General features: G+C 30.3%; 8 protein-coding genes across 13 annotated transcripts; 5 read left to right on the top strand and 3 right to left on the bottom strand.

The window, feature by feature from the left end:
• Nucleotides 1-4,825: 4,825 nt before the first annotated feature.
• Nucleotides 4,826-8,060, bottom strand: LOC107926568 (glyceraldehyde-3-phosphate dehydrogenase 2, cytosolic). Its single transcript, XM_016857454.2, has 11 exons — nt 7,746-8,060; nt 7,557-7,657; nt 7,030-7,145; nt 6,838-6,937; nt 6,401-6,547; nt 6,252-6,312; nt 6,078-6,175; nt 5,544-5,686; nt 5,381-5,464; nt 5,209-5,298; nt 4,826-5,101 (listed from the first exon to the last, which is right to left on the bottom strand). Exons 1-11 carry the CDS (start codon nt 7,771-7,773, stop codon nt 5,059-5,061), a joined length of 1,011 nt encoding a protein of 336 aa, XP_016712943.2. The 5' UTR covers nt 7,774-8,060; the 3' UTR covers nt 4,826-5,058.
• An 8,512-nt stretch (nt 8,061-16,572) lies between these two features.
• Nucleotides 16,573-19,251, bottom strand: LOC107926558 (F-box protein SKIP14). 2 transcript variants are annotated; one of them, XM_016857441.2, is made up of 3 exons: nt 18,809-19,251; nt 17,780-18,714; nt 16,573-17,666 (listed from the first exon to the last, which is right to left on the bottom strand). In XM_016857441.2, exons 2-3 carry the CDS (start codon nt 18,608-18,610, stop codon nt 17,142-17,144), a joined length of 1,356 nt encoding a protein of 451 aa, XP_016712930.1. In that variant the 5' UTR covers nt 18,611-18,714; nt 18,809-19,251; the 3' UTR covers nt 16,573-17,141. The 2 variants fall into 2 exon arrangements, with proteins under 2 accessions (XP_016712930.1, XP_016712931.1); XM_016857442.2 differs by having other exon boundaries at nt 17,780-19,199.
• A 526-nt stretch (nt 19,252-19,777) lies between these two features.
• On the bottom strand, nt 19,778-24,680 carry LOC107926487 (glucose-6-phosphate 1-dehydrogenase, cytoplasmic isoform). Of its 2 annotated transcripts, none has more exons than XM_016857345.2 (16): nt 24,524-24,680; nt 23,875-24,070; nt 23,698-23,783; nt 23,557-23,617; nt 23,281-23,467; nt 22,995-23,152; nt 22,843-22,911; nt 22,603-22,661; nt 22,423-22,459; nt 21,632-21,703; nt 21,411-21,558; nt 21,142-21,237; nt 20,922-20,992; nt 20,397-20,512; nt 20,257-20,302; nt 19,778-20,174 (listed from the first exon to the last, which is right to left on the bottom strand). In XM_016857345.2, the coding sequence occupies exons 2-16, from the start codon at nt 24,043-24,045 to the stop codon at nt 20,007-20,009; spliced, it is 1,545 nt and encodes a 514-aa protein (XP_016712834.2). In that variant the 5' UTR covers nt 24,046-24,070; nt 24,524-24,680; the 3' UTR covers nt 19,778-20,006. The 2 variants fall into 2 exon arrangements, with proteins under 2 accessions (XP_016712834.2, XP_016712835.2); XM_016857346.2 differs by lacking the exon at nt 24,524-24,680 and adding an exon at nt 24,270-24,298.
• Nucleotides 24,681-30,116: 5,436 nt separating this feature from the next.
• Nucleotides 30,117-34,084, top strand: LOC107926486 (serine/threonine protein phosphatase 2A 59 kDa regulatory subunit B' eta isoform). Of its 4 annotated transcripts, none has more exons than XM_016857342.2 (4): nt 30,117-30,470; nt 30,546-30,694; nt 31,642-33,089; nt 33,413-34,084. In XM_016857342.2, the coding sequence occupies exons 3-4, from the start codon at nt 31,890-31,892 to the stop codon at nt 33,761-33,763; spliced, it is 1,551 nt and encodes a 516-aa protein (XP_016712831.1). In that variant the 5' UTR covers nt 30,117-30,470; nt 30,546-30,694; nt 31,642-31,889; the 3' UTR covers nt 33,764-34,084. The 4 variants fall into 4 exon arrangements, with proteins under 4 accessions (XP_016712831.1, XP_016712830.1, XP_016712833.1 ...); XM_016857341.2 differs by having other exon boundaries at nt 30,156-30,470; nt 30,599-30,694; XM_016857344.2 differs by having other exon boundaries at nt 30,209-30,378; nt 30,599-30,694.
• Nucleotides 34,085-36,998: 2,914 nt separating this feature from the next.
• LOC107926524 (probable carboxylesterase 11) lies at nt 36,999-40,853 on the top strand. Its single transcript, XM_016857402.2, has 2 exons — nt 36,999-38,181; nt 39,912-40,853. The coding sequence occupies exons 1-2, from the start codon at nt 37,373-37,375 to the stop codon at nt 40,447-40,449; spliced, it is 1,347 nt and encodes a 448-aa protein (XP_016712891.1). The 5' UTR covers nt 36,999-37,372; the 3' UTR covers nt 40,450-40,853.
• Nucleotides 40,854-48,979: 8,126 nt separating this feature from the next.
• LOC107926455 (myb-related protein 315) lies at nt 48,980-50,481 on the top strand. The gene is made up of 3 exons (XM_016857304.2): nt 48,980-49,261; nt 49,701-49,830; nt 49,906-50,481. Exons 1-3 carry the CDS (start codon nt 49,129-49,131, stop codon nt 50,318-50,320), a joined length of 678 nt encoding a protein of 225 aa, XP_016712793.1. The 5' UTR covers nt 48,980-49,128; the 3' UTR covers nt 50,321-50,481.
• Nucleotides 50,482-57,060: 6,579 nt separating this feature from the next.
• On the top strand, nt 57,061-58,621 carry LOC107926398 (uncharacterized). Its single transcript, XM_016857246.2, has 4 exons — nt 57,061-57,208; nt 57,693-57,800; nt 57,934-57,998; nt 58,121-58,621. Exons 1-4 carry the CDS (start codon nt 57,098-57,100, stop codon nt 58,281-58,283), a joined length of 447 nt encoding a protein of 148 aa, XP_016712735.1. The 5' UTR covers nt 57,061-57,097; the 3' UTR covers nt 58,284-58,621.
• A 2,493-nt stretch (nt 58,622-61,114) lies between these two features.
• LOC107926565 (alpha-soluble NSF attachment protein 2) lies at nt 61,115-64,335 on the top strand. The gene is made up of 9 exons (XM_016857447.2): nt 61,115-61,331; nt 61,603-61,652; nt 61,739-61,811; nt 61,910-61,989; nt 62,668-62,819; nt 62,973-63,132; nt 63,236-63,283; nt 63,912-63,992; nt 64,077-64,335. Exons 1-9 carry the CDS (start codon nt 61,187-61,189, stop codon nt 64,155-64,157), a joined length of 870 nt encoding a protein of 289 aa, XP_016712936.1. The 5' UTR covers nt 61,115-61,186; the 3' UTR covers nt 64,158-64,335.
• Nucleotides 64,336-70,614: the final 6,279 nt, after the last annotated feature.

Raw genomic sequence — 70,614 nt, 5'->3', positions numbered from 1 at the left:
TTTAGATTACCAACTATGGAAAGTTACTTTTTGCATAAAAAAAACTCATTTGTTCTATCACTTTCTCATAGTTTAACATAGGTAACTAGTTAGCCATTCTTCTACCGTTCACTTTACATGTAAACTGTTAGTGGCAATCCACATAAAGATAATAAAATAGCACGTGCACATTTCCATAAATATTAAGTCCAAATATTCAAGTAATTTACATCAAATATGATTAAATTACATAATTAATGGCACAGTTGTGTAACAATCATCTCTATTGTCAAGATTTGTGTCCTTAGTAAAGTAATTTCATCTAGTAATTTTTCAAACTGGCTGAATAAATAATTGTGTTCATATGATTATTTAATATCCTTTGTATGTTTGTTCTCAATGGTATTTGCATGTAAATAAAAATATATAAGCAAATATTGAATCACTAATTACCTAAGATTTAATTAATATTAAGTTTAATTACATTGACAGTTTGTAATGCAAGAAGACAACTTATATTAGTAGGTAATTTAAATTGTACATAGTCCATGAAGTTAAATTGAGTAAATAACTCATGTTAGGACTATAATGTTGTTTATAAGTCTAATTGGAAAGATAATTTGTCTAGGCTATCGAAGCTAAATTGACTCTCATAAATAGAGACAAAGATGTAATTTTCTAAATTGACAATACATAAGAGATAATCCAAGTTGAATTTATTTTTGATCCATTCACGAATTAATTCACCTATGGCGTTCATAGTGTAACTTACCTTAATCTTCAGTAAGTGAATGAATATGTTTGTATGGCTCATGTACGATGATATATTGAAAACTTGTGCACTCAAAGTAGCAGCTCAAAAGTTGCTATGTTGGCTACATGACTTATGCATAACATTACTTCACTCAAAATAATGAAATCATAGATCAATAAAAAGAGTAAATAGTATATTCTCATTTACTTGTATGGGTTAATGAAAGTTAAACATGATAATGGGTCACCGGTCTTAGATGAATGATTTTATCATTACAAGTATAAGTAATGATCATTTTCATTGTGAAAAATACAATGGTGACTATAAGATAAAAAAAAGATCAAATGAAGTGAACGGATTTAGCCTAAAAGAATCATGGATGAGGGTGAGGAGCCAAGCCATCTAGCTTTGACAAAATTGTATTAAATGAAAAGTTGTTCCAAAGTTTTAGATCCATCTTGACACAGAGGGAACAAGCTATCGAAGAGAACATTTCTTTTTAAAAGGGGCTCCTTAATCGACAGATAATTGTTGTAGATTTTCCATTAAAAAATTAGCTTAAAAGGAAAACGAAGCTTCTAAAGGACTTTCCAAATTCTAAATTGTTCCCTTGAGCTAGACAATTATGATGACTAGATTTCCAAAAGGAATAGTAAACCCCTTTAACGGAGAAGTTCTCATTGGGATAATCTTTCTATACTAACCTATCCTTACCTCCTAAGATGGAGGAAGGCCTAGTTAAAAGGTCTTTAACTCTTTATTCACTAAGATTTTCACGCACTCTACAGACTTTCCAAGTTTCCCTATTAAAATCATAGTAAGATTGTGCTTAGAAAGAAGAACTGCGAGTTTGGACAATATCCAAACAAAGCCTATTAGGAATAGGGTTAATCCAACAATTATTCCCATTCCAAATCTAGACGTCCTTTGCAGGTAGAATACTTTTCCATATCTATAAGTCAAAAGGCTTGGCCGTAACAACTTCAAAAGCATTAAACTTACAGTACTTTGCTTTGAAGAAGTGAGCAACAAGAGGATTTGGCGAGTTCATGATTCTTCAGGCTTGCTTAGAGAGGAAGGTTTCATTCATCAATTTTGCTTACCTTAAGCGTAATCCTTCTTCTCAAGTAGAAGAATAAATCCTGACACAATTGTAGAGATGGATTTTACTTTGCCCCTCCTCGTGGCCCCACTAAAAGGATATGATGATTCTGTTAATTTTGTCATAAATGTATGTTAGAGCTTTGGATGTTAAAAAAAACAAACAAACATAGAGGAGCAAAACAAGGGTAAATAATAAAATCAAGACAAAAAAAATCATATTTATAATTGTTTATTTAATTATTATTCAATTGACGATCAAATCGATTACACCGAATATTATGATCAAAATTATTAAATCAAAAATTATGATTTAACCGATTTAACCACGAATCAAAAAGCCACTAAAAAAGGAAAAAGGCACTAAAAAGTCTTTATTGTCTTTTGGTTTCCTATGGACTTTCCCCATAGCTTGGAAAAAGAAACAATGAGACAAACTTAATGGACCCATCAATACCCAAAACAACAAAAAAAAAATGAGTAGCAAAGGTAGTCAATCTTTTAACACACACCTTTATTTCACTTCATTTCTTAATATTTTTCCAACTATGCTTTTGAATTTTCAAACCATCATGACGTAGACTTTGCCTCTTTTTTGAATTTTTGAAGTCTTCTCTTTGAGTTTTCTTTGTGAAAAAAGTAATATTTTTGGTAAAAATACTATAAAGATCCTTGTATTTTGTCACTTTTATTTAAAAAATGAGCAAAATAATCCTTATACATTAGATCAATGTACTATTAAAAGTGACTAAATAAGTAACCCTTAACATGTTATGTGTACATTATGTTGATATATAATGACCAATTTTTAACATTAGAAATGGATGAATTTTTTAACAGAAGGACCAACTTGATCTTTGATCTAACATACAATGACTAATTTGTCTATTTTTTTAGTAGAGAAAACAAAATATAATCTAAATCTTAATATAGAAATTTCTATGATACTTTTATCAAATAGTTACTTGTCGTTTACACTATCTTATTGAATATTTTGATTTAAGTTTTCCACGTGAGAAAATTTACCTGAATTTTTGTTTTTGTAATTTTAATATTTTCAAAAAAGTTGACGTGATAGTGTCTTCATAACTCCATGGTATCATAGAATTTTCAGAGAGGAAACTTTGGAATTTTGAAAAATTCTAACATTTTATAATGCATTCATTCGAACATAAACAGTTATTTCAGGAAAATAGATTAATGAAATTTCATGTATTCAAAATAAATCATTTATAAATATGCTATATGAATATCATTTGATATGTAAAATATTATAAATAATTTTAAAATATTTAGAATTAATAAACATTATAATTTGAAGTTTAAAAATTTTATTTTATAATGAAAACATAATATTAAATTAAATTAAATTATGATAAATTTAAAAAAAAATCACTTTTTTTGAGTTATTCAAACAAATAATTTTTTTTTTAAATTTAAAAACCTTAGTCGAAATAAACCTTTGGTTTTCAAAAAAAATATTTTTATTTTTTAAATTATGTTAGCTAAATAAAAATAAGATTTATTTTAATAAAAAATAGGAAAATAAATTTCCTAACTTTTTCCAATAAGAACTAAAAAAAATGCAATATCTGTATAGATTTGGATTTTATTTAAAAACTATTGAAAGAAAATGGACACTTTTATAATATTAATTGGTCAACTTTTCTAATTTTGCAAAATAAATTTTATATATTTTTATTTTCCTTTTTTAAAATTTTCAAATAAACATAATTACTTTTAAAATCTCGATTTTCTAAAAATTGGAATAATAAATTCTATCTTTTATCAAAATTTATTTCAGATTTATTCTTTTTCATAAAGAGACACAATGTAAAATTTTCAGAATTTATGCTTATTTGGGGATTTTAATATGAAAATTAAAATTTATATGTTTATTTTAGATTTACTCATTATATATACTATCAAAATAAATTTATATGTATTTTAAAAATGACATAATGATAAATTTAGTATTTAATATTTACATCTTTTGTAAACTTGATTCATACTTTTTTTTAAATAAATTTAACCTTCAACATTTAAAAAATCCAATTTGATCATTATTATTATTTTTAAATCAAATTATTTTTTAACAAAAATACTGACTTTACTATAAATATTTTTATAATTTTTATTTTATTTATTGACATGACATAAAACAAATCGTGACACGTTGGCATAAAGTACTCGTAGACTATCACTCAAGTTACCACACAAATTTGTATTTTAAAAATGACATAATGATAAAAATTTAATTTTCTAATATTTACATCTTGTATATGACATAATGATAAAAATTTAGCTTTCTAATATTTACATCTTGTATCAATTTAACTCTTACTCTCTTTTTAGCTAAATCAATCCAATTTGATCATCACTTTTACATCAACTTTTAAAAAGAATCTAATTACTTTTTTAACAAAATTACTGAGATATTATCAAATTTTTTAATCTACATGTACTTAATACTAATTTTTAAAATATTTATGAATATTTATATTTTCTGATTTAGAATTTTTTAATTTTAAATATTTTTTTATAAATTTCGAATTATTTAACAAGACAAAACAAATTATGACACATCAACATAAAATTCTTGGAACTGTCACGTAATTTACCACACATGTTAAAAATTTAATATTTAAGTATACATTTTCTTGAAGAAGAGATGGTTTTGACTTTTTTAAATAGTTCATGATCAAAATGGTCAAAAAATGTTATCATTATACCTTTAAAAGATAACCGCATTCTTGATATTAAGTTAGTTTCAAATAAAAACACTATAATTTTCAATAATGTATTATTGGAACCATACGAGGGTTAGCTGAATTTAGAACAAACCTCAAAAGTCATAATACTTCTCTCTTAAAAAATCAGAGTTTTTTGTATTATTTATTATCATAATTTCATTTAAAATATTTTGTATTTTATAAGATCTTAAAAAAATACGTTTCCCTATCATATTTATATTAAGTTATGACTAACAAATTTATTTATTAATTTTTCAGTTGATCTTGCAATTATTATTGCCATAAAATGGATGAAGGGAGTCAAAATAGAAACCCTTCTAATCCACCCAAAAAAAGAGTGTTCACACGAAAAAAAAAATGTTGCATACAATTTCTATTATTCGCATGACCAACACCCAAAAGGCAGGCATATCTCTTCTAGTTCCTAAATTGCTTGCCAAAGCTGAAGTTAGAAGCTAAAACTTCACTCACTTAGCATGAAGCCATGTGTCGAACCAAGTCGATCACTCGAGAACTGCAGTGCCAACGAGAAACATACACGCGTTTCGTGTTTTGTTAGATTTAAGGAATTATATGGAGACATTATCAGATATGAATGAAGGAAATGTATGTATGATTTACCTGTAACCCCACTCATTATCATACCACGCAACAAGCTTAGTAAAGTTGTCATTCAATGCGATTCCGGCCTTAGCATCAAAAATGCTTGACCTGTCAAATCAAACACAACATTGCATCATAAAAGCTTCAATGACAGTAAAGAATATTGTATCGAACTATTAAAGCTTCGCACCTACTGTCTCCGACAAAGTCAGTTGAGACCAAATCTTCATCTACGTAACCAAGAATTCCCTTCATGGTGGTCTGAGAAGCCTCCCTACACAAAATTAAGTGCATTTAGCTAGATTAGGCATTCATCTTTGAATTAAAATATAGTGCAGTGATCTAATCCTTACTTGATAGCAGCCTTGATATCTTCGTAAGAAGCCTTCTTCTCAAGTCTCACAGTAAGGTCAACTACGGAGACATCAACGGTGGGAACACGGAAAGCCATTCCAGTCAGCTTACCATTCAATGCTGGCAAAACTTTGCCAACAGCCTATGTGATTACAAGATTAGCACCAGAATCAACTATCAAACTTCAATTTCAACAATTATCCAACGATTATATCTAGCAAGCTTTTAGTTCAAAGGCAAAATACAGGTCCTAACATCTAAAGCTAATGAGGTTGGATTTCTTTTTTTTTTTTTTGGGGGGGGGGAATATTTGAACTAAAAGGAAAAATACAGGGACCATAATCACATATTAGTAACAAGATACTATTATACTATTATATTTGAACTAAAATCCATATTTAGCAAAATCTTAACAAAAATATGTAGATTCTTATCACAACAAAATCAATATTGAATGAAAAACAATTATATCTTCATAATTCTGCAGCCTATGAATTTTTCCAGTTTAGGAGTGTCAGAAAACAGATACATACCTTGGCAGCTCCAGTGCTGCTGGGAATGATATTGAAGGAAGCAGCTCTACCACCTCTCCAGTCCTTCATTGATGGACCATCCACAGTCTTTTGGGTAGCTGAATCAAAAAACAAGTCAATCAACAATACACAACTTGTTGAAACGAGAAGCAACAAAACACGGTGAATACTTACCAGTAATTGAATGGACAGTGGTCATAAGACCCTCAACAATACCGAATTTGTCGTGGATGACCTGCAACCATTTTTTAAAGAAAAAAGTATTAACCAATGCATTAAAAAATAACAGAGGAATCACTATTTAACAGAGGAATCACTATTACCTTAGCCAACGGAGCAAGGCAGTTGGTTGTGCAGCTAGCATTGGAGACAATGTCAAGATCAGGCTTGTATTCCTTCTCATTTACACCAACAACAAACATGGGGGCGTCCTTACTGGGAGCAGAAATAATCACTTTCTTTGCACCACCCTATAAAAAACCAAAAGATGGGAAACAAAACATGAACATATGATACATTGAAAGGACTAAGAAGGGGATATCAGATACAGGCATGTGCTTGACATGGTATACTCAATTTTTCTAAAATTTTCCATAATTTGGAGGATCATACCCTATACACATGCTCGAATATGTATCAAACACGGATAAAATTTCAGGTTTTCCTCTTCAGTTTTGATAAACACACAAGGCATATTAATTCAAATGAAGTCTCTCAAACGACCATGAGATAAACATTGCTCAAAATTATTATCACATACCTTCAAGTGAGCAGCAGCTTTGTCCTTGTCAGTGAAGACACCGGTAGACTCAACAACATATTCAGCACCAGCCTCACCCCATGGAATTTCCTCAGGGTTTCTACATCAATCACATAAGGGCGTCAAGAAAATATTTCAACAACAGAAAACTCATCCTAAAATAATCTCGTTCGAAGGAAAAGAAAAACATACTTGATGCCAAAAACAGTGACAGGCTTTTCACCAAAGAGAAGAGTCTTTGAGTCCTTCACTTTAAGCTCGTGGTGCTTCCATTGACCGTGAACACTGTCGTACTTGAACATATAGGTCTATACAAGTAAAATTGTCAAAGCGCATCAGAAAACAATTTATAGAATAATTTAAAAATAAATAAACAACTATATTCTCTACTTTCAACTTAAACACAAGATTTACTCACTGAAATCCTAGCACAATCAGTCAATTTATCCTATAGATCAATCTTTCAATAATCAGTTGAAATTTTAAATTATGTATAAATCAAACATATAATCGCTCTGATAGGCAAGTGAGACAAAGTAAGAATCAGATCCGAAAAAATAAATTCAAATCATGACTCTTTTCAGATCTACTCTATTTCCACTAAAAAAATTCAAACACGTGACTTAATTCAACGAAACGCTCTAATAGAGCAAGAAAGGAAACAAATGCAAAAGAAAATACGAAAGAAAGAAAAAAAAGTTGGATTACGAGTTACGAACCATGTAATCAGTGGTGATGAAAGGATCATTAACAGCAACAAGCTCAACATCTTCGCTTTGGAGAGCAACTCTCGCAACCAAACGCCCGATCCTTCCAAATCCTTCACCAAACAAACACCAAAAAAAAATTCAGATCCATAATTTTTTTTTATAAAAAATCACAAGCAAAGATCAAAAATATATAATTACCGTTAATTCCGATCTTAATCTTCCCCATTACCGAAAAACAAAAGAAAACAAAATCTCAGGTGAAGTGAGTGAAGATACAGAGAGTGATGGGTTTAGGAGAGGAAATAACAGGGGAGAAAGGGAGGGTTTATATATGAGAGAAAGAGACAGAAATGGCGGAAAGCTCTGGGTGGAAGTGGGGACCACTAAACATGTGGTGGGAAAATCGAGGGGATGGTTGGTCACGCGATTAATGGGTTGTAGGTTTTTTTTCAACTAAATTGGGCCGATTTGTGGATAAGAAAATTTCGTTGGTTGGAAATTGAATTAGTTCATGGGTTTCATGAATTGTTTGCTAGCATTTTTTAAAATGGTATAATAATAAATTTAGTTTATATTTTTTTAATTTGATTTTTTTAATTAATTTTAATTATTAATTTTTTAATCGTTTTTTTAACGGAAATGATGATTAAAATTTTTATTTATAATGATGTTGGTATGATAATTCGTGTGGCAGTACACATGTATTTTTTCCTGACATGGTATTAATTGTCTTATATGTTACATCAATAAATAATTTAAAATTTATAATAAATATTAAAAATATTCAAATTAAAAAAAAGTATAAAATACATGTGGATTGTCATGATAATATGTTTAAAATTTTAACATTTTAATCAATATTTCTATTACAAAAATAGCAATTTGATTATTTTTAAAATTTTAATAATTAAATTCGACTTTTTTTAAAAGATTGTGGGCTAAATTAACAAAAGATATAAATGTTAAAGGCTAAATTTACCATTATACCTTTAAATTTTTGCCAACTCTTTTACTCAATTTCTATCGGAGTGGATTTCAAATAAGTTGAAACATTTTATTTTATTTTATAATAATTTAAAATTTTTTAAATTAAATTTTGGTTTATCAAATAAAGTCAATTCAAATTAAAATTTATCTTATCCAAACAAGGCGTATATAGTCAGAATTTTTTTTAGGGACGGTCAAAATTAAATTGTAATTTTTACAATAATAAAAATGTAATTTTTAAATGATTAAATCAAAATTTTATTATTTTTAGAGGACTAAAGTAAAATTTAACTTTACTAATTTAAAATTTGAGGGACAATCAACGATTGATTCACCTCTGCATACATAGACATTGTGGCCTTTCTCTCTTAAGACAATTTGTAGATAATATATAATTAATATAATTATAATATATTATATAAATGTTTTTTTTATAAAATTTTATATATCAAATATATAATTACTTATTATATATATAAATTATTATTTTTTCATTTTACCTTTTTAGTTAATGAAAAAAAAATTAAAAAAATGAAGTAATTTTTTATCTAATAAGCTCTTGGTTTCTAAAAAAAATTATTTTTTCTTTTTTTATTTTCAGAAAACAATTTTTATTTTTTAATGAAAAATGTGTTTGATAAATAGAAATAAAATTTTGTTTTCAATAATGAATACACGAAAACATATTTGAAAAATATTTTTCTATAATAAAAACATGAGAAATAAAATAAAAAAGTTTTACATTTATATGCATTTGTATCAAGGTACCAAATTTAATATTTGAAAAACTGTTGAAAAGAAAAAAATATTTTTGCGCTTATATGATTTTGAATAAGGTACCAAATTCGTTTAAAGTTAAAACTATGGTTTTCATCATTTCTATTTTTACAAAGTCTTTTTAGTGAATGTAATTTCTTATTATTTTTTAATTTTCACATATTTTCATTTTTATTTTTCAAAAATCATTTTAAAAATTTTCAACCTTCTTTCAATGTTTTCCATTTTCCATGAAAACGAAAATGAAAAATGCATATATTCCCTAAAACCAGGAGTCTAAATAATTTAATATAAAATTTAATTATTTATTATTATAAAAATTCATTTAATAAAAGTTTTTAATAAAATCATAATTAGTATGATAAATCTTATAAATAATAAAATATTTCAAATCATAAATTTAATAATATAATTAACAATAAATACTATAATGATTAATTTAAAAGTTTTTCCAAATTCATACTTTAATATATATTATAGATTATAGATTATAGATGAATATGTTGTAACATGATTTATTGACAATTCACTAGCAAAATACATATTGAAATATTATTCAATATTTTTTTAATCTTCAAATATTGTAGATTATGTGATGCACATCTAAACAATCTATAATTATAAAAGTTTTTAATATTTAATAAATAATAATATAATTAAAATATACATAAAATTATTTAATATTATTAAATAAAAACATAAGATTACTTACATTTAGAATAAATAAAGTATGTAGTATCTAATAAATATTATTATACATTTGTTTCAATATAAGCATATAATAGAAATTATTAATGTAATTGGATTTGGGTATAATTATTTATAATTATACAAGAATAGTATGTTTGGATAACCATTGTAATTGGTGGATCCTACTGAATTGATTGTAATTAGAGCATCCAATTATAGTTTTCAATTCTTAGCGGAGGGTGAGAATTAAGTAATGTTTGAAAAGTTACCTAGTAATTGGACTTGGGTATAATTACTTGTAATTAGACTAACGTGACATGTTTGGGTAACCATTATACTTGGTAGGTCCTATTGAATACACACTTTCCAATTCGAGAAGGGATTGGATGATGTGGAAAGGGATAGGGATGATGTGGAATTACAGTTTTATACAATCATTTCTCTTTCAATTCTTAAGGGAGGTGAAAATCAGAGTAATTCTGCAAGTAATTACTCCCCAATTAAATTTTTAAAAATTATTTTTTTGTACAAGTTTAAGTTATAAATTTTTATATTATAAACATAAGCACATATGAGTGTTTGGGATGGTTATGGTCAGAGATGGATACCTTTGGAATTTTTAGATTTTTGAATTTTATATATAAATTATCATGTATTTTAGATTTGGTGCCACATTGTATAACATTCACCCCATTGGCCAAATTGTATTTCATATAATTCACCCCGTTAAGCCATAAGGTTATACTTTATATTAACATAGTATTTTTTTTCAATTTTGAATTATATAACTTTAATAATAATAATAATAATCAAATATTAATATATGATGGGTCTTGGAAGACTAAACGTTTCTCCATAAATTCTGAAAACATGAGTAGGATCCTTTGTTTGAGAAACTGAAGTTATTTTGTAAAGATCATGAGATAGAAGTCCCCAATTTAACTGCTCCGTACAAAGTTGGTCAAAGTCAGTCTCGCATCCAGAGAAATAACCTCACAATTGAGCATCACTATCGGTTTGATATATTCATTGTCAATATTGATTCATTACTAATAAAAATGAATTCTCGCTTTAATGATGAGGTAGTGGAGTTATTCTTAGCTCCACTTTGGATCCACGCGATAATTACAAAGCTTTTCAGTGGAAGATATTTGCAAGCTTATGAATGATTTTTATTTGGGCGATTTTACGGAGCAAGAAAAGCTACACATGAAGATTCAATTGGAGCATTTTCAACTTGATGCTTGTCAAAGCACGAAGTTACAAAAATTTTCTACAGTTGCCGAGTTGTGTCAAGTGCTAGCTAAGACAAATAAGTCAAATATTTATCCTCTTCTTGATAAAATTATTCACCTTGTGCTAACTCTTCCAGTGTCTACTGCAATAACCGAACGAACATTTTTAGCCATGAAAATTGTGAAGACAAGACTTCGCAACAGAATGGAGAATGATTTTCTTTCAACTTACTTGGTGACATACATTGAAAAAAAGATAGCTCGAGAGTTTTCAACAGATTGTATCATTGATGAGCTCGATCTTATGAAAAAGCAGAGGGTGCAATTTAGGATACTTAGTATTGAGAAATAGGACTAAGGTTAAGTTTTTTTAATTTAATTTTTGAAATTATAGTAATATTCATGAAACTTTTAATATAGTATTAATTATTCTTTTTTTTTTTGCATATTGGAAAGAAATATTTAATTTTATATAGTGTGATTTTTTTCTTTTAATTTTTATAGTTAAATCATCCATGTTTTTTTTTAAAACATTAAGAAAAAAAACTAAGAAGAATTTGCACTTTTTTACATTAAAAAGATGTCGTTCAGATAGAAGTTTTGCCCCCTTGGAGTAAAATCCTAGATCCGCCATTGATTATGACCTAAGATTTATTATATTATAAATCTTAAAAATGATATCACAAAACTAATTTTTATATATTTTATAAATTTATAACAAAAAATATATCATTTAAATCTTAAACTTTATAAAGTTATGGCCAAAAAAGTTATTATAATTTTTTTTTCATGTCATAGAAATGTTATAATGTATTTATTTATAAAAATTTAATGGTTAAGGATCTAACGTATTTACGTGTCCATGCTATATATTATAAAAATAATATTTTTATTTGTAAAAAAAATGTTATAGTCTTTTATCATATCTTATTTGTAGAAAAAAAAACTTTATAAATTTATATCAAAAAAATACATATTATTCACAGAAGTGTTATGAAAGTTATTAGATACTTTAAAATTTTTATAAAGATTATATATTATAAATTTTATATTATTTTTGACTTAATTTTCATATTATAAAAAAGGTAGTAACCTAACATAATTCTTTCTCCAAATTAAGTTTGTATAGTTTTTTATGATTAAAGCTACAGTCTAATTGCACGTTGAACCCAAGTATTATATAGTATGATACAATTTGAGAAAACAAAGTTGGACACAAGCATCAAAGACGGCTCGTGAACTCTTTAATTTGAGACAATTAAGGCTTCGAAATATGGTTAGAGGACATTTGTTATTCTAAAAATATATTTTTCATATTAACATCACCTTAGTATAAAAAAAAAGAAGAGAGAGAGATAAGGTTGGATCGTACTAGTATATTGCATACTTCATAATTTCATTTATGGGTGGATTTGGAATGATTCATACTTCAAAAAGTACATGGAAGAGAGAGATCTTGATAATACTAATGATATAGATTCATATGATGATGATGATGATGAACTTGATCATTGACCAACATTTGATAATATTAAAGAGAGAATAAAACAACAAATATGCACTAGAACAATTAGATAAAATTGCATATGATGCTTATTTTTCTTATTATTTTTATTAATAATCGTATTATCAACTACTTTTTTATACTAAAATAATACATATGATGATTTTATTTTAATTTTTGTTACTTGTTTAAAAATTATTTAATCATACTAATATTTTTTATAGTAATTAATATATTAAAAAATATAACTGATGTAATTATGCAATTATGCAATTACAATTTGTACTACCAACCATTACATAGGGAATTACGATGTAATTACATTGTGTTAGCAAACACGTTTAGTGAATTACAATTCTTTGTAATTACTACTCTAACAATTATACTTTCATTCAATTGTAATGTGTTGTTTAAACAGGCCCCAAGAAAATAGCTAATGTAAATGTATACGTTTGATTAACTAAAAAATGTAGAAAAATTATGGTAATAGTAATAAATGTTGTACAATTAAAAAGATTACCCAATTTATCTTATTAAACTTTAAATTTTATAAGAACTAAAGAAAAATTTTGGAGTGATCAAATGTAATTCTACACTAGTTTTAAGTCATAGAACCAAGATAATTAAAAAATTTAGGAGAACCAAATAAAATGTTATTTTTTTAATAATACAATTTACATGTTATAAAAACTTAAGTTATATAATGTGTTGAGTTGATTGAGATAGTGGCTCATATAGTAGGTGATGCAGAGAGCAACTAAGGGTGAAAGTTTAGGGTGGTGATTTGGTAGAGTAATAGCTAATTGTTCTTGTTCATCCTCCTCCTTTGATCATAAAAGAAGGGGTATTTAGAAGGAGAGTAGTTGGGCGTGAGTCTTAATCCTCAAGTACTTTACTCTACAAGTGCAGGAGGTAGAGTGGTAAACTGCCAACTGGTTGTATTGTTCAAGTTTAAGAAGGTGATGGATTGAAAAGTGCTAGTAAGAGCTCTTTCCTATAGTAGAAAGCTCTTCAGTAGAGAAAGAAGATTGTTTTAAATAAGTGAACGAGATGTATCGAGAACAGGTAGAGAAGAAGATTGGAGTAGATCCATTAACAATGAGTGCAACGACATGTATTGTTTGGTAAGGTGAAAAAAGGTCGTGTATGGCTAAAAATAAAGCTAAGCAAATGAATAAATAGAGAGTTTTTAGAAATTGCCTTCGAGAGTTAAAATGTCAAAGTGCCAAAATTCGTTTTACCAATTGTTAAAAGCTCTTATTTATGGTGTCTCAAGAATAGGAATTACAAAGCTGACAATTAGTAAGAGTAATCAATGATTTTTTTTCAACTACAAAGGCATTAATGATTCTTTTCTATCAATAAAAGGGTTTTGTTGGGAATGTTGTTGATAAATAGTGAACAAGAGTTCACTAAGTTTCTGGAAGAAGGGAGAAACACTCAATGTTGCAGGAAAAGATTAAAAGGAAGCATATTAACTACATCCATATTTGATCCACCAAGCACAGCTCTCCGAAACATCCCAAAAGCGAAGGCAACCTAAGAACTCGGTCATATTTTGAGGTTATTTCTATTTTACTGTGAAACGACACTATGTGAAACATCTTCTGCAGAAAATCTCTTGAAATGCAAAATTAGTGTTGTTCTTGAAAAACAATTATTTTAACTTGTTCCAACTATGAGTTGCTCTCAACATAGTTGTTTCAAAAACGAGTTGTTCTGTGGTGATGTTTCTCTTGGTATAGCTTGTTTTGAATAATGGCTCTTCTGGAAAAACATAATTATTCTAAATAAAGTCGTTCCAAATAATAGTTGTTCTAAACATAACTATTTCCAAAACGTCATTATTCTAAACAAGAGTTGTTTTAAACTTTAGTTATTCTAGATAGAAGATGTTCTCGAATGATAGCTACACTAGATGACAATTGTTTTAACTAAAACCTTGTTTTGAACAATAATTATTCTAAACAATACTACTTGGTTCACGCTTGGTAGCACAATTTCCTGAAAGGTAGCTAAAACTAAATGTCTACACCTACATATGTATGGAGATTGCAAGGGCCCACCTTATATAATGCGACATTTAATGAGGCAAAGTTAAAACTAAGCTCCTAGCAAGGTCGTGAGGTCAAACGTTGTCAACCTCTATCTTCTAGTGTAACTACCAGATGATACGGAAAGGGATGATATCGAAAAAGTATAAGAATTGCCCCTAAATGAAAGATGGGTTATAAAACAACCTAAGTTGGGTCAAATCTTTGGTGAGGCTATCAGAAGTTTTGGCAAGGCTTGAAAAAGACTTTAAAACGACATGCCTATTTTTTCGACCGTTATATTTATATGTTAACTATTCTGATTTAAGGTGGGTTTGGATGGACGATTAAGTGCGATGCTACAGTATCTAATCTCACCGCCACCGCTGTTTTTACACTAATCGTAGGTAAACACACCGCCCATCCAAACTCACCCTTAGTCTTTCCAAAATAAGTCATTTCATTGTTATCATCATTTCTTTTGGAGTACTCTTTTAGTTTCTTTCCTAGGTGAGTTCCTTTGTGAGTTCACAATACTTGCCTCCTCCTTTGTACTTGCTCTTAACATTCTTAAGATTTCAAATAATTTATATTTTTTAAAAAAATTATATTCTTCAATAATAAAACATATTTCTAATACAAATATCTAATATCTAATATACCTATTTATAAAAGGAAGGTCCTAAGCTTGTTTTTTTTTTTTTTACATTATAAGAAAATGATTAAATTTTACTTTTGGTCTATCTATTATGACTATAGTTGATATATAGTTTTTTATACTTTAATTTCTAACAAAATTAAGTACCTATCATTTTATAATGCTATTAGTTAGTCTTCGATTAAAATATTATGTAATTATATAATTTAAATGCCTTAAAAATCTTAATTAATATCATTAACTTTTCAATTAAATTTTTTGGATTCAATTTTTTCTTTGTTCTTTTTTACATTATTAGAAGTCAAATTTTAGTTTAGCCTATATGCTATGCTGAAACTTTAAATCTAATCCACATATTTTATTTTTCTTTATTTTTATAATATAATTAGTTAATCTAAATAGTTAATATTATTAACTATTTCAGTAGTGACATCATTTTTTCTTAAGAGCACTATTCTAACAAAAAAAATTATTTTATCATAATAAATTCAAATGAGTGTTTTTTTTTAATCTACAATATTTCAACACTATTTTTTAACAAAAAAAATGATAATAACAACTAGATTACATTTCTAACAATAAACGTAAAAAAAACTACATTCAAAACATACAAAACATACAAAAATTTAGAGCATATTTTAACCTTCAAATTTTTACGATATAAATATAGTACAAACTATACTAGTAAACATTTAAAAAACGAATTAATTATTATATACCAACAACCTTGAAGAATCTGATTTTATCAATAAATTAGAATTAGGTTTATCAATAATTTAGCAACCATTCGAGTTAAAGTCATTATGAATTGCTAGATCCGATCCAATTTAATCTTCACTACTCGACTCTCTCATAAATACTTGAACCCGAGATCTGCTTAAGCATCATTAAACTCCTGGATGCAACTAGTATCAAATGGAAAACAACTCTCCCACCATCTCAGAAATACTCGAACCTAACCTTCCTTCACCACTCCACTAAACATGCATAAATAGAACACTCAAACCCGAACCCTTGCTTAAAAGTACCAAACTCCTAACCATCTCACAATTACTTGAACCCGAAACCCTGCCTTAAAGGTACCAAATTCCTCACCATCTCACAAATACTTGAACCCGAAACCTTGCTTTGAAAAAAAGAGTCTCCCAAACAATTGCTTCTTTAAAAATCTAAAATTTGAACAGCAATAACAAGCAACTAAATTCATATTAGTTCATGGATCATTACAATTTAGACCCATATAATATGAATCAATGGAAAAAAGAGAACAGTTGAGTATTATTTGTCCATGAAATATATATATATAAAGTTGAAAAATCATAATAGAATGAAAAACAAGGAACATACCATCCGAATTCCAGACCAGTCTCCTCTCTTCTACTTGACAATATTGCTTCTCCTCATGAACAAGGCTCAAATTATCTGACAACGCTCAGTCTTATCTCATCTGAACATTAAAACCGTCCGCTTTTAAGAGATGTTTATTCGATGTAATCCAATACCAACCTCAGTTCTTCAGAAGATCAAAACATCTCGGTTCGTTCAATGAACCAAGAAAAACATAGGAAATGCAAGAGAACTGGCATGCATGGATTATGTTAAACTTTGTTGCCGGACACTTGTACAAGTATTCAATAACGACCAGCTAAGCTCAAGTTGTGCAAAATTTTTGTCCACAATCAGTAGCACAAGGGGAATCGAACTTTTAAATTAGCCGTAAAAATAAAGTTCATAGGAGGTACCGATCACATCCGAGTTCTCTTCACTCCCAAAGATATGCTTCAAACAATTAAAACAAAGCAAGTCTAAAGTAAATGTTTCCTCATAATCACAATGCTTAAAACAACACCCACAACGGAAACACCGCGCAATGCAAAGAAAGCAAGCCCTGCACAACTGAGCAGCGTGATGTGTTGTTCTACAACTCTCCGAGGGGCAATCGTAAACCAATTTCAGTTTATCACATCTAGGACAAATCTCGATATCAATCACCCTATCATCATCACAAGTAAAATGCAATTGACCTTGACGGAAAAATTGTGGTTTTTGCTCTCTCAATTGTATCGAGTTATCCGCACCGAGTAAAAACTTGAACTCCTTGAATTGCTCCTCAGTTACACTGAAACATCCACCTATTTTTAAGTGTTTAATACCTGGTGACCCGATAGACTTAAAGGCTTTTAGATTGAATAAAATACCCTCAACACTGAGGCCTGTACATTCTGGTACACTTAGCTGCACAAAATCCATATATATAATAATAAATATATACAATTTGATAAATGCATAACCATTATAACTATGAAATAGATAATGAATCTATTGTTACTTGCAGTACAAGGACTAACCTTAGTAAGCTTGGGATTACTTTCGAGCACACACTTCAAGCCATGATCGGTAATCTTTACACACCCGACCAAACTCAAGCATTCAAGAGAGCCTTTAGCCCTATTAGTTAATTTCAAAAGGGCATCATTAGTAATCCTTCTACTCAAAGAATGTTCAATATGGATGTTCCTCCATAAAAGAGCATCACTTCTAACAGCATCCCTCAAAGACCTACAAACCCTTTCGACCGCAAGTAGGTCCTTAACACCGAGATAACCAAGAGCGAAAAACAAAGCATCACTTGGTTCACCTCCTCCATTATCATTGCAAATAACTTCCTTACTATCCTTCAATCCTTTACCTTCATCATTGATTACAAAACTCCCACCATTATCAATCTCAAATCCATTAAAATCCGGGTTCGATGTTTCGTTGATCTCAAGGTTATTACAAACCCAATTCACACCTTTAAAGAAAGATGATTGATCACCATAAAAACTAGAGATACTTTCATCAGGTTTTAAACTCATGGTGCCATTACAAACCCAATTTAAACCCTTAAACATTTGTTGTTGATCAACAATTTGTTTTTCAGCATAATCTTCCATACCAAACATACAGAAATCTGACCATAAATCATTCTCAAAATCTTGAAACCAACCTGTGATTGCTGCAGCAAAAGTAGACCTTATTTCCATACCAAATGGATCTTCAGGCAATCTGTCAATAATATCATCATTAACAGCTTCATAAAAGCCTTTTGATTCAGTGTTGCCACTTGAGATTTCAGTATCCCAACTGCAACTCCAAAAACTCCAAGAATTCTCAAAATCATCCCAATTCAAAGCCATTCTCTCTTTTATTTTATTTTATTTTATTTTTATTATTCAATCACCAATAAAAACCAAGAAAAATTAAAAAGAACCCTCTATCAAGAACCCTAAACTCAGGCAACCTGATTCAACAAACCAAAATAAAAAGTATAATCAAAATATAAGGCAAACCCATTATTTCAGGTGATAAAACAAGATATAAAAACATAAATTTACCTGATTTTCTGTAGAGTTTTTTTTTCCCTTGTAAAAACAACCTAATCAAAGGAGGGTAAACTAACTGAAAAAAAAAGGGTTTTCTTTCTTCTTCTTTTTTTTTTTTACAAATTTGGTGAAATTGAAGGTAATGGGAAAGAGAAAACAGAAGAAAAACAAGGGATTTGAGAAGAGGAAAAAAAAAAGGAACAATATTTTTTGAAAGATTATTATAATAATGAGAGAATCTGAATGAGGAGAGATAAAAGAATTTAAAAAAAAAGCTTTAAGTTTTTATAAAGGAAAGAGCAACGCAGAGAGAAAGAAAACAGAGTTTGCTTAAAACAGGGAAAAGAGGAGGAGGAGAGAAACAAGGGAGAAGAAATTCTTCGCCAATTAGGGACCTAGCCCCTTCGGGTGGAGTTTAATTTAATTTTAGGTCCTGATTTTCACAATTTTAATTTAATTTAATTAATTAATATCAATAAATTGTTTTATAATAAAGATTGGTTATATTCCACTGCTAGTTACTCAACTATTGGTAAGTTTCCTTTTTAGTCACCTAACTATGAAAAGTTACAAAATAGTCACCTAGCTATTCGATTTTTTCTTTTTTAATCACCTACCATTAAATTAATGACAGAAAGATAACTTGATAGCTTTTAAAATTGGCATAATGCCAACTTTAACCCTAAACATTTACATAATGTGTAATTTGATCCCTTTTTTGTGATTTTTTTTGGTGATAATGAGAGTTAATTTTAAAAGAATGAAAAAGGATGAAATTATAAAAAAGGCATTCTTGTAATTTCCTGAAATGAATTGAAGCCCAATTGACTCATGACAACTCAATTAGGGACTTAAACAATAGTATATAGAAAAAGTTGAATCACTTAGTAAGTATATTTGCCTCAAATTTATTAAACTCATTTACTTGGAAATAAAAATCTCAACTCAATTATAAAACTTAATAATTTATAACCTCAAATGTGAGTAAAATAATTAGAATAGTGGTATCATAATTACCGAATTGGAATAAGTTGTAAATATAACAAGGAAAGACCCTTTATAAAAGTGTTCCAAACATGATTTAAAGGGAAAAGTTACAAAGCTCTTAGGCTTAGCATTTTATTGTATCTGTTACAAACCTCAACTTCTTTCTATGGCAATGGTGATAGGATATCGCAAAGCTATATATATATAAATATATATAATGTTTCTATAAGGTGGGAGGAATCCAAATATAACCGTGTGTTTGAACATAACCGGCTTTAGCCGAGAGCTCATCTGCTTCTGCAGGACCCCGGCTGCCTGTTCGGTATGGAATTGGCTTCATTTCACCGTTGTCAATTCTGTGTAGAAGAGGCGTAAAAATCTCCCATGCCGCCTGATTATATAAGCAATATCAATGTTAGCTTGCATTTCCCGTATATAACTTGTCTTTGTTGGAAGTACGCAAGGATTCTTACCTTTAACTCGTCCCGACGAACAAAATGCTGCTGATCACCTCTTATCCTGTACGACAACAATAACAATATTTCAGTCGTGAAGCTTGGATGAAAATCGTTGCATTCATTTGAAAGCAGAAAAAGCAAATATAGGATCATACGTGTCGAGTATAAGACGTTCATAAGCCTCTGGGATGGTAACACCTTGATAGCGTTGCCTGTATGACAAATCTAGTTCACTTTGCACTGTTGACATATCGAGACCGGGCTGCTTCACCTGCATCAGTCACAAAATGCAAGTCAATACATAAGCATATAGTAAATTTTAGTACCAATAAAGCTAGATCTTGTTGCTTGATGTCAGCTATATGAGCAGTTTTTGTAGAACGCAGTCATGGATTTCCGTAAAATCTAGAAAATTCATATAAATGTTTCTAAAATCTGATAAAACAAAAAAGGGGCATCAAGTATTCAAGATTGGTGCTCAGCAGTGCACAAAAGTCACCATAAACGAGTAGCCTCACATACGATCATTACTTCTGAATGTATCTTAAACAAACATATATGTAGCGATAATTAGACCGGAAATAGTATAAATACTCAGCACATTACGAAGCATAAATGAAACACAAGCAGGAAGATCCAAACTCGTAGAATTATGGACACAATAAGATCAGTGAACTCACGGTTAGCTTCATGTACATGGCTTCAGAAGGTTGCAGGCGTATGACAAACTCGTTTCTCCCTTGCTTTTGACCTAAATAAAGGCAATAAAATTTAAGCAAAAGGCTGATTAAAAGGTTAGGACACTTCAAACGCGTTGCAAGTCCATTGCATTACCCAAAAACGGAAGCAAGCAAAAATATAAGCAAAGTTACAAAGAATCTTAAAGGTATGCTGTCATACATTTAAATATATCACCAGGAACATCCTTAAATTGAACACGTATCTCTGCTTTTCTTGAATTCAATGCTTTCCCTGCCTTTAGAATAAACGGGACACCTGGAAACAAACCAACAAGTGAAAATAGAAAATCTAATGAGAAATTCAAATACAAATTCATTATTTGGTCGATCCAAATGAAGAAGTACGTGAAACAATCAAATTCCGAATAAGTTATTCAGATAATTCAAGGGCTGAGCCACCTAAACAAACAAAATGATGCATGTATATACCTTCCCATCTTTCATTATGTATACGGAGAATAACAGTAGCAAATGTGGGAGTGTTTGAGTGGTTGGGAACTGTTGGGTCGTCCCTGTAACCTTCATATTGTCCGAGTACAACCTCTTCATCTTTAATCGGAAGTACAGATTGAAGAACCTGGGCTCATATAATAATCAACATATAGCAAAGAAAGCACCGGCTTAGTTCACCTAACCTAAAAGATGCACACCTTCACTTTCTCGTCACGAATGTGCTCGGGTTTGAGAGAGACAGGCTTCTCCATAGCAACAAGACAAAGAACCTGCAGTTGTTATGAAGTCAATAAATAAGTGAAGTTGGCTAACGGACTGGTACATAGCATGTTCTTCCTTTTAACTTGTTTTTGCTTGTTTAGGTTTCCTTTTGGGCAAAGGTATCAAGAAACATAATAGCTTCAGAAAACAAAACAAGCATGTGATCTAAGGAACTTCTTTTTTGCCACTAGTAGCAGCATATAACCTAACTAAATTAATAGAAGCACAGATCACACATAAATGGTAAAAGTATCACGGAGGCCCTTGTACTAGGAGTTGGATTGCATTTTCCCCTATTTGCTTGTGTAGCTTGCACGTTAGACCAAAGAGCAAATTGATCCTTTTGTTAAAAATTCTATCCATTTTTATTGTTAAAAACTAGTCCTTGTACGTTAGTATGAGGTACACGTGATATACCACGTGTAGCTGTTTTGGTTATTACCTCAACCACACCAACTTTTAACAGTAGAAATGGATGAAATTTTTAACAATGACCAGTTTGCTCGTTGATCTAACATGCAAGGACTAATTTGCCCCATTTTTTGAGTAAAGGGGGCAATATGCAATCTGAATCCCAATATAAAGGCCTCCATAGGACTTTTACTTGCATAAATTGTAAGAAACGATATTCCTAACTTAAGAAAATTCCAATTAAGCACACTTCAAATGATGCAAAGGCAGCATTCTTAACCATATGACATCCGGTTGAGGTTAGTAATCACGTTACCTGTAATAGGTGGTTTTGGATAATATCACGGATAATTCTGCACAAAGAGCACAAAGGAAAAATAACTGAGAATGCATATACTTAACATGTATTCTTCTTCGATGTCACGTGGAACTATGGATGATTCTTCATAAATTTTCCTATACAAAGAGGACCTTAAATAAGTGCTATGAATCATACCCGTATTCATCAAAATATCCACCACGACCCTCAGTTCCAAAATCCTCTCTGAATACAATCTGACAGAAGAAAAAGAGGAAAAAAAAATAAAAGATATATTATGACTTGAAAGTTAACAAAGCCCCATCAGACCAAAAATGGCTATCACACTCAGCCTCTAAGGCATATCCTAAAGTAATCAACAGTGCAATACATTCTTCATAGCAACTTGTGTAACATCCACAATAGAAGGATCCTCACCTGTACATTATCAATGTTGTCGCGATTCCAAAGGGGCAAGAAGAAGCGATTAGCAAAACGAAGTACCAACTGCAAGTGACATACAGCCAGACATGAGCAAATTTGCTAAAAAAAACAAGAAACAAAAATCACTTGTTTTACACATTTGTTACCAGGTTCTGGACCAATTCCTTTCCCAAATAGTGATCAATACGGTAGATTTGTGGTTCATCAAACAACTCTCCGATTTGAGAACTTAGTTGCTCTGCAGAGTCCAAATCTTTACCAAATGGTTTCTCAACAACTATCCGAGTCCATCCGCCAAGATCAGCTGGAAAAAAAAATCATATAATATGAAGAAAGTATATATAATATGAAATTATTCCTTCACAAAGGCCCAGCAAATTATCTAAATTATATATGTTCCAACACGATTATTCTCGGGAAATAAATACCTACATTTATTCATGCAATATTTCCTGATCATCCTACAAACAGATGGATACACTGATGGTGGAAGTGCAAGATAAAAAAGTCTCCGAGATGACCCTTCTTGGCTACTTTTTGAGATTTCATGCTTTGTGATTTCCTTGTCTAATAGCTGAAAGCCCTCAGCGCCATCATATGACCCACTTACATATTGAATCTACACACACATTAGCAACTGTTCATTAAAGCCATCCACCAAACATATGACTTAAGTGTCGTAAACATATAACCAAGCCCTGTACTAACCAGCTGTAAGAACTTTGACACGTCTTCTGAGGGTGAAGCACTTCTATCATTGACAAGATACCTGCAAAACAAACCGTGAGTGACATTCTTTCGGCCAAAGTGCGAACAAACCATACAAGTAGAGCAAATGATGGAATTTACCCACGAATACGGTTCCTTAAATCATCATCCGAAATCTTAGTCCTTGCATAGCCAAATATGTGCACCTCATCTGGTGGTAAAAATCCCTGCATACAAAACATCCATGTTCAGCATTTCAACAAAGATCAAATTCCATTTTGATTCTAATAAAGAAAATCAATGAAAATAACACTTAACCTGACAATAAAGATTAAAGAGCGCAGGGAAAGTCTTCTTCTTGGCAAGATCACCAGAGGCACCAAGAACAATTATTGAGAGACAACCAGTTTCAGGCACATTCTCATTGCCTGATAATGAATCACTCCTAAAACTATCTCTTTTTTGAAGGCACCATTTACCTGATCCCATCTTATAACCTTTGTTTGAATCTGATCTGTATTTAAAAAAAAATGAATATTGTAAGCAAAAAGATCCCAGAATTGAAAGGAACTATATATATGTAGTCAATTTTTAGATTGGGCTCAACTTTAATCAAAGAATTCTTCAAATCCTACACTAAACCAAATTATTAGATTAACCCAAAACTAGAAGAACAATTAAAGCTTAACAGAAAATTTATTTTTTTACTCAACTGATAAGGACATGAAATCAATATTCTTTGTCTTTCATCAGTTTTATCCAAAAAAAAAAAACATATTACATGGATCCCAGAAAGAAACAAACTTTACATGAAAAAGCCAAAAACCCAAATCGGAATTCAAATAAAATGAAACAATCAATCAAATTAAACTCAATAAAAAGGCTTTTTCCTTATAGTGCAAGGATCAAGGACCCATATCATTAAAAAAAAACCCCTTAAAAAGCACAATTGAGAGAGAAATGAAACCTGGGAATTGAAGAGAGAGTTAGATTTTGTGTTGAGTTTTGAGAAATGGGTATCAAAATTTTCTGGGTTTTAAGCAGTTTTTTTATATTGCGCACCAACTATCAGCCCACAATTCTTACCAGCCGCCGTATTTTACAATATTTTTGTTTTTTGTTGAAACTTTTTTATTTATTTCATCTTATATTTCTGTAATTTTGTTAATTATCCACAAACTTTGGTTACTATTGTTTTCTGTTATATAGTTAATTATTTTTAATTTATTTATTTTGAAAATATTGATTAAAAATCATATAAATTAAGGTATTTTTTTGTCAAAATTTACTTAGTGGTTAAAACTTTAGTTTATCCTCTTTCTCTTTTCTAATATTATTATGATATAAAACTAAATTATCATTAAGAGAATAAATACTGGCCATGAATTTTAAAGTTGATCTATACTTAAGGCGATAATCAAAGCCTCACAACTAATAAAAAAAAAAGACATTTACCACTTCACTCAATTCTTGTGATTTTTTTCCCTATTAGTAAATAAAATAATTACCGTCAATTATTTTTACTTATATTTCAAATTTAAATAAGATAAAAGTAACATTATTTTATATTTTTTCGAAGGTAATATATTTTATATTTTTAAATATAAAATTATAAAGAAAATCCAAAGCATATGATCAAGAAGGTTGGATTGGATGGGCAGTGGGTAGTTGAGCACATTTTGTCAACAATAATTATAGATATAGGCCAAAGAAGGTTGGGTAAAGCTACAGTACAGATAGTTCACACTATTAATTAATATGAACCTGTCCTTCCACAAATACTACAATGCCACGTAATAATGGCAATAAAAAAATGTTTTTATGAATTAGTATGGGGTTCACAATGAATTTTTAATTTTAAAATATTGTAAATGATTTCTTCATTTTATTATTTTCATTATTATTTTTGTATGTTAAAGAACATTATATAAAATATTTAAAAGTGGCAAACTATAAAAATAGTCACTTTTGTTTATTTCAGATTATATTTTATTCATTTATATTTGAAATGTTACGTTTTAGTCATTTACATTATCGTTTTGTTACAAAACCATTAAACTCCGTCACCTCCTTAACAACGGTCCGATGTGGCAATCCAAATGGATTTTAAATGCCAACTTGGATGTCCTACGTGGCAGTTCAAATTAAATTTATTTAATTAAAAACTTATTTTCATCACAGCAACTGGACATTCAAGTTGTCATTTAAAACTCATTTGGACTGCCACGTAGGACTACCGTTAAGGAGGTAACGGAATTTAACGATAGAGTGACCACTTCGTAATAAAACAATAACATAAGTGACTAAAACGTAATATTTCAAACATAAGTGACTAAAATATAATCTGAGACAAACAAAATTGACTATTTTTATAGTTTATCCTATTTAAAATAAGTATATATAAGTACAACTAAATTAGAAGTTAAAATGTCAAATGTAGTTATTTAGTATATTAATATAAGAAAAAAAATGCAATTATTACATATGTATTATTAGTATAAATTTAAATTAAAAATTAAAAAAATAAATTTCTATTAAAATAATATTCAAAATAATTAAGGGTTGGTGGTGTATTTACCTACGATTAGTGTAAAAGTAGTGATGACAGTGAAATTAAATACTTCGCACGAAAGATAAACCCCGATTCAAAAAGGCCCTAAAAAAATTATCCTACCCTTTAGTGAGAACAAACCATTAAAAATTACTAAATAAATTTAATATTTTTATTTTTTTATACTCTTAAAAAGCATACCATAAATATAAATATAGCAATTTTACGTCTATTAAACATATTTATTTATATTCCGTTCAAAATTGAGTGCTAATAAAAATCAAAGATTCGGTAGTACTTTTTCTAATGTTTTTTTTTTCTTTTTATTTTGGGTAAACTACATCCAGAGTCACTAAATTATTAGTAATTTTATGTTTTGGCCACTCAACTTAAAAATATTACAAAATAATCACTAAATTAGTTTAAATTTTCATTTAAGTCCCTAAATTGTTAAAGTCGTTGTTGTATGGTATTCTCTATTCACACTGCCTACACCAATCAAAAGCTCTCATTCCTTTTCTCTTCTACAATTTAGGTTTTTTTTTATGAAACAACTTTGAATGTCACGAATCTAGGAACCAAAATCCTAACAACTTTATTCTCTAATCTCCAACATTGACTATTAGATCAACTTAAATCTAAGGTATGTTCTTTACTGGTTGATGGGTACTACTCCATTACATCGATCATCAAATCATCACTAAAAGCTCGCTAGCCAAACTTAAAAAAAAAACTTAACAACTTAGCAATTTAAATAAAAATCTTTTGAACAATCTAGTGACTTAAATGAAACTTTCAAATAATTTAATAATCATTTTGTAACTTTTTTTTAAGTTGAATAACTAAAATATAAATATGTTAATAATTCAATATCCTTGAAGGTAATTTACTATTTTCTTTTTGGTGGTGGTGTGTGGAGAAAACGAGGCAAAATGGTCAAGATTTTAGCAAAATACAAAGTATTAGTCAAAATAATGAGGCCCACCAGTAGGCAAGGGTGATGCCATTCTAGATTTGACTCAATATTGCCTTTCATTTCTATAAAAGAAAGTATTGGCTGCGTTGATATGATAATTAGGATGTACATCGTGTCAGATATAGTCTTAGGATTTTGCCCCACTCTTATAATTCACTAAAATATATGTAATATGGTAGAAAGTAATAATATAAACTATTTATATAACCTATGCTATAAATTTATTGAAATTTATATAAATATATAAATAATCTAGTTTCATTCCTTTTCAAATATTGACTTCCACGTTCTTAAGAAAAGAAAGGAGACAATTGACAAAATAAGAAATCAACTACCATTATACTTCTAATAAAGGAAGAATCAACATTCTAGAACCCTAAAAGTGGGTTGAATTTGGTGAATCATTAGTGCCTTTTAGATTAAGGTGATAACCTAGGTAAAAGAATTTTTTTAGTATTCTCTAGATATGTTTTATATTGTCTATGTTCGGAATTCATGATTATTCTTTTTAATAATGTCATTTTTAAAATTCGAATTTACATTCTCTCTTAGAAATATAATGTGCGTTTTGAATCAGGTGTTAACTATTTCATCAATCATTGTTATTTGTGTTTGATAAATATAGTTTACCATAGTAATTGGTTATTTCTTGCCCATCAATTAACTTCTTTTTTTTTAGAAAATTTAAGATTTAGTTCATGTATTTAAAAAATGAAAAATTAATTCCTTTTTATTTATTTAAAATCCTTAGTCTAGTTATTAAAATCGTACGTATTTTATATCAAATTTTGTCGATTTAAAATTTTGATTAAGTTATCATCATATGAGGTGGCATATGATTGATAAAAAACTAAACATGTTAAATTGATAATTTTTTATTGAAGTTACCAACGATAATGATGATTAAACCAGTATTTTAAAATTAAAAATTCAAGAAAATAATATTTTTAATTTTTTAAGTATAAGGACCAAATCTCAAATTTTATACCAATACAGTTACTAACAACACATTTTAACCTAACCAAAGATGGGTATCTACTAAATTCAATCGCCCTATTCAAATTTCCTTTGATTGCAACTTTTAACACTTACATCTATTGAGAGTGAATAGTTGCTTTTACCACATGAGTTAATCAAAACGGAAAATTGTATTTATTAAATTAATAGATGAAATTCATGAAAATTGTTGGGATTTGGGTTGGTTGTGTTAGTTGATTTGGCACCTTCAATAAGTTACTTAAATAGTAAAGTCAGGGTTTTGAACCTCACCAAGAGCAAGTCGCTCACATTATCTCTTGGTAGCTGGTTATACATCCAAATACAGTCAAAGAGTCCTCAGTTCTGTGAACTAAGTTTTCAAGGCAATCATTCATGGCATATTGGCTCTTAGCAAAGTATAGGAGACAAAAATTTTCCCAATAGACAATACCTTAGATTGTTAGGGAAACATTTTGAAGATTTTTCCCGAAAGAATCGATCCCCTAACAAAATCATTGTTGGTATAGAAAAATGTATATATATATATATGTTATTATTCCAAAATTTCAAAGGACATCAATAAATAAATCTAATTCATTATATTGTTCACATGCTTTTAGTTGAGCTTTGCGTAGCTATATACCAAGTATAGTTTTGGCCTTATAAGACATCCTAGTCTAACCCCAGCTTCAGCTACATCATCCATGTTTGTACTGCATCAAATCTAAGAATTGGTAGGAATATCAGTTTACCTATACGAATTGAATTCGCTTTTGAGTAAATCATTCAAAATCGATAAAAAAACAAAAAGAAGTTTGGAAAAAACATACGGTCAAACTGGTTTTTATGAATTTTTTAATTTTTAAAATTCTTTTATGAATTTTTAATTTATTAATTAACTATTATTAAATCAACTATCAAATTAAGAATCGATGGTCTAATTGATTCAACCGCTAATCTTATTCTTAAATCGTTGCAGAAAAGAATGAATAAAACACCATGGATTGAGCATCAAGAATAACACGTAATTTGGTACCAGTGTGTTGAGTTGTAAAAAAAGAAAAAACCATGATCATTTAAGTATGTACGTAGACGAAACTAGTTATGTTATTCGGAATTAAGTGTGAGTGGCTAGCAAACAAAATATTTAGATTTTTAAATTATTATAATTGTATTAAGTACTTGCAATCATCCCTCATATGTTGTGTTAGAGTCGCGATAGAGTCAATTGACAATGTGATATAATGTTGTATTGATTTTGAAGCTGAAGCTTTTATTATGTTGATGAAACTTACCCTTCAGCTCGTACAACGGGTGTTTGTTATTTTTCCCCTCGAACTGTATCGTCTTATTCATTGAATGAACTAATAATTTTTTTTAAAATAAACCTTAAATTACTACAATTTTTTTTAAGTCCTTAAATTATTTTTGTAATTCAATACATCCTTAACTTAATTTTAATATTAAAGTAAATGTATTTTCATTTTTAGGCTAATAAAAAATATACATTCTAATTTAATTTAACTGAACTTAATAAATTTAAGTACCAAAATTAATAATATATAAAAAAAATTAATAAAATCAAATCTAATTTGTAGTTCTCTGAGTACTATGAAAACTCTTGTACTAAGAGTTAAATTGTATTGTCTCATTTACTAAAAAATAAAAAATCAATTATTATATGTTAGATTAAAGAGCAAATTGATATTTTTGTTAAATATTTTATCTATTTTTATTGTTAAAAATTGAAATGGTTGATGAAATAATAAAACAGGTACACAAACCTCATACTGATGTACAAGGATCAATTTTTACGAGTAAAAATGGATGAAACTTTAACAAAAGAATAAGTTTATTATTTGATCTAAGGGACTAATTTACTCATTTTTAAAGTAAAGGGGTAAAAGTACAAGGACCTTCACCGTACTTTAACCAATTTTCTCAATCTTTTTCTCCGGCAAGTATCCTAGTCGCGGTTGGGTTGTGCGTGAAAACCAATACCTCGATAAACTGGTCTCCTTTTCCCAGTTTTAACCTTTCCATCCTATTCGAAAGGAAATAAAGGTAGGCTTTTGGGAAGGGTAATTTCGTCATTTGGATTTCATGTTCATCTGTTAGAAAATCAAAAGCGAAAAAATGTGAGCTTTGGGGATGTAAATTTCAAATTTTTGCTGAGAAAGTTTTAGAAAAGATAAAATCTTTTTTTCTTTTTTCTTTTAAATGATTAATTAGACAATAATTAATTAGACAATTATTTACCTTAAAAAACAAAACATCATCAACAACAGCAACAACCCAAAGCTTTGATTGATTGATGGTGGGTTTTTTTTTTCTCTAAATCCATTATTATTTTTTATCTTTTAGATTCTAAAATATATACAAGAAAGGGTTAGCTCAGCAATCTCTTTTGTAAGTATAGGATTCATTCTAATTCTAATTTTAATTTTTTTTTCCTTTTTTCTTTATTAATAATGATGGTTAAAGTTTTGTTTTGGCATATCTTTCTTTTGGTGGAAAATGGTGGTTGGGTTTTTAAGATCAAACCCAGATCTTGTTACCTTTTGATCTAGCTGAATGCTTTTGTTAATTTGTGGGCGCTGATGAGAATTAGAGTCAAAGGAGGTACAAAACAGGTAAATATCCTTTGTCCCTTTCATTTTAAATGTAATTTAGCAACAAAATTAAAGCTTTTGGGACTGAATTTCATGGTTGGATGAAGACAATTGGGTTTTTTTCTTTAGGTATATGGGTTAGTTTATGACTTGCCATTAAAGTGAAGAAAAGAAGATGAAGTTAAATGAGATTAGCTATATTAATTAGGGCTTTTGTTAGTTGATTGATGTAGTCTAGATTGGATGATGACTATTAGGTATGCTTTTCCCCTAAAGTGGAGAAAAGAAGATGAACTTAAATGAGATTAGTAGTTACACTAATTGGGGCTTTTGTTATAGTTGGATGTACTCTAGATTGGCCTGATTTTGTGTGTGTTACATATTTTCAACACACACACAGATAATATACATACATACATACATACATACATACATACATATATATATAATGCTGCACGCTTTGCCCCTAAAGTGGAGAAAAGAAGATGAACTTAAATGAGTTTAGTAGTTATATTAATTGGGGCTTTTGTTATAGTTGGATGTACTCTAGATTTGCCTGGTTTTGTGTGTGTTAGATATTTTCAACACACAGAGATAATATACATATGCATATATATATAATATGCTGCATGCTTTGCCCCTAAAGCAGAGAAAAGAAGGTGAACTTAAATGAGATTAGTAGTTATACTAATTGGGGCTTTTATTATATTCCGATGTACTCTAGACTGGGTTGGTTTTGTGTGTGTTAGATATTTTCAACACACACACACATATCTATATTTGGTATACTCTTGGGCTGTATTTGTGTGTTTTAGATATTTTCAACACACACACACACGTATATATAACGCATGCTTTGCCACTGACCTGGAAAAAGGATGATGAATATAAATCAGATTAGCTGTACGAATAGGGGCTTTTGTTACAGTTGATTGATAACTCTGGCTTGGACTGGTTTTATGTTTTAGATATTTTCAACGTATGAAGTTGGTTGATGTTGCCGTTCAAGCAAACAAGGGATTTTCTTTGTTGGACATAACTCATGGTAGGGAGGATCGAGTTGCTCATTTATCAGTGGTTTTCTGTTTATGAGTCCAACAGTTTATGGTGCTGATGTTTTCCTTTGTGAGCCTTTTGATGGTGCATTTGCTTGGAAGGGTTTTCTTTTCTTATCAAGTTGTTTAGTGCACGAGAAGAGATTAATTAGTTTTATGTTATGATGATCAAACAAATATTTAATAGGCTCCCGCGGAAACAATCTAAGTCAAGTGACAATCGTGAGGGAGGTGGAACCTCTGCCTCTTCTTCAAATGCTTATACCAGTTCTAGAAATAATGCAAATTCTGGTGGTCCAGCCTCTTCTGGTGTTAGTTCTACACCAAATTTAGGGCTGAATCAAGGGAATAAGGTTTCTCAAGTGGTGAATACAAAGCTGAATGGAGATGTATTTGCCTCTTCATTTGTGACATTGCCTAGTTTTAAAGATATTCCGAATTCCGAGAAGCAGAACTTGTTTATCCGAAAGCTGAACCTGTGTCGTGTCGTGTTTGACTTCAGTGACCCAACAAAAAACCTCAAAGAAAAGGATATCAAGCGACAAACTTTGCTAGAGCTTGTAGATTATGTTTCATCTGCTAATGGGAAATTCTCAGAGATTGTTATGCAGGAATTCGTAAAGATGGTGTCTCCGAATTTGTTTAGACCACTGACTTCACCTCCACGTGAGAACAAGGTTTTAGAAGCATTTGATGTGGAAGACGAGGAGCCATCGGTTGACCCTGCATGGTCTCATTTGCAAGTTGTCTATGAGTTATTCTTGAGGTTTGTGGTGTCACCCGAGACAGATGCAAAACTGGCCAAGCGGTATATAGATCACACTTTCATTCTAAAGTTACTAGATCTTTTTGATTCCGAGGACCCCAGAGAAAGGGACTCTTTGAAAACTCTTCTGCACCGAATTTATGGGAAGTTCATGGTCCATCGACCATTCATCCGGAAAGCAATCAACAACATCTTTTACCGTTTTATTTTTGAAACCGGAAAACACAATGGAATAGCTGAGCTATTAGAAATACTGGGAAGTATAATCAATGGGTTTGCTTTACCACTGAAGGAGGAACATAAGCTCTTTCTTGTTCGTGTACTGATACCACTTCACAAACCGAAGTGCATACCTGCGTACCACCAGCAATTATCTTACTGCATTACTCAATTTGTCGAGAAAGACTGCAAGCTTGCTGACGCTATTATACGGGGCTTGCTGAAGTACTGGCCTGTTACCAATAGCTCAAAAGAAGTTATGTTCTTGGGTGAACTCGAGGAAGTTTTGGAAGCAACACAACCTGTGGAGTTTCAACGTTGTATGGTACCCTTATTCCGTCAGATTGGCCGCTGCTTAAGTAGTTCGCATTTTCAGGTAAGATTTCATCAGCTTACTGCTTGCACTGTTTGATTCTTTATTTTTCTTTATAAAAAGTCCCTTAAGAGAATATAACTGAATAAGTAAATCAAATTTAATAGGAGAAAGTAAGCTTTAATGGTTTAGTGCTTAAAAGTGCAACCTGAGGTGGCTTAAGGTGGTGACGTGAATACATATGATCTGTGCCTGATTGTTGCAGTATTAAACATACGTGCTTATATTTATGTTCCCAAAATAGCATTTTCGGTGTTTGAGGATGATGTTAATTTTGTTGCAGTCTTTCCCTTTTGATCTGTTTGAAAAGCTTGATTACTCTGTAGGTGGCCGAGAGGGCATTGTTCTTATGGAACAATCATCATATCGAAACCCTAATAAAGCAGAACCGTAATGTTATACTTCCGATTATCTTTCCTTCCTTGGAAAGGAATGCAAGAAGCCACTGGAATCCTGCAGTGCAGAGCTTGACGCTAAACGTCCAAAAGATTTTCTCTGACAATGACCCCGAGCTCTTTGAGGAGTGCTTGCATATGTTTCAGGAAGAAGAAGCACGAGACAATGAGGCTAAATCAAAACGGGAAGCCACATGGAAACGGTTAGAAGAGATTGCAGCAATGAAAGCTGCCAGTAATCAACCAGTGCTTGTTTCCCCGAAAGTAACTACTCGCAAGTGATCTGGCTAGGACACGAGGTTACCATTGTTGTTGGCAATGGTAGGTTTACGAGATCGATTTGCAAACCATAAGGTTTGGTATTAAAGCTGAGTTTTATCATTGTATCCAGTTGTTTCACCTTCTGAATATTTGGTTTCCTAGATTTTGCTATCACAGGGTTCATTTAAGATTTGCTACAATTTAGGCCTATTTTGCTCATATATTCATATAATGTATATAATACAATGGATAGGGACCAAAAAAAAAAGGTTTGGGTTTTAGACATATTTTTCACTGATAATCCTTTTAAGGGTGGCAAGGAAAAAGCATGAATTCCACATATATCTTCTATTCTTTTATTTATATTTAGATTTACTTAATGGCATTAACTCCTTGATAAATGTGGATGTGCATGAGAAGTCATTTTATTATAGGGACATATTAAATTAGTCCCTTCATTATTAAATAGATCAATTTAGTTATTGAACTATTGAAAGGAATCATATAAGGTAATATTGAAATAGAGTTAATGTTTAATGTTTGAAAAATATCATTTATTGTTCAAGTGTTAATTATGTTACAATTTGGACTTTTTTAATGGTGTAGGGATTGAATTAATTTATTTAGTTATGGTTTGATTCAGTCCTATATAATACAGGGACTTCTCAAATACTAACCTTTTTGATAAATGTTGAAAACCACAGTCCAATATCTATTGCTTACAAAGGTCACATATGCTTCTAATTAAAGCAAAGGGATTGGATGATGCATTACCTTCCATAGCAGAACGATTGTCACATTCAACACTAATCTTTCTAAAGGTTATTATTATTATTATCACTCTATCATAAAAAAAATACTTGACTATTCGATTTTTTTATTACCTACCTTAAATGGTTAATAGAAAGATAATCTGTCAGTTTTTTAAATTGACATAATAGCTGTAATTCTCAAATATTCATATATTATGTTAATTTAATTTTGATTTTAAAAAATTAACTCTGAATGTTTGCACATTTTGTAATTTGGTCTTTTTTGTAGTTTTATTTTTCTTTGTGATCCTTTCACTAAAAAAGCTAAAAAAACGATCTAACAGCTAAATTTGATCAAAAGTATACCAAAAATAAAAACATCCAAAAACTCAACATAATAATTTTTACCTTTTCCCATTTTTTTTCTTTTGATACTCTGATTCTCCATCATTAGGTAGAACACTAATGGCTGAGATGACTCAGTCTTAGTCGGTTTACACTTCATTGATTTCATAAAATTCGTATTTGAATCGTTTGACTCAATTGAAAAATGAAGAACAACAAGAAACAAAATGAGCCAAATCTTGCGGCCAATTCAATTCCTTAAAAACGAAAAAGCACCCACTTTGTTAATTCAACCCAATGTCAAATCGAAACGCGTCAAATAAAAAAACTTTGATTTGCTTCATTAATGATAGCTAGCTCAATCTAAAAAAATGAGTTAATTTTTATTGAGAGATATCAAGTTCTTAGCCATTTAAAATATAAGGAAAGCAATGTACTTGGGAATTATCTAATTTAATAATAAACAAAAAAAATTAACAATATTTTTGTTTTTATTTCTAATTTACTCGCCGTGTATTGAATTATATTTTATGTTAAAAAAGGGATAAAACTAAGTAATGTGTAAACATTAAGAGTTAATTTTTTTAAAAGAATTAAGATTAAATTGACACAAAACATTGAGAGTTAAATTTATTATGATGTCAATTTTAAAAGTTATCATGTTATCTTTTCGTAATCCATTTAATAGTTAGTGACCAAAAAGAAAAAAGTTAAATAGCTAGATTACTATTTTGTAACTTTTCATGGTTAAGTAACCAAAAAATTCTTCTAATAGTTTGGTGATTATCAGTGCAATTTAATTTAATTTAATTTTTACTAACCCCAACAGATCTACAAAACCTATTAGCTACCTTCCTTTCGCATAGCATATTACATACACCCCAGACTCTTAACTACCATCCGTATATAATTTTATCCACCCAATCTTAAGTGGTAACCAGTGACCTTACACGATATTAAGAGTTTTTGCGTCAGGGGAGAGTCAAAATATGATTTTACTATTATATTAATTTATAATTTCACATCTTAAGAAAGATTAAATAAAAAATTATTTTCGAGGCTAAAATATTTTTTTACCATGTATTAGCATATAAAATTTCAATGGATCCGAAGCATAAATTTCCATTTTTTTGAGGGGGAAGGGGTAAACTATAGTTTGTGCAAGAACCGATTTCAAACTCACTTGAGCAGAACTAAAAATGAATGCATTCTAGCGCTTCCAAATACCCCCAACAAAGAGATCAAAGTCAACCGACGATAATGGCTCCTTGGATTGGAATGTATGTGATTGTCATTTTACTGTGGGCGAAGTGAAAAGTAATAATACATCGTCTTCACCTTTCTACTAGTGGTTTTGGAGGGGCAATTTGGTATGATGCGGTGCGGTGCATTTAGCTTACTTTTTGTCTCACGCTACAGTGTTGCTAAAGTATCTAATCTCACCGCTACTGCTATTTTTATACTAACTGCAGGTAAACACACCGCTCATCCAAACTCACCCTAAATTATCTAGAAATAGTAGTCACAATGGAATAAAATGTGTTTCAGCCAACTTTAACTTAGGTGAACAAACAAAATGAGAGAGGGGATATTTATAAGCATGATAATAAAACATTTTGTATGAAGTCGATGCCTCTAATTAATTATGGCTAGTTGAGTTGAACAATTAATGTTTAATTTCTAGATAAACTCGACACTAATGAGTGTTGAAGTCTGTTCAATACATTTATTAATGTTAGGTTTATAGTAAATTGTTCAATTCTATAAAACTCGACACTTATAGGTGTTGAACTCTATGAAGTATATTTATTAAAGTTAAATTTACGCCAAATAAACAAAAAAAATAAATTATTACAAACCCGAGTAGATTTGTATATCAAAATATCAACTTTGATATTTTCAACATTTTGAATAAATATAAAATTAATTTAATAATGGTATAAATCATTTTGTTAAACTAAAATTTGTATTAAAATTTAATTTCATATTTAAAATAAAAATAAATTAATAATAAAAGGTGAAATTTATCTACAATTAGCATAAAATAATAATAATAGTAAACGCATCACACTGCAGCTTACCGTGTCTATCGAGACCGATCCAAAAATATCCAAAAATTTAAACTAATAGAGCATTTAAATAAAAATTGGAATAGTTGTTGAATGTAAATGTAAGATGTCATCATCCAACCATGCAGTTTCTTGTTTCAATAGAACTCTCCAGGTTTTAAAAACCCTAATTTCATGTGAAATTTCAATCCTAATTAACCAGTTCAATTTCAACTCTCCTTTCCCCTAAAACCATGATTTTACCTTAACCTTAATCCCCCAAAAAAACAATACAAATTATTTAAAACAAAGAAACAAAAAAAGAAAAAAAGGGGGGGCTTCATCTTTTATTTCTGGTTTTTGCAAACCCATAAAGAAAATCCCAGAAAATAAAAAAAGAAACCCAGATTTGTTTTTGAGCAAGAACGTCATTAAAAAGGGATTTTCTTTTATTTTTTTGTAAGAAAATAAAATTTTCAAAGGAAATGCCAAGCGTAGCTTTGAAATTATACAGTGTGTTCTTCAAGTTCCTCTTGAAGCATCGGTTGCAGAACCTGATCCAAAACGCTATTGACGAATCATCCAATCCATATGGTGTTACTACCCGACCCGAAGAATCCGTTTCCGCTTCCAATCCTTCGTTCACCGATGGTGTCGCTACTAAAGACATCCACATCGATCCATTCACTGCTCTTTCTATTCGGATCTTCCTCCCGGATTCGTCCCTTTCTCCTCCAGAACAGCCCGATTTGAAACCCAATCTCAGATCGTCCGGAAATGATGACCCAAATTCCCATAATCACCGCCGGAGTAGTTATGCCCCGTCGAATGTCGGAGCTCCGAGAAACGATCCGAGAAGAAGCAGTTTAGAGGGTTTAAATTTAAGATCTGACAACAATGTTTATCGAGGTTATTCACCATCACCTCAAAATTGTCGAAAATTACCGATAATGTTACAGTTTCATGGAGGTGGTTGGGTGAGTGGGAGTAATGAGTCGGTTGCTAACGATTACTTTTGTCGAAGGATAGCGAAATTGTGTGATGTTATAGTCATCGCCGTCGGTTACAGGCTGGCACCGGAGAATAAGTATCCGGCAGCGTTTGAGGATGGATTGAAGGTGTTGAACTGGTTAGCAAAGCAAGCAAATTTATCAGAGTGTAGTAAGTCGATGGGGAGTGGAGCGCGTGGGGTTGGATCAGAGTTCACCAAGGCTGAAGTTCAGAGACATATTGTGGATACTTTCGGGGCTTCAGTAGTTGAGCCATGGTTGGCTGCTCATGGAGATCCATCAAGGTTGTTATTCCTATATAAAGTTTGGATCTTGTTTGCATTTATTAGGTTAAAAGTGTTGGAATTATTTAACTGTAATTCGATCCCAGGCATGAATGGAATGCTACAATCTTTGATTTTGTGTGTGTTTTTTAGATCTGCTGTAATTGCTATGCATTGGTTTTTGTTGGTTTTGTTAAGGAGAGTAGCTAGAAAGGATAATTTGATCTGGGAAATTTGAGTTTTTAAGCTTAGATTTGTTCGGTTTTAGTAGATGCAATGTAAGTAATTTTTATGCTTAATTCAATGATCGGTAGATTTTATATGCATTTTATTTAGTTGAGATGGTTCGGAGTTAGGAAGTGCATTTCAATTAGGGAAATTTGAGTTTTTAAGCTTAAATTCGTTCGGTTTTAGTAGATGCAATGTAGGTAATTTTTATGCTTGATTCGATGATCGGTAGATTTTATATGCATTTTATTTAGTTGAGATGGTTTGGAGTTAGGAAGTGCATTTCAATTAGGGAAATGCTACTTGTAAACTTGAATTTGTATGATTTGATTAGATAGATATAGGTTGAATGGATACTTTTGAATGAGGTTTTAATGGATAGTAAATATGGTTCGGATATCTTGTGGTTGTGCTCTCATCTGATTGCTCTTTGCAGTAAGCTGTCGTTCTGTGTATGACGAACTTTTAGAAACTATATTATTCAATCTCCAAACCCGAAATTTCCAGGAAAGTTTTTGTGGCTTTGTCTTTGTCTTTTGTGCACCATGACCACCTCTTGATTTCATTTATGTTTTCTGTAATCTCAAATTGTGATCTCAACATTGAAATTAAAAAAGTAAATCATTTCTCTTCCTTTCATTTGTGTTTCGATTTGATTGTCTAAGCTAGGATGTCCTTCAGATATATATACATTTTGTTCATGGTTGTCCTTGATTCTAGCTTGTGTACCTATTTATAGTTTTAATTTATGTTTGTGGCATAGGGGTCCTTTATTGACATCTTAGATGGTAAAAAAGTATGCATTCATCCTTTTCTTTACTATTTTGAGGATAAAAAAGTTGTTTTGATGTACCCTAGGCTTATGTTCTTGTGTATTTTGATTTGACTGGTTTAACAGAAGCCTTAGAAAGAGAATATATACTTTTAAGAATACCATTAGATTTTGTCCTGAGAATTCTCGGATTGTGGACGGGGCTTGCTTGAACATGATTTTTAATTCTTGTTTTTAAGCAACTTATGCCCTAATTTTCTTATTTCCATTGTATCACGTAGCATCTTACGTTCACATGTTATGATCAAAGGCTATTGAGACAGTATGTATAGCTAGAGTTTGAGTTATTGCTTAATGTCTGGTTGACAATTGATTGTATCATGTTCATTTATGCTTCTTAAGTCTGGTAAACAAACGTCTCGATTGTAATCTCTGGTATTTGTTGAGTATATAGTTTTCACGGGGAACAAAAGCATGCAAAAGATACCGAATCAACCTGGAAACCACACTTTTGAGTGAGATAGAATTCTGGTAGGAAAGAATCTATCTGAATGAGCCCAAGTTTGATCTCACACCCGACACATATATATATATAGAGAGAGAGAGAGATGAGATAATGTTGGCAAATCGTGTTAATTGTTAAAGCTGTGAAATTGCTGGTTCTTAGAACTTTTTATCTAATATATTGATTCCTTAAATTTTTGTATTGCTGTTTCGCCTAATGTTTAATTTTGATATATCGTTTAAACAGATGTGTTCTACTTGGGGTGAGTTGTGGAGCGAACATTGTGGATTATGTGGCTCGCAAGGCTGTCGAGGCAGGCAAGCGATTGGATCCTGTCAAGGTTGTAGCACAGGTCCTAATGTACCCATTCTTCATTGGAAATGTCCCGACACAATCGGAAATAAAGTTGGCAAACTCTTACTTCTATGACAAGGCAATGTGCCTACTTGCATGGAAACTCTTTCTTCCGAAGGAAGAGTTCAGCCTTGACCATCCAGCCGCCAATCCACTTATTTCAGACAGGGGACCTCCTCTTAGATTCATGCCACCAACACTGACCGTCGTAGCAGAACATGACTGGATGAGAGACCGAGCAATTGCTTACTCAGAGACACTTAGGAAAGTAAACGTTGACGCACCTGTTCTCGAGTATAAAGATGCAGTTCATGAATTTGCAACCCTTGACATGCTTTTAAAGACTCCTCAAGCTCAGGCTTGTGCTGAGGACATTGCCATCTGGGTTAAGAAATACATTTCAATGCGAGGTCATGAGTTCTCTTATTAAGTGGGAGGTTTCAAATGCGGGAAAAAGGATTAGGACAATGCCTCATCCACTTTTCGGTTTGAAAAAGAGAACAATTACAAGGATGCCAACAGAGGATTCGGACAGTGTATTGTATTTGTTCTTTCGTGCTAATCCGAACTTCAGGTTTGCACCTCGGTTTCCAGGTTTATCCTATGCCCTATTCTCTTCTTTTTTTTGTAAGATAGAATAATTTTTTTTCTGATTGTAGATTAGTGAGTTGACTCAGTTGAGTTGATATTACTTGCTTTTGAGTGCTGCACACCACATTGAGATGTTGTCAATAACATTCTTTTTATTTTTATTTTTACCCTGTGAATTATAATGTACTATTTCTAGCCAATAGAGTTTTTGATTTATTCAATGGAACACATTATTATTTGCAATATAGCAATGGCAACCATCATTTTTGTGGCATGTAAATCTTATGTATGTTGTAAACAAGGACGTCTGAATCTGACTGGACCGGCTGGTCGGACCAGTTGGATTGGGAGCCGACCGAGGTATTGGTCCGGAGAAGGATTTTGAATCGGTTAGATCGGTTGAATTGGATTTTTTTTTAATTTTTAATGATTTTTAATCGAATTAGTCAGATCAAAGAATCAATGACTTGATTGGTTCAGTTTAAAAAACATCTGTTGTAAATGTCGGATAATAACGAGTATTTTCATATTTTTTTTTTGTGTATTTGGAGGTTCTTGTAAGGCGTTTGACGCTTTCACATCTTTGCATTGGCAAAAGAGTGATCCCAATGGCAACCATGGCATACAGAATTTATCCGGCTGCAATGCCAGAGCAGTCGCCGACATATTTTGACAATCAATTATATATATATATTAAAAATGCTATCCACTTAAAAAATTCAACTTTTAATTACACTAATATTATCTACTTACGAAATTTTACATCAATAAAAAAATAATCTAGCCTTTTTTTATTTTTTAAAATTTCATTATTTTAAATAAGAAATTATACGTTGATCAGTCCAAATTGTTGGTTGGTTTCTATAAAAAAAAAATCCAAACTTGGTTGAGTTTAGTGTCACCATGTTATATGCCTTGCATCGCTCTGCTTTGCTTCACTAGGACCATACCAGAAGATCCATCACCTTCCCAATAACAGAAACCTCTCTGTGCATCATCTGTCACTACGCCGACTCATTATCAAGCACACTTATAAGGCCTTACAAGGTGACACATTCTCACTTATCAATCTCTTCACACAAAAGACTTGTGCCAACCTCCTTTATTCATGCCCCTACCTAACATCAACCAGTCACGAATTTATTTTAAATAATAAAATGTAATTTTAAAAGTATAAAATATTAGTATAAATACATAATTTTTAACATATTATTAATTTTCTGAAAATGGATGTGGGTTTGAAAATATTTTTACCCGGGAAGTCAATAAAACTAGGGACTTATACTATAAATTTTTTAAGGTCCTTTTCGAATTGATTATTATTAAAGTACACATTATTCATTCGAATATTAAAAAAAAATAAAATTCTAGGTTGTTAATGTTAGAATAAATAATAATTCTAGCCTTTTGATGAGACAGATTAAAACATGAGTCTAGGACAAAATAAAGAAAAAAAAATTAAAGTTATTCTCATGGTTGTTTGAACCGGATCGGAACAGTTGGTTAGATCAAGAATCAACTGGAGTATTAATTTGGAGAAAAGTATTTGACCGATTGACTCAGAAACCAGTTGAATCGTGTAAAAAACTGATTGAACTAGACAGTTAAACCGAAATTTTTTTATTTTTATAAATTTTCATAATCTATATAATAAAACCGGTCAAATCAATTAAACTGCAATTGATAACCTAACAAATTCAATCATCGATTTGATTCTAAAAAACTTGGTTATTCCTCGGAAAGGTTGATTGCACATAATGATGATTTGAATATGAATTAAAAAGATTTTCATAATATTTTAAGCCAATGTGATCTAAAATAAAAATATAATTGGATTTGGGTGGGTAGTATTCCTCAACATGGAACCAACAATCTCTGATTTTGCCACGTCATCTCCAAGTTAAGGTCGACACGTTTGGGTTTCTTTTATTTGATATATATAATCTTAAATCTTAATCAAATATTACATGTGTATTAGTTGAAGTAACAAAATTAATCCAAATAAATAAATATAAGAATATAAATATTAAGTTTTATTTTTATTTTTACTTTTATTTATTTAATATATACGGGAGGGATTCACTTGCAGATACAATTATCATATTCTATATTCTATTCATATAGATTATACATGTCAAATTTGATATAAAATTAAAACTTTTTGATTATTTAATTTACATAAAAAAAACTTTCAACCATTTAATAAATATTAATATATACAATAGGGGTGGCGACGGGGTTGGTAAGGGCCTCAACCCCCTTAAATGAAAAATTCAACTTTTGGTTCTTTAAAATTTATAAAAATTTAAGTTAGTACATAGTAAAATTGCACTTTAACCCCTAAGAATGATAAAGTATTGATTTAGCCATTTAAAAATTATAAGTATAAAAACTATTAAAGTGGTGAAATTGCATTTTTACTTTCTTAAAAATATACAACTTAATTTTGATCCCGTCTAAAAAAAAGGTTATGGTTTTGCCCTTACCAATATGACAGAGATATTAGACCGGTTCACTACTTTAATTTTACACAAATATAAATAAATCTCTCCTCTATTTATATATATTAAGACGAAGTTAGACAGGAAAATCAAAATTAAATTATAAATTTAAGGAATTAAAATATAATTTTATTATTTTATTAACATGTAGTTTTACAGTTTCTATCCCACTAAACCACAATTATAAAAAGAATTGGGGACCAAGGACCTATCTATCTACCTCCCCTAGCCATGTGTGTATTAATTGAAGTAACATATAATTAATAAACAATAAGACTATGAAGATTAAATTTATGTTTTCTTATATTTAATTTATATACTCTTAATCACATTTTGTATATGAAATTTAAAAAATTTCTTCAAAGTTTTAAAAATTTCAATTTAATATAATGTTAAAATTGCATTTCCCTCAAAATTTATGATTCAGCTCTGATCATTTTAAAATAATTTATTGGTTTCGTTCCTGATTATAACATAGGGATTTATCAAATTAAAAATAAAAATGAAATAATAAGTTTGTATTATATATAATTTATTTTTTCTTGGGAAAATAATTGCAAGTGGGAAAAATAAGGTAGTCCTTTTAGCTTGATGAACCAAAATTGTTGAGATTTTGTTTGTTTTTGATGGATTTAATGACTAGTGGAGGCTGCTGGCTATTGAGTGAAGACAAAAGAGTTGGAGGGATTACCCTACAAATATCCATTAATAAATCTTTAAAAAATAATATAATCAATGCTTATATCTATTATTCATTTTAGTTCTAATAAAAATTGCTCCACATTATTTAAATCATAATACGGTTACAATTTCTCGTTAAATTATTAATAATTTGAACCAAATGTATCATACCTAATTAATTTACTCATAACTAAACCTGATCTATAATTCAAAAATACATCAGGCTTTTTATGGGTCGAGTTAGATTATGGATGAATCAATTGATTATAATATATATAATTTTCTAAATTATCATAAATTTAGTAGCAAATTGTGAAAGTGCAAAGTAATTTTTAATATAAGGACTAGAATAAATTTTTACAAATAATGCTAATTAAATTTAAAAATATTGAAAATTAATTTTTGCATTTTATATAAAGTTTCACTTTCAATTGCCACTTATTTTCAAACCTCACTAATTGAGATAGAGATATTTATTATAGTTTTTTGTTTTTAATTTTCACTATCAACCATATGCTTAGAGATTAATTTATTTTATTTGGTATCAAACAATAAAATTTTTAATTATTACATTTCATTTACAAATTTTTTTTTCTTTCTTGTCATTTTCTTTACATTCTTAAATTTATTGTGTATAATAATAACTTTAGCCTTTAATTTTTATAATTTTTGTCAATTTGATCCTCATTCTTTTGTTGAGTTAGCTATTAACCTTTTAGAAAAAATCAAATTGTTTTTCTTCAATGAAAATAGTGACTATAACATTATTATTTAACGATGCTAGTGTGGCAACTTGCGTGATACTCCACACGTACTTTATGTTGACATAGCACTATTTATCTCATGTGCTACATAGGGGCAAAACCAAAAAATTTCTTTAGGGGGCGAAATTAAATTGTAATTTTTATGATAGAAAGAATGTGATTTCACCATTTTAATAGACTATATATCTTTATAATTTTTAAAGGATTAAATCGAATTTTTATATTTTTAGAGGAGGCCAAAGTGTAATTTTAACATTTTATATTAAAAGTTTGCCATTGGTGTTACATCAACAAATCAATTAAAACTTATAAATATTAAAAAAAAGTAATAAAAGTTTATAAAAATTCAAAAATATATCATGAAATATATGTGGATTGCCATGTAGGCTGTCATGTTTAAAATTTTAACATTTTAGTCAATATTTTTGTTAAAAAAAATATCAATTCGACTCTTTTTAAAAGATTAAAACCATATTTTACTCAAAAAAAAATAAAGATCAAATTAACAAAAAAATACTAAAAATAAAATTTATCATTATGCCTAAACAAAATTAAAGATAAAAAAAACATCATATTTCCATCTCAGGGTGAGTTTGGATGGGCGATTGGGTGCGGTGCGGTGTGTTTAGCTTACTTTTTGTCTCACGCTACAGTACCGCTACAGTATTTAATCTCACCGCCACCGTTATTTTTACACTAACTGCAGGTAAACGCACTGCTCATCCAAACACGCCCTCAATTTGACATTCTACAATGATAAATGTTTATTTTGATTGCGATTTGTATACCATTTTACGATTGAATCATGATTGTACTGTGCTTGATATGTCATTTTATGATTGAATCCTGATTTAAACATAAACCAATGACATTAACAGTCATTGTTTTCTTTATTATCTATTTTATTTATTTATGTATTTAGTTTTTAAACTTTTGAATTAATTGAAATTAATTATCTCATCTAATAAAGATTAGAATCCATTACTTAACAAGTGGTTGAGCGCAATGGTAATGTACATTACATTTTTAAAGGGAGGACCCAAGTTTAAACCTTAGAGACAATATTGTTGAAAAAGACAACCACAAACCTTTAACATGAACTGTAAAACATGCATAAAGAATATAAAAAAAATATTGTAACCAATTTAAAATTAATTTCTAGGGGGCATTTTTATTCTTTTTATTATCTTAATTTTTTGTGCACTTCCTCCCCATTTTTTTTTCTCTAATGGGTTATTGCAATATATGATTCACTAAAAAAAAATTCAATTGTTTTATATTTTTTTAAAAAATTTCAACAATGTGAAAATTTGTCGATTAAGTTTTAGTTTATATTATCAATGCAGGAGGACGATGATTTGAGCGTGCTGAAACGCATTATCCTCCTATTTATGGGTTGGAGAAGGGCTATAGATAGTTCTAAACATTGTGTCAGAAAGAGCAAATATGATCATAACCTATAATGAGATTGTTCGAAATAAAATAATAATAATAATAATAATAAAACAGTGTGATGAAAAATTGAATAATCCATTATTGTTTTAACTATTAGTTGAATCATCGATGGTATAAAAAATTGAATACATATTATTTATTTTCTTATATTATATAAATAAATTTAAGATATCTGCCGTACTGTGTTCTTTGTTAATTCTTTCATGTTAACTAATAAGAAGAAACAACTTAGTCAAAACTTATATATTATAGGAAATACGAAATAATATTAAATTTAATTTTTAATGTTTATATTTTTTATTAATTTAGTTTTTATCTTTTTTAGTTAAATTTCATCTCGACCTTTTAAATTTTCGAATTTGGTTATCAACCTTATAGAAAAAAGGTAAATTGTTAGTTTTTTAATGGAAATATTGATTAAAACGTTAAATTTTTATACATGGTAGCCCGCATGACAATCCCTATGTAGTTCATGTTATTTTCTTCTTGAATTTTTATAATTTTTTTTTATAATTTTTGATTTTTTTTATAAATTTTAATTTATTTGTTAATGTGACATATAACATAAATATTGTCATGTCAACATGAAGTACACGTGGATTGTCACATTGGTTGCCATGCCAACATTGTTAAAGAATTAATGTTGTAGTAAAAAAATTCATTCAAAACATTGATTTGGTTATTTTTGAAAGGTTAATAATTAAATTTAACTAAATAATAATAAAAATTAAATTGGCGAAAGATGGAAACAGTAAGGATTAAAATTGATATTATACCAAAATATAAAGCTAATAGTCGAAGTGCTTAAATTTCTTTAAATATTTGGGCCAAAAGAATTCTTTAAACATTGAAGTTCCTTGCGAAAAAAGTCATGAGATTCATTGGTGTTCAAGTGGAGAATAGTTTGACAAGTAATTTTTTTAAGGTTTACTTAAATCTCAATTAAATCCAAAATAGTGATTAGTTGAAACTTAGAAGTCATTTAACCACCCCCCAAAAAAACAACAACAAAGAAATTCGTTATAATTACAGTTAAAAAAAGACATGAAAAACATAACTTGATTGCTACGTAGGAACCATTAATTTTGATGTTTCTTTTTTTTTTTAAATAATTTTATTACAGATTTTGATCATATCTGCTATTTTTTACACAAAATCTAGAATTATTTATAGCCCTCTCCTAACCCATAAATAGGAGGATAATACGCTTCAGCATACTCGAACTCATGTCCTCTTATATTAGCAATAATACTCATGTTAATCGAATTATGACTCAACCAGTAAATATTTAAGAAACAAAGTAACAAAACACAAATAAATAAAGCAACAAAGTAACGACATAAATATTTAAGAAAGGAAATTGAAAAAGAAATACAAAGAGTTCAACCTATATGAAAAACTCTTAAATGGACAAAGAGGGTGTTGGGGAGTTACGGGAATAGTCACACTAATCAATTATAATTTTGCTTGTAATTGCTTAATGTTTCATAGTTCATATTTGAAGATCGATCATTTGGAGTATTATTGTAGATTGGATCAATTCGGATTAAGCAAATTGGATCCCTTAATTTGAATGGGCATGTATTGAATATCTCTAAATTATTCTTGACTTTCTATTCTTATTGCTATTTTTTATGCTACTTTGGTGGGGATGGTAATTATAGTTCATTTGCAAGAAGTTTAAAATGTTCATATATGTGAGACTTGTCTTGGTGGTTTTGTATCAAGAGTTTAGCAATTAATTTGTTCAATTGGAATTGTTTTAGAAAGTGCATTTTGTAAGTAAAGCAAGCGAGTCACTCGATTTTACAAACAAAGTTTTGTAGAGAGATGTAGATCTTTAGTGTACGGGTGATATTGTTATACTGAAGAATGATAAGACTTAAATCATAATTTATATAAGGTTAAAGATAGTGGATTATCTCTATGGGTAAGATTCCTTAAACATAGGTGATTATCGAACTGTACAACCAAGTGTTTTTGTGTTTAATTCTTTAGTTGTTACACATAGCAGTTATAATTGTTCCATATAACTACTCAAACTATTCTTGTAAAACTCGACTATTTTCTTCAATTTGGTATCAAAGCTTAACATTTGATGTATTAAGTGGTGTTCTGAGTGTCAATTCTTGCTTGAAATGGAAGGTTCATCTGTCTCACATCCCTCAATGTTGGAGGGTTCAAACTACGCGTACGGGAAGGCTAAGATGTTTCCTTATTTGAAAAGATTCAAATTGTTAAAAAAAAAAGTTTAAATTGAGAAGGTTTCTACTAATTCTTTCCATATTGAAGATGAATTCAAGAAGTTAGAAATTCACATTGATTGTACTTTTGCAAATAAATAAACAATTATTTAAGAGAATGGTTGTTCTAGTTTTATATATGAGATTAAGAGAACACTTATCTTACTCGTGTGAGGAACTTCTTTTAGTGCAAAGCTGTAATAAGCAAGTTGTTTTTGTTGTTCAATTTACAACTAAACTTTCGAGAGAAAGACTTAGTACGAAAATGATTTAGATTATGCATTAGAGCGAAATTACAATCTAGTAAGTGAGTTAAACTTACATCACGTCTTGTACAAAAAAAATTATAATAAATTACCCTATAGAAATAAAAAATTTTCAAATTGTATAACGATTATGTCCAACAAATTCATATCATATGCAAGTTGACTTTAAAATTTCATACACATTTTAAAAAAAAATAAAGAAAGAATTTGAGCCAAGTACGGGAAAGGACGGAACCCAAGTAAATCCATGGTTGGAATTTTAGGGCACTTTGGATATCTGGTAAGGGAATCTCTCCACTATCGTTTAGGGCTAAAACAAATCCTACAAACAGTTCATATGTATATATATACACCCACAAACTATATATACATATATGTATATATATGAATTAATCAAAAATAAATGAGAAGAAAGACTAGTTGCACGAATCAAATTTGTCAACGAAAACGACCCTGTTTAGTTCATACGCACATGTATATGTATATATACATGAGGTCCATTTCCATTGCCTCCATATATATGAGGACCATTTCCATCGCCTCCATAAGGGAGGTGGCCATTTTTATAGCTGTAAATCTTTGGTGCTTTGAATTTTTCTTTTTCGAGAATGGGACGAAAACCTTGTTGTGATAAAGTTGGATTAAAGCGAGGTCCATGGACAATTGAGGAAGATCATAAGCTGATGAACTTTATATTCAACAATGGTATTCCTTGTTGGCGACATGTTCCCAAGCTTGCTGGTAATGTTTTTCTTCATCTGCTTCTGATTATGTTCGGGAAAAGTATCATGAAAGTCCCTATAGTAGGAGTTAGATTATATTTTATCTTCTTTTGGCAAAAAAATGGACAAATTAGTCCATATATATTAGATCAAAGAGAAAATTAGTCCTTTATATTAAAAGTTTCGTCTATTTCTATTGTTGGAATAATCAAACAATTATACGTTACATAGGACTGGTTTTTAATAATAAAAATAGATGAAATGTTTAATGGAAAGGATTAGATTGTTCTTTTATCTAACGTACAGATATTAGTTTCTCCATTTTTTGTGTAGAAGGAACAAAATACAATCAAACTTCTAATACAAAAGGCCTCCATGATACTTTTACCGTTTTTCTTATGGATTAATATATAATTTGTCTAGAAAAATGTTGCCACTTTTCTGTATGGTTGATGCAGGGCTTTTAAGATGTGGGAAAAGTTGTAGATTGAGATGGATAAATTATCTAAGACCAGATCTTAAGAGAGGGTGTTTTACAGAATCAGAAGAAGACGAGATTATTCGACTTCATTTACAACTCGGAAATAGGTGACAGAAAACATCATCGAAAAGATTGCAGATATTGAGATTTAAATCCTAAACTTATTTTGTTTTTTATTGTAGGTGGTCTAAGATTGCATCACATTTTCCGGGTCGAACCGACAATGAAATCAAGAACCACTGGAATACCCGAATCAGGAAGAAGCTGAAGCTTCTTGGTTTAGACCCTGTGACACACAAACCTATTGAAAATGGTGAGAAAAATAAACAAGAAGAGACAAAGTCAGAGGATGTAAGAAAAGATGATGAAATTCAAACAACTTTGGATGGAACAGAAACAGATGATTTATTGAACAATTATGAAATATTGTGTGGAAGCTTAGGTTCTTCATTTTCAAAGGAAGAATCCAACAATCCATCAATGGCTACTCAAGAAGAAGATTGTTTGAAGCAATGGGTTGATTGTGTGGATTCATTTTTCTCATGGGATAATTTTACTCATCTTGAAGAACAAATTCCATTTCCTCCTTGGCTTTGAAGCTGTACTTTTTACCAGGAAACTGCTGTTTTTTAAAGTTCAAAATTTCTTTGTGATTTGATAACTGTAAATATTTCTTTGTATGGTCAGATTGTCATGTATTTCATACTCACTCCAATTTGTAATATGATGATAAATAATCGATTTGTGATTTGATTTAACACATAATAATTAATTTATATAATTTTTTATTAAAAAAGATAAAATGTAATATGACTCTTAATACTAGAGTCTCTATTATAATAAACGTCTATAACGACGATAGAACCACCGCAAAACATAAGCAAAACCACGGACAGAATAAGAAAAATTCACTAATGTTGAAAAATAAATGATTTAAGAGAAATTTCGATTACATCTATTTAAGGATTGAAAAACCATGTTCTAATCAAAGTCAAATAGAGAATAATAGTTCTATACGGATTCAATATGGTCTGTACCGCTTTGTGCTTATTCTGCCCTTGGCCCTTCGCCACCACAGATTCCCTTATTTTTCATTGTATTTATATATTCAATAAGTAACGGGATTCTGGTTACACAATCTCTAATAGTCTCCATAATATTTTTACCTCTTTTTTTACCAATTTAATTGTAATACGACAATCATAAACCATTACAATATAATATTATCCTACGTTATGTAAAAAAAATTATTTTTATTTCAATTATAAAGTTTAATTATTATTTAAATTGAATCAAAAATTTGTATGAATCAATTAATTCGAATAAAAAAATAATTAAATTAATTTTTAATAATTTATTTAATCAAATAATTTGAATCAATTTAATCACTTAATCAAGAGGAAAAGATAGACAAAATATTATTGACAACGTAAGATATATAGAGACGTGGTATATATGAATTGACACCGAAACTACTTTACAATGACATATTTGACTAAATAAATCATCCTTCACTTAAGCATGCTGACTCAGTGTTGATGTAATTTTCATCACAAAAATCAAATCCCTACTTTAAAAAGTATTAAACAAATTAGGCTTAATATTATATTTGGTACTCGACATTTTTTCTTAATTTAGTATTTAAATTTTTTTTGTCTAATTTGGTACTTAAATTTAATAAAAATTTTTAATTTGGTATCTAAATTTAACATTTTTTCTTAAGTTGATACTTAAACTTTTTGGGGGTTCAATTTGGTACTTGAACTTGACTCTTTTTCTTAATTTGATACCTAATCTTTTTTTTTGTTCGATTTGGTACTTGCCAAACGTTTTACAATCACTCCAATATACTAACAATATTATTTTTTATGATGTAGCAAAAATAATCAATGTATGACCGACATGTGAGTGACAGACAATATGATTTTTTTTTATATTTTATATGTTTAATTACTTTTAGTTTTATTTATTTAATTAGTTGAAAATAATGAATTTCTTTTAATTTGGGGTTTAAAAAAATATTTTTTTCTTATTAACTATTAATTTGTTAAGCATAGCTCAATACCTATTTTTTTAACATGAATTTTCTCTAATACTGACAATATTTTTGTAGCATAATAATTTTTTTAACACCGTTAGCGTTTTGAGTAATTTGTATAATATTTAATAAATTTAGATACCAAATTGAATAAAAAAACTTAGGCACCAAATTAGGAAAAATGCCAAGTTCAGGTACAAAATTGGACCCAAAAAAGTTTAGATACCAAAATAGAAAAAAGTGTTAAGTTCATGTAATAAACGTTATATTAAGCCTTTCTTTTAAAGCTATATATAATTATTTTTATTTTTTTATAAATTTTAATACATTAATAAATATTTTATTAAAAAAATTAAGTAAATTCTTGTGATTGACCTAATGATCCATAGAACTCACCTAGATTTGAGTCTTTGGAGAGCAACTGATAGGTTTTTACTTGAGCAGTTTCCTTTGAGCATAGTATATGCATTCGTGATTTGAGTATGTCTTTACCATATGTTAGTACGAATCCTCTAATACCAATAAATAAAAATTGACTCTTAAACTATACCAATTTTCTCATTTAAGTACTTAAATTTTTTTAATTAAAAGTAGTACCTAAATTATCAATTTTATCATAAATCAAAATACCAATTTGGTATATATATATCAAATCAAATTAATTACCCAAAAGAACATATACAATATCAATTTGGTATATATATATATATATATATATATATATATTACTGTCATCACCTTAATCTTAATTGATCGTCATTGCTATCATCATTTCTTTGTTATTATTAGGTAAATAATTTATGGTTTCATTGCTTTATTTTTTAATTTATTTATTTATTGTCAATACATTAGAATTTGTGAATGTATTTGAGAGGTTTTTGTTTAAATGGATAAATTTTTTGGATTTTTTATGTAATAAATATTAATTTTATTATAATTTGGACTTATTTGATTTACTTGTTATAACGTAAGGACTTTTCAAATACTTTAACCCATTAAAATATATTAGGGTAGGCTTGACAAAAAATTTATCCAATTTGTTGGCTTAGTTTGAATTATTAATTATTAATTAAAAATATTTTTGATTTATTTAAGTGTAATTATAAGCATTTAAAACATTAACATAAAAAGTATTTTTTTAATATTATTTTTGAAATGGTGATATGAGCTTTTAATATAAAAAAAACCCATGAATAAATTTAATTTAAAATAAATTTGATCCTTAATTAATTTATTAATTTATTAGAGTGAAGTTAACTTTTGAAAATGGAAAATTATTTTCATTATAATCCTTAATTATTAGAGGTGTTCATCGGCCGGGCCAAGTCGAGTCGGGTCTAAGCATGATATTAACATGCTTTATGTTTGTTCAAGTCTGATCCGACCCGAAATCTAGGCCTAAAATTTTACCTAAACTCATTGATTTTCGCAAATGGCTAACCCAAGCCCATTTTATGTCTACCCATATTATTTTTAATTTTTTAAATATTTATGTTATATTATTTTAATATTTAATAAATTTATAAATTTTTTATTTATTGAAAATTTTTATATAGTCATCTTAACATTATTTTAATATTTATATTAGAGTAGTATTATATATTTAGTATAATTTTATTTTTTAATGTGTTCTAAATTACATAATATATAAAAATAACATAATATAAAATATTATAAACTTAAAACGGCTCGGTTCGGGCCAGACATGAGCTTTGAATGTTCAATCCTAAACCTAACCCATATTTTAAATGGGTCTATTTTTTTTGTCCAAGCCCATTTTTCAAATATAATATTTTTATCTAAACCCTCCCAAATTTCGGGTAGGTCTTCGGGCTAGACAAGTAATCCAGCCTATGAGCAGTTCTATTAATCATCTACATGATTTTATGGGATTTTTTTATAATATAAATCACGCAAATAAATTTCTTTTTTATGATTTATGCCTTTAGATATTTTTAGACATTATAAATTTCAACATGATTAAGGGCTCTTTTAGGTTGGCGTTTACCTCAAGTATGGCATGTTTAGTTTTTTTTTTTTATCTTATGTTACAGTATTGTTATAATATTTAATCTCATTGTCACAATTATTTTTACGCTAACAGCAGGTAAACACACCGCCCATCCAAAAAGGTCCTAAAAAACAATATATAATTATGGAATTAACAAACTGATACCTAATCATTGACTTTGTTTTTATTTATTCATGTTAATATACTGAATTTATTAATTTTCTAGTTACTACAATCATGTATTTTTTTATAATATATAACAGTATATGTTGACTGGTCAGCTTACGTGGACATATCATTCAACAACACTTGGCATAAGCATGTTTTAATTTTAAAGAAATAAAATTTTCACTGTTAAAATATTAAATAAACCAGTTTAGTTCCTATATTACTAAATAAAATATTTCATTTACAAAATCATAAAAGCTTTTAAAATATTAGGAAATGATATTTTTTAAACAGTAAATGTTAACTCTTTTCTAATTTAGTCCTATTTAATTATTTTGAATAATTGATGAACTAAATTCATCTATTTAATAACAAAATGACTAATTTAATTAGATCCTTATAATAGAGGGACCTCTTAAGTATATTCACCAATTTAACTCCATATAATTTGTTTATATAAACTCTTTGGTTATAAAATCATAATAATATATTTATTAAAACATCAACTCTTTGTAAACTAAGGTAATTTTATTTATTTATTTTGTTAGACAGTTATTTAGGATAAATTAATTTTACTTGAGAGTACTTTATGCAACAAATGAGACAAATCTAAACATGGGGTTAGGTAAGTTCATCCCACCATTTAGAAAGTTAATTACTTGATTTATTTATTGATAAATCAACTAATGATTTTGAAAGTAACATTTATTTTTTTTTGTTGGTTGCTCTAAGTTTAAATATAAGTTATTATAAGTTTGAATTCCGCTACATTTTTCAAAGAGAGCTAATCCACTAAATTTCAACAAGTACAAAATACGGTTTAAGTCCTATAAGCTCATTAATGGCAACCCCATACCTATTATCTAATTAGGATCAATATTGTTTTTTCTTTGAAAATTTTCGTAAAACAAGTGACTCACTTGAATTTACTTACAAATTTGTACTCAAAGTACTAACTCCTATATGAACAATGATAAATGTTCTCTCAATATTTTTACTAACGGAATGATGTATAAGTTTTTAGGTTTGCTAAACTACAATAAATTACATTCGAATTCCCTCATACAAAAAAGATCTTTAATTATCTTTGTAGAGACTAAGATAAAGATTAAGATCTTTAAGATATTCAAAAGTCAAACTAATCCAATCTCCTTAAATAAAGAAACTTGGATAGCATTGTAAAACTCTAATTCAATCCTTGTTAATCAAATCCTACACGAATGAATTTTAACTCGATTGACATTAACATTATTGCCGAGGTAAGAATACGTGGATTGGCATTTTTCAACCCCTTCTAAACAGGAAATTGGCAGGTTGGAAATTGAACTTGCTTTCTAGGTAGACTTGTACTCGTACATTCACACTTTGTCTTGCATCAAAGCCCCAAAATATATCACGGACAAGATTGACAAAATACTACGAGACTTTTGGTGAGGCCAAGAAACTTCACATGTGTAACTGGGATACTCTGTGCTGGCCAAAACGTAATGGAGGACTAAACATTCGTCGAGCAGAGTTTTTCAATGAGGCACTCTTATGCAAACAAGCATGGCGATGTCTCACCAAGCCATAGCCCCTCACACAATCTTTATTATTAGCCAAATATTGCTCTCAGACAAATTTTCTGGAAGTACAAGCAAAAGCTACGGACTCCCGGGCTTGGAAGAGCATTCTACAAGGACAAAGTTTAGATATTCAACTTTGCTCCGGGAACAATGTCTCTATCTCTAGCAATGGTATGGCCCTCCGTCAATGCCGTAGCCATGATTTACCTGGCTTACCCTCTACGGCTATGATGAACCAGACTCTTGGACACTGGGATGAATCCCTTATTAAAGAAAGACTCGGGGAAGAATGGCACAAAGAACTCGCATCTCGGGGTTTTTCCATCTTAGGCGGCCATGATAAATATGTCTGGAAGCATGATAAAGTTGCCACCAAAATTACACATCTTCCTCTGGCAACTATGCCATAACTTCCTCCCTGTACGAATGGAATTCCACCGACAACATATACCAGTTGATCAACATTGTTGTCTCTGCTCAGGATCTTCAGAAGACATTGATAATTTATTCAGATTATGTGCTTTCTCTAAAGCATTATGGTTTGGTATTCCATGGGCGGTACGGCTACACGACTCCGGTTATAAGATTTTTTTTTCGGTTTCCCAAATTATCCGCTAGAGCAAGCTCAAGGGCTAATCTTAGATTGCATCCTAGATTGCTGATTACTCTCATGGGGATATGGCTCACCAGGAAGCAGTACATGGAAGGATAATAACGCTTTGGAATATCTAGAAACAACGTAACGAAGTTATGTTTGCAGGAGCACACCCCAATGTTCAAGTGATCTTACACAAAATTCACCACCAACACCATTCCTATCAGTTGACGCACCATCAGATTTCACCCTGCTCTAGAAACCGATCCCAACAATCCACCATTTCAGTGACTCACTTCTATCCCCAACATCCACCGAGTACTCTTGCCTTACAGGAAACCGCAGCTACCATCATCGTCTCTTTAGCCAACAATAATCCAAAAACCATGATTGGTACACGAACACCTTGTTCCCCGCTGTTTACTGCTGCACGTTAGTCAAAATGTTTTACTTCTATATACTTAAATAAAAGCTCGATGAAAGGAGATAGACCCCTTACAGATGAAATTTATGAAGTGTTATTTATTCAAAGTTGACGAATTTCTCAACAAATTGACATTGTCTTTGATAGGGTCTTTTGTGCGAATTGTCTCTTAACTTTATTTTGATACGGCTGCACTTGTAGATATTTCATCATTCGGCACTTCAAGGTTATTCTCGTCCTTAACTTCTCAAGTAATATGAGGTAAAGGAGGTGCACGATTAATAGTTTTGATATGTTTATGATTTAACTAAAATCATATTAAATTTTAAAAAATACACATATGACACGTCATCATAATTTAATTAAAATATAATTTTTAAGCCAATTAAAACGATAATCTAGAATAACCCCTTCCCTAAAAAAAAGAAAAAAAGAAGAAGATAAATCAAGCCCAATATTAACAAAAAATATTGAAAATAATGGGCCGAAATTGTCCAACAAAAGAAAGGCTAAGATCCAACAGTGTTTTTTTTTTCAAGCTCTAGAAACAGTGAGTCACTAGGATGAAAAACAATGGCAACTCGGTTCAGATTAGTTATGGCTATGCAGAGAACAATTCAAAGGATCCACAGTCTCGTTGATACCCCACGCCTCAAAAGCTTCTCTCTTAACGCACCCAAAAGTGTAAGTTTTTGTTTCCCCATACTTTTTTCTGCTATTTTCTTTTGCTTTCTTGGTGGGTTTCTTTTTTTTTTTTTACTAATTTATTGATTTTTTTTTGAATTTTGATATGGGTTTGTTTTAATTTGAGTATATAATCAGACCCAGATAAGTTATTTGAGCACCCTTTTGATTTTAGCTTCATTTTATCTCTTAGGAAGTGGAAATAAACATTTGGGTTATTAGCAAAATTGCCAAAGAAAGTAATAGATTAGTTTACTTTGTGGAGTTATTGAAATTTTTGGTGCCAGTTTATGTTATAGTTCTTGATAATTTATATATATATATCCCAAATGGAATTTGAGTAATGGAGTGATTCAAATTTGAAATTTGGTTATGGCAAACTCCATTTTTGTTGCAGACATTTTGGGACATGGTATGAGTAAATATTTCTTTGATTCATGCTTTATATAGCTTTCTTATCTATCATGTTGAAAAACTTGTTCAGGTAGATGTAGAATATGCGAATGGTATCAAGTTTAGCTTGTCAGCTGAGTTTTTGCGAGTTTATAGCCCTGCTGCTGATGGCAAGATTCGATCAATCGGCAGTGAAAAGGTATATATATGGCTTCATCTAACAGCATTGATTGAGCACAAGGCATTAAGTAACTTGAATGTCTACTTTATGATGGTATCTCTCTTTTAGATGAACAAGTTCCAATTGTGATTTCTTGAGGTTCCTTTATCAGGTTATATCTGGTCGGCGCCATGTGGGGATAATGTCTGCCGAACCTGTAGGAAACTATGGGGTAAGGTACCTTCTCTAGGTTCTTTTTTAAACCATTTTACTTGGTAAAGTTTACATGTGATTGGATTCTTAACTGTGTTTTTCCTTGTCTATGTCATGCTTGTGTCATTTCCTGGTGGATGGTTCAGGATAGTTTTCGATGATCTGCATAAAACTGGGATTTATTCTTGGGACTATTTCTTTAATCTTGGGAGCAACAAGTTTACTCTTATGAGAAATTATATCAAAACATTGAAGAAACATGGACTCAGCCGGGATCCTTCTAAAAGAAAGTCATCTAAAGACCTCTGATTATCCGAGTTAGTCCCCTTAGAACATTGACTCAACCTTAGTCTTATCTAGATGAGGCTCAAATAGCACAAGTGTTTTTTCGAGGAACATCCATGTGGTTTAGTTTTCTGGACTCAACTCGTTTTCCAGACGGAAGAGGGGATGGGAACTCAGTATTTTCATGTTCCATTGGTAGGCCGTTTGAAACATGTGATTTATTTTTGATCCTCGATATTACTTTCGTTTCTCGTTTCTTGTGGACTAAGAAATTTTGATATTTAGACCTAGTTTTAAACATGGTTGTTCGTTCTTGATGTTTAATGAAAAAGAAAAACTGCTCTGATACATGTTCCGATAAAGTTAGTTTCCCGATTCCGATACAATTCCAGATTAGAATCCCATGTTGTATGTACAATTCCCCCGGGATGTTTGAATCGGATCGGATCAAATTCATTTGAATTGGTGTTTGGTTTCAAGTGTTATCAAAGTTACAATAGACTAAAGTTGTTGACAAATCTTTTCTTTTTTTGAGACGATATTGTCAGGAGAGGTAGCCACAATCCTGAATATGAACTATAAAACGGATATGGAAGATACAAAAAAAAAAAAATCTTTTTGTTTTGGGTGATGGAATTTTAGTTTTAATCACAAATTACCATTTTCCTTGTACTTAAAATCTAGGTGGTGAAACATTGTTTTGAATGAATGTTACAAAAACAAATCATTCATTAAAAGAACATATTCAAAACTTTTGCTTTGTTTGATTTTTGAGATTCTCTTAGAAGAAAATGCAGTACCTCTAATTGAATTTTTTTTCGGTAACGGATAAATTACACGTAAGATTATTAAATTATTTATAAGTTTACAATTAATTTTTCCCATCAAACTTATAGAAACCTAATAAAGAAACATAACAAAAGTTGACCGAATCTTAACTTAATTGGTATGATTATTGTTGTCAATACAAGAACACATGTGTTTGAGTGTATTGGAGTGCATTATCCTTCCATTTATGGATTAACGAGGGGCTATAGATGATTTTAGACATTGTGTGCACACAACAAAAACATTACTCATCAATACGGAAACTTAACCTTGAAATTACAATACCTTCACCTATCTCCGAACTCACATCCTGAAGATAAATAAAAAATTATTTTTCAATTTTATTTTAAGATAATTTTTAATGAAACTTTTCTATTTTAAAAGATAAAATGTTTTTAATATAATTTGAAATCCAATATTTTTAATTTAAAAATTAACTAAAGTTAAACAATTAGATGTGATTTTCAAACCTAAAATTTTTAAATATTGAATGTTATGATATTTTATTAAAAAAATTAAATAAATATAAAAAATTTTATTCTATATTAATTAGATAAGTAAAATTTTACTTTTGAATTAGAATTTTTATTCTATGTGTCATTAGATGGAGTTTTCACGTGTCAACTAATGAAGCTATCAGTGCGAGTATGCCTTGATACGCATTGAAAACAAGAAACTATTTCTCTAAATATAAATCGGTCTATTTTCTTTTTTAAATTTGACATTTTTATCAAATTTAAGTCAAATACGAATATGCCTTGATACGCAAATAATTTTTATTTTAAATTATCAAATATGTTTTAAAAAATTAAATCACTAAATTGTTAAAAATTAAAATTTTAGTGCAATTAATTTTTAATAGCTATTATATTAAAAATAAAATAAATAAAGAAATATCTTATTAATATTTAATTATGTTTATTATTTAAATTTATAGATAAACATTAAACTGTAAAAATTCAACAAATACCATCTGAATTTAAATGTAAAATAAGCAAACAAGCTGAACACTACCATTAAAAAAAACTTAGAAAAATTTCAAAACTTAGAAGAACTCAAAAAAAAAAAGAAGAGAAAAGAAAATTCAAAAACACAAGACTTGGTCTTCAAAACATTCAAATTCAATCAAATTTAATTTTCTTATAACAAATTAATAAATCAAATTTAATCTAAATCTTAAATTTGAATAATTGAAATGATAAATTTATGGTAATTTGAAAAAAATAAATTAAATTAAAAATTAAATGTTAAGTACTAATATATATATATAATAAGTTAAAATATGTTTTTAAGTCATTGTACTCTTCGAGTATTGAAATTTAATCATTTTATTTTTTGGATTTTAAAATGTAAATCTAATTGTTAATACTATTAAAATTCTTTTATTGAATTTAGTTTTTTTAGTTACATAGTTACCAAGTAAATACTTTTTTAATTTTTAAAATGTCACGCTAATAAATTTAATAAAAAAATGTTAACAACTGGATTTGAATTTTGAAATTTAAAAAGTATAGGGACTAAATTCTAAAAAATAATAGTATAAGGACTAAATTTTAAATTTATGAATAATGTAAGGATTTATAGCATATTTTAACCTATAAAATAAATAATTTGTTAAAGGTTAAAATATGTTAAAATATATCATAAGTCCTTATACTCTTTTTGATTTAAAATTTAGTCCATGTACTTTTATTTTTAGGAATTTAATCATTTTACTTCTTAGATCTCAAAATACAAGTTTAACTATTTACATTGTTAAAACTATTTTGTTAAACTCGGGTTTATTGCAATGCTATCTTTCCAAATACATGGCTATCAAGTGATTTTTTTTAATTTCAAAATGTCACATGAACAAATTTAATAAAAAAAATTTAACAGGGTTAACAATTGGACTTGAATTTTAAAATCAAAAAGTAGATGACTAAATTCTTAAAAGTAAAAGTATAAGGATTAAATTCAAAATTCTAAAGAGTAAAAGGACTTATAGCATATTTTAACCGAAGAAAATCGAAAGAGAGAAAACCCAACACGGTCTTTGATATTATAAATTAAATTAATTTGTATCAAAAATTAAAGAAGAAAAAAGAAGAGAGAAAAAAATGGGAGATCAGTTAGCGAAAGGAGAAGAATTCGTGAAGAAAGCAGAGAAAAAGCTAAATGGTTGGGGCTTGTTTAGTTCTAAATACGAAGACGCCGCCGATTTATTTGATAAAGCTGCTAATTGCTTCAAGCTTGCCAAATCATGTACTTTTTTCCCCTTAATTTTTATTTTTAGTTTTTGTTATAAGGAATTAACACACTTTGCAACTTGGGTTTTTTATTTTTTCTTTTTACTATTTTCTGTTTTAATTTATTGATTATGATAGATCTTTAGTTCCGATTTACTCAAGTATCAATTTTAGTTGTTTCTGTTCAGTTAATCAATTTGAAATTTAGGGTTTTCTTTTCTAGGATCGGATTATCGATTAATTTTTATAATAGCCGTAATTTTTAATCTCTATTTTTTTTCTTCAAGGGGACAAAGCTGGATCAACTTATGTAAAGTTGGCGAATTGCCATTTGAAAGTAAGCACTTCGGATTAAATAGCATTTCGTTTGTTATTGCTAAGTAATTTAATTTGACTCTTTTGTTTGTTTTTTAAAATCTGTAGTCAGACAGCAAGCATGAAACAGCTCAAGCTTATGTTGATGCTGCTCATTGTTATAAGAAAACAGCTACAAAGGGTAAGTGTGGATTGCATATGGTTTCACTTGGTCCGGATCCATCGGGGAGTTTTAGTGTATCTATGCTTTTGACTGACTATATTTTCTTTCCAATACAGAGGCTATATCTTGCTTGCAGCAAGCAGTGAACTTGTTTTGTGATATTGGAAGGCTAAGCATGGCTGCAAGGTATTATAAGGTATTGTTTAACCATTAATATGCCAATCTGTAAAGGGAGAAAAAGAGTTTGCCGTATATTGTTTAGTTTAGTACTTATACAGCATAATTTTGCAGTGATCGTGTTTTGTTTTGAGTTAGTTCGAATTGTTTCCTCAACCTTCGTTAATAGTGTCAGCAAAATTGTTTAACTTTCATTCCTCTGTCTTGAGACATCGAACATTGAAACTAAGGGTCTGAAATAGGAAGCTAATTCTTGAGACCTAAGGAGTCAAGTCTCGAGACATGAACCCCATTGTCTCGAGACAGCTTAGTTCAAAGCAAAACTACTAAAACAGGGGAAGCATGTCTTGAGACATAGCTTCATTGTCTCGAGACACAACCTTCCATCTTGATAATTTGAGTAGGATTTGTGTCCAACTCCGTGTTTGACCTCTGGTCACTATGTACGGGCCCATTTGGTCTTGTGCTTGTACAATTCACTTGTATAACTTGAAATTTATGAATTATATTATGTTTATTGCTTTAATTTTAAAGCAAATGAATGATCACAGTCTGAGTTGCTTCGGCAATGGATGTGACATCTCATAGCCAGATCTGCCATCTGGGTCTAGTGGGGTGCCACATTTCCTCAACCATAACTTTGTATGATGATGTTAATTACAGTTATTTATAAAGACGAATGTTTTGTTGCGTGCAGGAAATTGCTGAATTATACGAGTCTGAACAGAACATTGAGCAGGCCATGGATTATTTTGAAAAGGCTGCTGATTTCTTCCAAAATGAAGACGTGTCTTCTTCTGCCAATCAATGCAAGCAGAAAGTTGCACAATTTGCTGCTCAGATAGAACAGTGAGCATATTTACTTCTAGACAACTTGTTCTTGTGATGCCTTTTTGCTGTTTTCTACTATGATGGATTATAATCGTTGACTTTTTTACTTTGCTAACACCATTGCATAAGTGTTGCCCTCATATAAAAGATATTCTTATGATATTTCTCCAGATACCAGAAAGCCATTGAGATATATGAAGAGATAGCGCGGCAATCACTTACCAATAACTTGCTGAAGTATGGAGTTAAAGGTCATCTTCTTAATGCTGGCATTTGTCAACTCTGCAAAGGTGATGTTGTAGCAATCACCAATGCGTTAGAGCGATATCAGGTTGAATTTTAGTCTCTTTTTAACATTCTAACACATTAGCTTTTTACCTTAAATTATTATGTCGAACTTATCAGTTATATGAATCTGCTTTTGCTTTCTTCAGGATCTGGATCCAACTTTTTCTGGGACGCGAGAGTATAAATTATTGGCTGTAAGTTATCATAATATTACGGTTTTACTTCTTTCCTGCAATTTACTTTTTAGTTGATAGGGTTCTGTTTGGTTCTTTTGGTGGTAAAAGTATCATGGAGGACCTTGTACTAGGAGTTAGATTGCATTTTGACCCCTATACTAAAAAATGGGCAAATTAGTCCTTGAATCTTAGTTTGAAGAGTAAATTGATCCTTTTTGTTAAAAATTTATCCATTTGTACGGAATAACCAAATACCTCATGCTGACGTATAAGGACCAGTTTTTAAAAATAGAAATAGATAAAATTTTTAGTAGAAGGACCAATTTGCTCTTTAATCTAATATACAGGGAATAATTTGCACATTTTTTGAGTGGAGGAGGCAAAATGCAATTTGACTCCTAATAAGGGCCTCATGATACTTTTACCTTCTTTTGGATTTTGCTTAAAGCATACTTGATTACCGGTTTCACTTTTTACATTCGTTTCAATGTTTCTCTATCTATCATGTTTGTTAGCTGACGATTTATTCAGTTACTCCTTGATTCTATATCAAATCTTGTCAACTTCAAGATTATACATATCCATTTGAGAATCTGGTTCTTAATCTTTGAAATACGGGTTTTAACGAACTTATGCTTTCTGACAGGACATTGCTTCTGCTATTGACGAGGAAGATGTCTCAAAGTTTACGGAAGTTGTCAAGGAATTTGATAGCATGACCCCATTGGTATGTCGATCTCCATTAATAATGCGGTTTTGACCACTGAAGTTACTATGCTAACATGTACTGTTTCCGTAAAATGCTATGCAGGATTCTTGGAAGACAACCCTTTTACTTCGAGTGAAAGAAAAGCTGAAAGCTAAAGAACTGGAAGAAGATGATCTTACCTAAAAGAGCTTTGCGTCGTGAGAGTTGCCTATGTTTCTCAGTTTTTCATTTTAATGGTGATTGCTTTGTTTTATGTGTCTGTGTGCAATTATACTCCGTATACTCTCCCTTATAACAATTATTTCCGGAAATGTTTCACTTGTTTGGCCTTAAATTTGATGATTTACGCTGATGATGATTATACTGCTGTTTCTGCTCCTTGTGTTACTGGATTTCAATTTGAGTATGTGTTTGATATGAAAACCTTGGAATTTTATTCATGCTGAAAGGAGGAGGAATTCTTTTATGGAATAATTGAATTAAAGAAATAATTCTTAAGCTGTGTGTGTGTGTATTATCTTATTTAAGATAACATTTTTATATAAATTTTGATAAATTAATAATTTGTATTATTATATCTATGTTTAACTTTGTGAACCTTGTCTATGCTGCCATTTTTTGGTGTGTTTTAAAACTTTTTTTCCCATAGCATCTCTAATATTATCATGCAAGCAAATGAAAACATGAATTTCGAGATAATTTTGTATTTGATGGGTGATGAGTAGCAAGATATTAATCCAAGTATGAAGGCTCGTATATAGGTTTGAAAGATGATGAATTTAGGTAAAAAAGAAGAAGCTTGCGCTTAAGTTTGGCTTGATTATTTTTTTTTAAGTTTGTAATATTGTATATTATTTTATTGATATATATTATGTAATTTATAACAATTAAAAATAAATTCACCGTAATATGTAAAACTATTATAATTTAAAAATTTTAAAAAAAATGATTATATCTAAAATTATAATAAATACAAATACATAAAATTATTAAATATTATATTAAAATAAATATGAATGTATATATATTTTTAAAATTTTTAAAAAATAATATCGGACTCAAGTAACATTTTGAAAGAATTTATGGTGGTTAACTTTGTTGATTATAAACGATGTTATTCTGTTGCATCAGCTATCTATACAAATGTAGATCTTTTTCAACGTTTTTGACTTCTCACAATCTGAATCTCATGAAATTAAGATATTTTACAAATTCAACTTCCAATGGCCAGATTTTTAGGTGTCGTGATGCTATTGAGTTTTTTGGGTAGGTTCATTTAGGATAAAAAGAGGGGGGGGTTCTTGAGGCACCATATAGGATCCACACATTGTTCTCTGTGGAATGTTTAGTACTATTTTGATTGGCAAACGGTTGGATTCAAGCATAGCTTCAGGAAAGCCCAACAACCCGGACCAGTAACCCAGTTGCTGAATTGTACGGATGAAGAGAAAAAAGAATTATAAAGGGATGGATGCTCCCACTCTTGAAGTTCCCTCTATGAGAAGACATCCAAAAACTGGTGACTGGTATAATAAGTCTTGTTTTTGGTTAAGTTCTGGTCTAGGATGCTCTTACTTTGAACATTTGGATGCATTAAAGTGAGATATTTGTTGATACTGGTGACGGAGGTTGAGTGTGGTTCAAACAGTTGTGCCGAGAGCCATTAGTAGTAGGAGGGCTTGGGAAGGACATGTTGGTATCTGAAGGGCTATGGAGGAAGTTGGGTAGAGTTTCACTAGAAGAGAGCTTGGAGCTTGGTGTGAGCACCACTAAATAAGTATTTTATTGTGTAGGGTTTCTAGTAAGTTTGTGGAGATCGTTTTTAATATGTGACTTGATAGAATTTGGAGTAAACTCTGTTAAATGAATATTTTATTATGAAGGATTTGTAATAAGGACATGGAGAATTCTATTAAAATGTGATAAGATATGATTTACTAGAGTACGGTGTAGGCCTCACTAAATAAATATATTATTAAGTGAGATTTGTAGTAATATCATGTTTGATGTGATTTGATGGAGTTTGGTGTAAACCCCACAAAATAGATATTTTATTATGTAAGGTTTGTAGTAAGGTCATGAAGAATTCGGTTGAGATGTGATAAAATGTCACTTGATAAATTTTGGTGTAGACCCTACTTAATAAGTATCTTATTGTGTAAGGTTTGTAGTAAGATCATAGAGAATTTTATTAAGATGTAATAAGATGCCAGTTGATCAAACTTGGTGTAGGCCTTACTAAATGAATATCTTATCATGTAACATTCCTAATAAGATTACAAAAAACCTCTATTTAGATGTGATAGAATGTGACTTGATGCTAGCGTGTAGAATTAAAATGAAAGTAGTAAACTCACGAAGGGCCTTGGATATAATAGGAGGGACTTCCAAGTGGGTCATGATGTGGTTAGGTGTAACAATTTGCAAGTGTAGTTGTTATTGGGTTAGTGGGTTTTTGTTGTCATTTTTCTTACATCAATTGAAACAAAAGATTTGGTTTCTGAATGAAATACTGTTTAGTAAATCTTGTTTTCATATGTTTAAATGTTGAAGACTGATGAAAATCTTTCATTGTTTCATGTTTACTTCACATTCCCTTCTAGCATACAGCTTATAATGTGTCCTTTCTGATTGAAGTAAGTCTTTGTATGGGGGTAATGGAGTTGATTATATATTCCGTAGTGTTTTCGTATTTTAACATGATTTGGATCAAAGAAGCGTTAGCACTATTTCTGACTCGAGTCTAGAACTTCTTGGTGGAATAACATACATTGTTTCATTAAATTCTCCAGGTACCCTGCAATGAACAAGCCTGCTGGAGTTGTCCACTTGCTAAAACATAGTAAAGATGCACAAGATGTTGACTGGGTCGTAATTTTGGATGCAGATATGATCCTTTGAGGTCCGATTATACCTTGAGAACTTGGTGCCGAGAGAGGCAGGCCTGTTGCTGCTTATTACGGGTACCAAACTTTTCATTATTTATTCATAGTATGCCAAACCAAGGAATGTACTTGTGACACTGCTTCGACATTCATCTTTTCAATGTTCTGAGATGTTCGTAATTCTTTGTTTCTTTCAGGTACTTGGTAAGATGTGATAATATTCTAGCCAAATTGCACACAGAACACCCAGAAGTTTGCAACAAGGTTGGTGGGCTTTTAGCCATGCACATAGACGATCTTCGAGTTTTAGCACCTTTGTGGTTTTCCAAGACCGAAGAAGTACATGAAGATCGAGCTCACTGGGAGACTAATATAACCGGTGACATCTATGGGGAAGGCTGGATTAGTGAGATGTATGGTTACGCATTCGGTGCGGCAGAGGTACGATCTTTGTCAATTTTAGCCCACATATAAAGAGCAGAAAGATTTTTTCTCTTTCAGCTGTGCTGTTTGTGATTTTTCTATATCGGTCTTTGCTTTTCAGGCTGGACTTAGGCATAAGATCAATGAGGACTTGATGATCTACCCTGGATATACTCCATGACTCGGTGTTGAGCCTATTCTTCTACATTACAGCTTGCCATTTAGTGTCGGGAACCGGTCTTTCAGTAAATTAGAACACCATGAAGATGGTATTGTTTATGACTGCAGGCAACTCTTTCCCAAACCTCCTTATCCTAGGGAGGTATGCTAATCTCTAGATCTAGGATGAAAGAATCACTACAAGCAATGCATTTTTTTCTTACAATGAAATAAATTTGAGGCATGGCATTGTCCTTTTCCGTAAACTAAACATCGTGATTATATCTGATGATGATTGCACGTATAAAACTGTTTTACTGCATCTTATGCAGGTGAAAGCTATGGAACCGGATCCAAATAAAAGGCGTGGCTTGTTTTTGAGTATAGAGTGTATTAATACGATGAATGAGGGTCTTCTCTTACAACATGCCAGACATGGATGCCCGATGCCAAAGTGGTCGAAATATCTAAGCTTTTTGAAAAGCAAAACTTTTGTGGAACGAACTCACCCGAAGCTTCTTACTCCTCGTACAGTACAAACTGAGGTGGCCGAGGAGGGGAAAGAAATCAGTGAACCCACAAAACAATATAAAAAAATTCACACTATTTTCTACGGAATGTATTCCATATTTCGACTGGCAGGCTGTAGGACTCATGCACAGTTTCCACCTCAGTGGCCAGCCTGAAAATATCACGTCTTCTCAGCTGTACGGATGAAGACTTAAAGCAATATAAAGGTCATGACCTACCACCCGCTCGTTATGTCCCTTCGATGAGCCACCATCCACTAGATGTCTTGTTATTTTCTTTAGAGCTCTCGCTTGCAGCAGTATTCTAAGCTTATGTCTTATCAGTTTTGAAATGATATTCGGTTCGATTCTAAGCTTATGTATTCGTTTAAGCCATGAAAACTCGTGCGAACGATTTTGTGTTTGTCATCTTTGCCACGTTTTGCTGACAAGCCTGCTACCTATGTTGGTTCACTGAAATAACCCACTTCCTTTTAACATATGGCTATTGTTGGGTGAAGTGGTTCAAGTCTCGAACAGTTAATGCAATGTTATCGGGTTACGTCTTTTGAAATTAGCATATTTCACGAACTCGAAGGCAGAGAATGAACTCTTGTTGTTACTCGATCCATTTCAGGTATCCAGCAACTAATAAACCTGCTGCAACCATGTAAACACCGATGCCGAGTACATAGTTATTCTTGATGCTGACATGATATTGAGAGGTCCGATTACACCGTGGGAGTTCAAAGCAGCACGTGGCAGACGGTTTCTACCCCTTACGAGTAAGTCGAGAACAACGATTAAGGTCTTCCTTCACATTCTTTCTAGATTTACCACTTATGAATCTTATCCCCTTCAAGTTCGTATGAACTTTACTTATTTTATGGCTTTGCATGATAGTTACCTTATCGGCTGCGACAACGAGCTTGCAAAAATTCATACTCGCCATCCTGATGCTTGCGACAAAGTTGGAGGTGTTATAGTCATGCATATTGATGATCTCTGGGCATTTGTGCTACTATGGTTGCTTAAAACCGAGGGGGTCCGAGCTGACGGAGCTCACTATGCAACAAACATCACCGGAGATACATATTAATTTGGGTGGATCAGTGAAATGTATGGTCACTCATTTGGTGCAGCTGAGGTATGATTTTCAGTCAACTTCTTCGGAACAACGATATCACTGTTTTGAGTTTAGTTTTAATGGTATCCTCTTGTCATGCAGTTGAAGTTACGACGTCGGATAAGTAGTGAGATATTAATATATCCAGGTTATGTTCCTCAACCTGATGTGCAATACAGAGTTTTCCACTATGGTTTGGAATTGGAGCTTTGATAAGGCGAACTGGAGAGAGGTGCTAGGCTTTGTTTCCAGACCCGCCTGATCCATCAACACTCGAACAAATCGATGAGAACTAACTTCAACAAGACCTGCTCAGCATTGAATATGCGAAAACATTAAACAAAGCATTGCTTTTGCATCACAAGAGAAGAAACTGCGCTGACCCTACTGCATTACCCAATCCAAAGCCGAATACAACAACAAATGTCTCAAGTTCAAGGAGATTCGGTAGGCTTGGTGAGAACTACGATATGAAAAGCGATTCGATGTTCGGAAATCATTCTCGGGAATCATCTCGAACTAAAGTTACGGATGGCCTGTTTAGTACATTAATGTTATGGATCGTTCGATTATGGGTGTTTTTTGGGATTGGTTTTATGTCAGTCATGTTAGTGGTGTTTTCTGGTTATACAAGCAAGGGATCATTAAAAGGTAAAAGTAACAAAAACAGGAGAAGATCTTATATTGGATTCTTAAAGATGAATGATCGCGATGGGCAAACCCGTAAGTCAGAGGCATCTTAATTTGTAGAGTATAATAAATAGTTGAGAAGATGAACATTATGAAGTGAATGCCAACGACATAGAGATTAGAAGAACTATTCTTTTTGGTAAAACTATCATGTACATCCTTGTACTAGTGTCACGGGATTAAAATTTAAATTTGACAAATCGCGAGTCAGCGTTACTTTCAGCATATTATGGATAAAGTATTGAGGAGCCCTTGCAACATGTTCATATTGATGAAAGTGAATGGTTTTATTTATAATTGAACTCCCTTATAATCAATAGTATAGAGGATTTAAATTCTATACATTCTTATCCTTTAGAATTTATAATAATTATTCTGATAAAGATACAAGTTACTATATTGTTTATATTTTAACCAGGATCTAAGTGTATAGGCCTCGAGTCTTTTCTAAACAATGAGTTAGCCCTTCAAGGCAAATGACCTCCCAATGAACAAGATGGATCGTCAATGTATGCCTTGATTACGGACTCCTTTGCACGTTCCGCGACATTAGGAGTCAGATTGGATTTTTCCCCCCTATACTCAAAAAATGGGCAAATTAATCTTTTTATGTTAGATTAAATAGTAAATTGGTTATTTTGTTAAAAAAAATCTATTTTCATTGTTAAAAATGTGACATGTTACGTGTAACGTACAAAAATCAATTTTTAATTGTAACACCCTTGTACCCGACTGGATAATCGAGTCAAGGTACCAGAATGTCACATTCATTGCCAGAACAATTACAGAAACTTCAGATCGATTTATCATATTATTTGATTATTGAAGACCATTTCACTCTTACTGTA

This window comes from Gossypium hirsutum, chromosome D07, assembly GCF_007990345.1.
Source record: "Gossypium hirsutum isolate 1008001.06 chromosome D07, Gossypium_hirsutum_v2.1, whole genome shotgun sequence".
Classification (NCBI taxonomy): Eukaryota; Viridiplantae; Streptophyta; class Magnoliopsida; order Malvales; family Malvaceae; genus Gossypium; species Gossypium hirsutum.
Note: the sequence above shows the minus strand (reverse complement) of the source record. Positions and strands in the feature narration are given on the sequence as shown.

Excerpts from the sequence above, each read along its gene's own strand:
- LOC107926568 (XM_016857454.2), bottom strand. The coding sequence starts at position 7,773 with ATGGGGAAGATTAAGATCGGAATTAACG. Across the intron at positions 7,146-7,556 it reads TCATCACCACTGATTACATG|ACCTATATGTTCAAGTACGA; the intron begins GTTCGTAACTCG and ends TTACTTGTATAG. Across the intron at positions 6,176-6,251 it reads CACTGTCCATTCAATTACTG|CTACCCAAAAGACTGTGGAT; the intron begins GTAAGTATTCAC and ends TTTTTGATTCAG.
- LOC107926558 (XM_016857441.2), bottom strand. The coding sequence starts at position 18,610 with ATGGCTTTGAATTGGGATGATTTTGAGAATTCTTGGAGTTTTTGGAGT. Across the intron at positions 17,667-17,779 it reads GTAATCCCAAGCTTACTAAG|CTAAGTGTACCAGAATGTAC; the intron begins GTTAGTCCTTGT and ends GATTTTGTGCAG.
- LOC107926487 (XM_016857345.2), bottom strand. The coding sequence starts at position 24,045 with ATGGGATCAGGTAAATGGTGCCTTCAAAAAAGAGATAGTTTTAGGAGT. Across the intron at positions 23,618-23,697 it reads TTAAGGAACCGTATTCGTGG|GTATCTTGTCAATGATAGAA; the intron begins GTAAATTCCATC and ends TTTGTTTTGCAG. Across the intron at positions 23,153-23,280 it reads GAAATATTGCATGAATAAAT|CTGATCTTGGCGGATGGACT; the intron begins GTAGGTATTTAT and ends TTTTTTTTCCAG.
- LOC107926486 (XM_016857342.2), top strand. The coding sequence starts at position 31,890 with ATGATGATCAAACAAATATTTAATAGGCTCCCGCGGAAACAATCTAAG. Across the intron at positions 33,090-33,412 it reads TAAGTAGTTCGCATTTTCAG|GTGGCCGAGAGGGCATTGTT; the intron begins GTAAGATTTCAT and ends ATTACTCTGTAG.
- LOC107926524 (XM_016857402.2), top strand. The coding sequence starts at position 37,373 with ATGCCAAGCGTAGCTTTGAAATTATACAGTGTGTTCTTCAAGTTCCTC. Across the intron at positions 38,182-39,911 it reads GCTCATGGAGATCCATCAAG|ATGTGTTCTACTTGGGGTGA; the intron begins GTTGTTATTCCT and ends TCGTTTAAACAG.
- LOC107926455 (XM_016857304.2), top strand. The coding sequence starts at position 49,129 with ATGGGACGAAAACCTTGTTGTGATAAAGTTGGATTAAAGCGAGGTCCA. Across the intron at positions 49,262-49,700 it reads ACATGTTCCCAAGCTTGCTG|GGCTTTTAAGATGTGGGAAA; the intron begins GTAATGTTTTTC and ends TGGTTGATGCAG. Across the intron at positions 49,831-49,905 it reads CATTTACAACTCGGAAATAG|GTGGTCTAAGATTGCATCAC; the intron begins GTGACAGAAAAC and ends TTTTTATTGTAG.
- LOC107926398 (XM_016857246.2), top strand. The coding sequence starts at position 57,098 with ATGGCAACTCGGTTCAGATTAGTTATGGCTATGCAGAGAACAATTCAA. Across the intron at positions 57,801-57,933 it reads GATCAATCGGCAGTGAAAAG|GTTATATCTGGTCGGCGCCA; the intron begins GTATATATATGG and ends TTCCTTTATCAG. Across the intron at positions 57,999-58,120 it reads GTAGGAAACTATGGGGTAAG|GATAGTTTTCGATGATCTGC; the intron begins GTACCTTCTCTA and ends TGGATGGTTCAG.
- LOC107926565 (XM_016857447.2), top strand. The coding sequence starts at position 61,187 with ATGGGAGATCAGTTAGCGAAAGGAGAAGAATTCGTGAAGAAAGCAGAG. Across the intron at positions 63,133-63,235 it reads ATGCGTTAGAGCGATATCAG|GATCTGGATCCAACTTTTTC; the intron begins GTTGAATTTTAG and ends TGCTTTCTTCAG. Across the intron at positions 63,993-64,076 it reads TTGATAGCATGACCCCATTG|GATTCTTGGAAGACAACCCT; the intron begins GTATGTCGATCT and ends AATGCTATGCAG.